A 65,852-nucleotide genomic window follows, 5' to 3' on the forward strand; every position below is an offset into this window, starting at 1 on the left:
ACCAAGAATTATTGCATATTAGATTGATAGCATTTAACTGATAAGCTCTTAGTTAAGAAAAAGAAGTATATTGATAAAACAATGTACGAAATTATATGCACCTAGATGGTTGATTTGTCGAACAACTTAGGGTATTCTAGACGTAGAAAAAAGAGTGTATTAAACTTAATGGTGCAGATTAATTATGTGCAGATTATTATGAAGTGGTCTAAGTCAAAATGAAAAAAAAAACTGGTGTGTGTACTTCTGTACGCACGTAAGAAGTTATACTTCTTTGACGTACCAAAACGAATATAACTTCAATACCTCAAAAAAACTTCAAGAAATTACTTAAAAAAAAAATAATAATTATTATATTATCATTAATAATTTTCCTTGTTACTTTTAATTTTCCTTGTCTATTTTTTCATTATTTTTATTATTATTATATTATTATTATTATTATTATAATTGTTATTAATAATTTTCTTTTTGCATAGAATATAGTTGATAAAGAAACCTGTTCTCCCCTCCCTGGTTGATAATTGATAATATTAGCTAATGTAAGCCGATTATTTTTCTTTTGTTATTATATTTTTATTCATTTATTTATTTATGTATTGTAAATATATATAGCGTGACCAGGTAAAAGGGGGAAGATTGGAAGTATGAGAATATAAGCTACTAATTATTTATTATTTTTTATTTAACAAAAAAAAGGAAGGAAACATATTTTCAATCGATCGATATATTATATATTATAAGAATGAATAAAAAAATATCAAAATATGGATATCTGTCTACACTAAATATAAGGGAGATATATCGAATTATTTTATGCGTCAACGGCCATGGCGCGGTGACAGAACTATTTCCCGCTCGTCGATTATTTAAGTAAAGCAGCGCTGAGTATACGATTAGTTCTTGGATGGGTGACCCGCTTTGAGAGAAAAAAAGAGGAAGAAGAAGAGAAAATAGTAAATAGCCATGTATATGAGAACTATACCATATAGAGCAAAAAGAGATCTTTTTTTTCTATTCTCAATGATACAGTATTATTGTATTTACTTCAAATAACATTCTTTTTTTTGCAGTTCATTACAGTAGCGGTTCTATGGCAAATATTTTTCCAGTATATTTTGGAACGTTGGTACAGAGTGCAACGTATATAGTGAACGTAATTAAATTTATAATTTTGTAAAGTTCTATTTAATTTCCTTTTTCTTTTTTTTCTAATTTTTATAAATTCAATTTTTTTAAAAATATGATTGGTTCAATTTAAAAATTTGAATTTCATTTTTAACACGTCGAGTTCCACGTCAGTCACTGTTGAAAAAACTGCTCTTTTTTTATACTGATATAAGTAACGCGCGTGGCCTGACGGTGATTTTCTTAAGAATTCGCGAAGTGCTCGACGTGTTGAAAAAATCAATTGAGTAGATAATAAAAATTCATTGTATGATGGAAATGATTCCGAAGATAACATTGATGGATAGAAAACATAAATTTGTTATAGATATGAAAATATATTATTTCTTAATAGCGTAAACAACTCTTACTTTCTTTTATCAAATTCGTATATTGCTTTAAACGAATAAAAAATACAAATACAAATTTCAATTATAATATTATTATCGTCATTATACTGTCATACTTACTATTGTTTGTAGATAAGGTTTCGTTGTCTCCCGGTATGTTATTATTTTATCTTTTGATACCGTAAAACATGTCTACCGTATAAAATGTAGGCTCCTAATACTATAATAAATAACATGGAAAGTTTAGATTTGTTAAAATACATTTGATACTTGTTTTTTTTTTTGCCACTTTCAAAAGTGTTTGCTGTAACTTCAAAACTTTCACAATTGTCTGCAATTATTTTTTTTAATAATAATAATAGTAGAAAATAAAATATCCAGATGACAGTCTTGGTAAAATGCTCTTGAAGTTGGTCTAAATTTTGTAACTATGCTACCTAAGTGACGTCATGTGGACCACCGCCGCCGAGTTTAGTTAGTTTCCGCCTAATGTATAGTAGTTATGAGAGATTGACTGAATGAATTTTGGATTTTGGTAAATGACATTCCGTTTGATGGCCACAGGCTCCCGGACTATTACGTTTTTATGTAACAATAATTTTCTATCAGACTTCTATTGAATCATTATCAGACAAGGTAGTGTAATAAAACACGTAACAGAAGTAAATAACAAATCGTGCAAAAAAAGACGCGATAAAAAAAGAAAACTTTGTCTTGCATATTAATTTAACATTTCAATAAGATAAGGAAAGTTATGTATTTTTTTCTCGAATAATTAAAACTAATCGGCACTTTTATATAATAATAATGTAAAATAAAGTCATTCCAATCTGACCTAGAATCCAAACACTTCTTGCATCTCATTTAATGTATCTCGTTTATCCACTTTATTAGCATAATTCAAAGTCAAACGGAGAAAAAGGAAAAAAAGAAGATTTCTTTACGAAGAAACTATGTTTATAACACCGATTAACTTCTTCTATTTAAGTAAAATAGTATTATTATGCACGGAATAAATGAAAAAGGTATCCTTGAAACCTTGAATCCTTGAAAGTACTATAATGGTTTTGCTTAAATAGGCTCCCGTTTGATGTTTCTTTCTTAGTTTCTGTTAAGACACAAAAGATGCAAGTAGTCACTGCGGAGTATCAACTTAATATCTGTTCTTAGCATACAAGAGAATATCCAGAAGTATTTTAATAATATTTTAAGTTGTTTTATAATTTATAATTTGTTAAACTAAACATGTTGTATATTACTAAATTTATTACTCCAATAGCAATAATGATACTGTTATTTTATTTAATCAAATATATATCAGATAAATTTCGTGAACATAAATTGATAAAAAAATGCTCAGGTCCAAAGCCTTATCCTCTGATTGGAAATCTGAATATATTACTTGGTGATATGAAAGGTATACTTTTATTTATTATTTATAATATCTATATTTATGCGACTTCTATTCAATAAATTTGTCTTACAATTAGATATAACTCATAAAATAATAAAATTATCCACAATCTATTCTTCGCCGTGGCTACTGTGGATTGGCCCAAAATTAGTCGTAGTCTTGGATGATCCTGAAAATATTGAGGTAAGATCTATCAAATTTACTGCACTTCTTTAGAAACGATTTCCCCGAATAAGATTTTTTTTATTTCGGCTTTTCTTTACATTAATTTTTTGTTTCCTTTTTAGATTCTATCAAAAGTTCTAACGGTTATGAAAAAAGTTCTCTATATTTCTTTTTCAAAAATCTTGTAGGTGATGGATTATCTACTGCACCAGGTAAACTATAGGTTCATATGCTTTCTTCTTAATTAATAAAAAAAAACTATGTATACCCTACTGTAATACAGTATTTTTTAAATATGTCTTTTAGACGATTGCTAATTAAAATAGTTTTCTTTTTTTATGATTTCATATAATGCCTACACACCTACACATGAATATATGAGAATTTCTCTTTTCTTATTTATTAATTAATAAATATATAAAAAATATACTATAAATATTTAAATTAAGAAATATTCTCGTATTTATAGCATCAATATGGAACATTCATCGAACAATCTTAAATCCAGTATTCAAAGAAGTTTCGACGTATATGGACTCAATGATAAAAAATGCTAACAGACTAGCTAATATTTTAGAAACTACAAACGGAAAAAACGTAGACATTATGCATTACGTACATTTATGTACGCTGGATATAGTATATGGTAAGATTTGGGAATTCTAAAAAATATAGATGGACACATTAAATTTTTTTTCTAAAAATTGTTTTTTTTGTACTGACAGATAGCCTATTGGAAAGTGATTTAAATTTGCAGAGCAATCCGGATTGCAAACTTGATGAATATATGTCGGAGTAATAATGAGAAGAATATTTTTAAATTTATAATATAATCTAATATTATTGAATATTCGTCTTCTTATTGTGAATTTTATTTTTATTTAGAGCTATGGACATAACTGTAACAAGAGCAATGAAATTCTGGTTACATCCAAATATTATATTTAACAATTCATCTATGGGGAAACGGCTACAAGAAATTCTTTCCCCCTTAAATAAAATAACAAACGAGGTAAAAATACCAAGAAACAATTTTTGTTTTAAATTGTCAAATATCAAAAAATATATTAGTTTGAAATAAAATAATAATTTATTCATGTATATATAACTTTTATATTCGTTAAGATTATAAGGAAAAAGAAGAATTCAATGAATGAAGATAACTTTACCCGGGAAGGAAAAGATCCACATGCAAGTAAGAATAATCATTTTAAAAAATATTCTTTTAGTAATGAATTTATGGATGAATACCTTTTATAATAACAATAAATAAAATATTATTATTCTCCTTTAAATAAAGAAAAAGATACCAGTCCATTTTTAGATGCAATATTTAAATCCTTTTACGAGACTGGAGAATATTCGGAGGCAGATATTCGTGATGAAATAAATACAATGGTTTTTACAGAAAGATGAATTCATTTAAGATTATTTAAAATTTTTTTTTCATTCAGTAAGAGTAAAAAACAATTTGTATTTATTTTTAGGGAAGTGATACTACCACTAATACGCTAACATTTTTATTTTTAATGTTAGCCACGTTTCCGGACATTCAAGTACGCTCAAATACCACTTATGCATTATTATTTAATATCTTTTAAAAATCAATTATATTTTCATGCAAAACTTGTATCATCTATTTGGCTTTTTCGATTCCAGAATCAAGTATACGAAGAGTTGTACGATATGTACGACTCAAGCGATCCTATAATTTTCCTATTACAATGGAAGATACTAAGAAAATGAAATACTTAGAACAAGTCATCAAGGAGACGTTACGTCTTTTCCCACCTGCTCTACTTATTGGGCGAACACTACAGCGCGATACAAAAGGTATTTTTATATATAATAAAATTTTTATTGTTTATTTTTTTTTTCTACTGACATTACAGTCTTATGTAGTAATAATATGTATTTATTTATTTTATTAAGTGAACGACAATGTGATATTACCAAAAAACTGTCAGGTATTTTTTATGATATTTTCACTACACCGAAATGGTAAATATTGGGCTGATCCCTTAAGATTTAACCCGGATCGGTTTTTACCAGGAAAATATAACTCTAAATGTTTTATTCCGTTCAGCATTGGGAAAAGAGGATGCATAGGTAAAAGCACATGTTTATGCATTCTTGAAATAGTATTCTAAACAGTCGATCGGCTAAGTACATTTTTATTGAATATTGCTTTTTCAGGTCAAATATTTGCCATGACTCAAATTAAGGCAATAGCTGCTACTGTATTGAGAAAATTTATTGTTCAAATAGACGAACCTATACCAGTGGAAAATGTTAACCTAAAGCTCAGTATTACTACGAAACCGGCTGAAACTATATTCCTGAGATTTAAAAAGAGATAATATTTATCATTGTTGTCATTATTATGTTACTAATCAAACAATTGTAATATATAATTAATTGTACAAATTAAAAATAAATTTTTAATACTATACGTTTCTGGTTTTTTTATTAGGATATCGGTATTCGTATTCCTAACTATAAAAGATGCAATTTCACAAATAGACTGAAAAATAAGCACATCAAAATAAAAATTCAGTATATTACAAAATAACTCGAGTGATACTTAAATTACTTTTATCGGTAAATTGGTTATAATGAGGATATTTGAATTTATTCCTAGAAGTCAAAGTATCACACCTCACACACCTCACACCTCACACACCTCACACACGCACATATGTTTATTTTTAAATGTCATATAAAGGTATTTCTTTTGAGTGAGAAGAATGATTCTTTCCTCTGCATCTTCGTGGAACGACTCTCACGGTCCGAACGTTGTTAATATTCTGTTATTACGGTGCTTATATTCTTATAAATTCAACTATATATTAAGGGACGTAATTGCTTAGGTAATAGTGTTCTCGTCTGTTGCATCGATAGGTTTAGTGTTCGATTCTTCTGGGAGAACTTTTTTTTTATTAGTTTTTTATATCTATAAATTTAAAAAAATTTTTTAACGTTTATTAATTTTTAATTATATAAAGGAAAAGAACGAAAGTTATCACAAAGAAAATTAGAAATATATAATAAAATTTTAAAATCTTGCGCAAATATTTAGAGACGATTATTTTGTAGAATAACAGCTATCATTTTATTTTTTACCTAGTAAACACAATAAAAATATATACAACTTTAATAATAATAAATAACAATTATATATACTTTAATCATTAAATATTTCATGCAAAGAACTGGTGTGTGTACTTATGTACGCACATAAGAAGTTATACTTCTTTGCCGTACCAAAACGAATATATCCTCAATAACCTCAAAAATCACTTAAAAAAAAACTTCAAAGAAAAAAATAACTTAAAGAAAAAAATAATTATTATATATATATAAGAAAGAATAAAATAGAATAAAAAAAAAATATAAAATTTTAGATATCAGTCCACATTAAGTGTAAGGGAGATATATCGTATTACTTTATGCGTCAACAGCCATGGCGCGGTGATAGAACTACTTCCCGCTCGATCATTTTAGTAAAGCAGCGCTAAGTACGATTAGTACTTGGATGGGTGACCCGTTTGAGAAAAAAAAGGGGAAGAAAAAAAGAGAAAACAACTTCATGCCGTAAATTTGAAATCGCTTGCCGCAATTCGTAAATACCGACAAACTTTTCATGGTGTCGTTTTTACAGATGCTCGGAAAAAAATTACTCTCATTACATTTTTCCCAACGCGCCAAAAGAAGTATAACTTCAAAAAATAAGTTTATTAGTTATTTCACAACACATTATTTTAAACTAAATTAATTCAATGTAATATTTTCACGATATTGTCAAAAGTGAATCGTTAGATAGTGTTTGTTATTTCAATATTGTATAGAAGTCATTTAATGTTCAAATGAATTCCTTTAAATATCTCGAAACAAGAAATATATGACTTAGACCACTTTCATAATTATGGGCACATATAAGCGTCAGAGTTACGTTATGGTTAAAACAAGTTTTAATAATATCAATGAAAAGTCTGTATTAATTGTATCATAGAATACGCAAATTTTCGTCTCTAAAGTAATGCGATTAAACTAATTGAAAAAAGTGAGAAGAAAAATACATTTAAACAAATATAAAAGGAAGGAAATATGAAAGTTATAAATTCGAATCAAATATTTCGTTACAAATCTTTACTGTCTAATATACTATTTACTTATATTTTATAGAATGGAACAAACAATTACAAAAATTAAAGAAATAAATAAATAAAGGAAAGAGAAAATTGAGTAAATTGTTGTTGTGTATACATACATGGAGGGTAAGTATTACTCTACATTACGCTATACAGAATAAAATTTATATTATACATATATATATATATACATATATATCCATATACGGATACAGAATAAAATTTAATCATAACTTAACCTATCTGGTTTTTTCGATACTCTTCCGCTCCTCGTCATACGGCAGTCCTTTATTCCGTCGCAATGTTTCGGAGAACTTAAAGAATTATTTTACTCATAACTGTTTACAATAATCGCTTCTATTCGAGACTCATTTGAGTCTGATTTTAACTCAAGTGGATAGACCCTTTGTATGGGTCGTACCAAACTACCCGTCGCAGTATTTAAGGGGTTATACGCAGTTGCGAGGCTCGAAAAAGACGTATTTTCATGAATTTTTTATAGAAACAGTTTTTATTTCTCAAACAAAAGTGATGGTAATTCAAATAGAGTAACTTTTGAGAATACAATAGCGCGTCGATTATGTAAAAATATTAATGTGCACCGCTCCTGTAGATGATTTCCTGAACGTCCTCTAAAAAAAGACGTTTGGAAGGTGATCTTCATTTTGGCGGTTTGGATTATTGAAATTAAAAAATATGGTGGATTCTTTTAAAGGATAGATTAATGCAGGTATTAAAACCAAGGAATAATAAAAATTTTGATTTTTGACAAAATGGCGTCTATTTGAGAAAAAGTTGTTGTTCTTGACTAAAATTTTCGCTCTAAATTGTTACAAAAAAATAGTAATAAATTTTTTAAAAATTATTCCTTATACTTAATACCTAGGGAATATATCTAAGAAGATTGTGTAAAAATTCGAAACCGATCGGTTAAGCCGTTTTTGAAAAATCGAGATCACCGACTTTGAAAATACCGTTTTGAGAAAAACACGTTTAAAGTTTCAAAGATACGTTTACACATAGTTAAAAATTTTTGTTTGCAGCTTACATGAAGTGAAGAATATTTGTCGGATCGATTTGAAATTTTCAGAGAATATACTTAAATATATGTACATTCCGAAAATGAAAAAAAAAATTGATTTTTTAAAAATTCTAACTGCGTATAACCCCTTAAATGAACGACCCTTACTTTGTCGTCCTTTCCGTAAATAAGTTTCTCTACGCGGGCTAGTGGCCAATCTATCCTTTTCTTATTTTCGTTTTCTATCAATACAATATCTCCAACTTTTATGCTACGGTTTTCTCTTTTAACACCCTTACGATGTATTAACGCTCCGAGATATTCAGTACGAAACCGACGTCTCGAAGACCTTCTTTAATTTTGGCTCTGTAATTATAACGTTTCGCAAAGTCGCATTTTTCAACTCTATCCAAGTCTAAAACACCGATTTCTTTAGTGTCTTGTAAAAACATAGACGGGGTCAGTGGTACGAGGTCTTGCTTATTTTCCGATAGAAAAGTTATTGGTCTACTGTTAATTATAGCTTCGCAGTCGAGTAGTACTGTCATCATTTCTTCGTAATTCAAAGAGGATTTGCGCAAAGTTCTTCGTAGTAGACGTTTCAAGATTCCATTTAACCGCTCCCAAAAACCTCCCCACCACGCGGCAGTGGGCGGATTGAATTTCCACTCGATTTGATCAATCGCTACCGTTCTAGCTAATTTCTCAAAATCTATGGTTTTGAATGCGTTATTCAGACCTACAAAATTTGTCCCGTTATCGCTGTAGATAACCGACGGTCTACCCCTCCATGCAATAAAACGCCTTAGTGACATCAAAAATGAAGCCGTAGGATAAGGACGTGACGAGCTCTAGGTGAACTGCCCTATAAACGTCGCAAGTATACAAACACACCCAGGCCTTGTGGTTACCCTTTAAGTAAATGGGTCCAGTAAAGTCTACGCCTATGACTTCGAAAACGGCTGCGTCTTTTACCCGATCATACGGTAGGGGGACTACAACTGGTTGCATGGGTTTAGCGTCATGCCGAGAGCAGTCCACACACTGCTTTAAAATCGCCCGAATTGTCTTACGTCCGCCAAGTATCCAATACCTTTCCCTTAAGTTGTTCATTGTTATCTCGACACCTGCGTGTTTTAACCTTTGATAGTTTTCGGCGATAATATATTCTACAAATTTGTTTTTTCTTGGTAATAATACCGGACATTTAAAATCAAAAAAATTTTTCTAAAATATCTTCTTTGTCAGCAGTCAGCGTTTTATAAATCCGTGCACAGCAACGGCTAAATAAACTTTCTGCTACATATAAACGAATAAAACAATGGCAAGTACTCGTTGACGTCATTATCACTGACCGATTACACACACATACATACTATCCGAACGAACGTGTGTTGCGTTAGTTTTCAACGCGCATATCTTCTTGAACCATTCATTGATTCACTCCATAATTTTCATTAAAAAAGAAAATGTAATGTCAGTAAGTAGGTGATGTGCCATAAATATCCAAGCGTGTTCGCACTACGTGCTACCTGCTACTATCTTTGCATCTTCTTCTTCTTCTTCTTCTTCTATTATATCTTGGCTACGCCAATTGGTTAGTCTAATCCATCATTTATTCGAATCTGCATACGAGTATAAACTTTCGAAAAACCATCAATCTTTACGCAGACATGTGCCAGGGATAAACAGCAATTTCACCGGTGTTCTACCTCGTTAAATTTCTTTTAACAATCCCAATGTACATATAATGTATTTACGATCGTTCGTAATCTTACGAAAGAAACATCATTTCGACGATTTCGAAAGACCTAAATTATTCTTATTTCAATAAATAATTCTTAACAATAGAGAGAAAGATATTACTTTTTTTCTGATAAAACAACGAAGGAAAAATAGATTTGAAAGCAGTCACTTGTACAACGCAGATCATTGAAAAAAAAAGTTAAAAGTACTCTCGAATGCGTAATAATTACGTAATCGGGATAAACGAAAGAAACAAAATGAATAAAAATTCAGACACACCTAAGTCAGGTCCATCGAAACTCACCCTGTCATGGAACTTTTTCAAATGCTTATATATAAATCTCATTGTCAAATTTCTGTGATTTTCTTTCTATTTTTCATCTTATTCAATTTTATTCGTATCCACGATTACGTTATTTTAATTTCCAAATCTAAAACCTTTTATTCGTATTTAATATCGCTCATTCTACATGTGTGCGAGTGTGTGTGTGAAATGAAAATACTTGAAAGATAAATTGAAATAAATAAATAAATAAATAAATAAATAATTGGAAATATACATACGTTTACAAAACTAATAATATATCCACTTGATGATTATCTTTAGTTGTATTAAAGATGAAATATTGATCCGAAACATTGTACGTCAAATATTTATAAGCTCAAAACACTACATCTTCGACGTATTTGCATCGTCCCAACCGAGGTCCAAAAATTCGACTGTTTGTTGTTTCTGGAACAGTGACAGAGACCTCAGGGAGTCTTACGAGCACCAACGGTGGAAGTAACGCGTTAAAGTTCGACGATTAAATAGTCGAACTTTGATCTTTCATAAAGAACTAACGTTGTAAACCTAAAGATTCGTTTTTTACTAAACAAGTACTCCATTCCTCATACTCATACGCATTCGTCGAATAAAATCATCCTTCGAATGTAATTCAATGACGTTCAAGAAACCAACTTATCTTTGATGTTCAACACGTTTCGCGCAATTAAATGCATATAGATAGGTACATGACAGAACATACGTAAAACATAAGCTTATATATATATTAGCAACAATTTTCGAATAAATCAAAACTGCCGGTGCGCGTTTAATTTCCTGCTACATTTTTTTCTCGGCCATATGAACGGAGCAAGAACGAAGCAAAACTTTTATTTTTGAAGTTATACCTTCTTTTCCCAAACCCGTGTTTTGGAAAATGTGATGAGAGTGATTTTTTTCCGAGCGACACCACGAAGTTTGTCGGTATTTCAAATTTACGGCATGAAGTTGTCTTTTCTCTTCTTCTTCCTCTTTTTTTTCTCCAGCGGGTCACCCATCCAAGTACTAATCGTACTCAGCGCTGCTTGACCTAAATGATCGAGCGGGAAGTAGTTTTTTTTTTTTTGAAGTTATACTTTTTTGGCGCGTTAGGGAAAATGTAACTCCGCCTGCATGATCGCTGGACGGATCAAGGTCAGCGATCATGTTGCCGGTCCTAAGCCCGGGAAAAGGAGGAAGGTTGTTGGATCAGGTTAGCTCCCTACCCAACGTAAAAAAATTTGCGGCTCATAGAAACGACACTCTGTCTATTAGCAGAATGGACAACAAGAATCGGCAGAATTTCACGGAATAAATCACCGATTGGCCGCAGAAGTACGGGGCGACCACGAAAACGATGGTGCGACAATTTAACAGTGCAATAGGCAGAAAAACGTCGTTACGAAACAGGCAACTTGCCTAAATTAAAGAATGAATAAGAAGAAGAAGAAGGGAAAATGTAATGGGGAGTGATTTGGTTCCGAGCGTCTGGGAAAACGACACCATGAAGTTTGTCGGTATTTACAACGCGCGGCAAAACGATTTCAAGTTTACGGCATGAAGTTGTCTCTCTTCTTCTTCCCCTTTTTTTCTCAAGCCGGTCACCCATCCAAATACTAATCGTACTCAGTGCTGCTTTACTTAAATGATCGAGCGAGAACTAATGCTGTTACCGCGCCATGGCCATTGACGCATAATGTAATTCGATATATCTCCCTTACATTTAATGTGGACTGATATTATATTTTTATATTTTTGAATTTATTCTTTTTATTCTTTTTTATATATATATAATATATCGATCGATTGAAAATATTTTTCTTTTCTTTTTTTTGAAGTTATTTAGTTAACTTAATAGGAAAGAATAATTAGTAGCTTATCTACTCATATTTTCAATTCTCCTCCTTTTTACCTGGTCACGCTATATATATATATATATATATATTTATATAAAATTAAATAACCTCAATAAATAAATGAGAATAAAAATATAATAGTAAAAGAAAAATAATCTTCTTACATTAGAAAATATTATTGATCATCAAGCAGGGAAGAGAAACAGGTTTCTTTATCAACTATGTTTTTTGTAAAAATAAAATTAATAATAATAATACTAATAATGTAATAATAATAACATTAATTAATAAACTAGAAAAATTAAAAACTAACAAGGAAAATTAATAACGATAATAATAATAATAATATGTTATCATTATGATAGGTAATCTGTAATTAATTATAAAAATATGGAGAGTGTAGCATAAAAGAATGGAAACGTATTGTGCAACATGAATTTATTGTGATTGTTTTGAAGTTATACTTCTTTTTCAATACTAAATAACGAGCGTAACCTGACGAGGATTTCCTTCAGAATTCGTGAGGCACTCAACGTAATTACAATTTATGTACCATTTATAAAGATTATAGATTCTTAACGTATATTCGAAATACGCGGCTCAAATATTTTGAAAAGATTGAAAATAAGGAAATTTTCTTATCGTCCCTCCCCACTTTTTAAACCGTTGCTAAGCACGCCCTGCTGGGCCTATTAAACAAGCACTCGTCCTATTCTTCCACTGGACGCCTACGACGATACGTCTTAGATGAGCAGCGAAGAATTTACAAAGAAAGCGACGAACAAAGCGATTTAAGCTAGAACGAAATAAGAAAAGTATAAGTATTCCTTATACTTCCATAAACGAGGTGAACCTTTTTGTTGAATCCGTATACAAGCGAAGCGAGCAAGAGGTGAGATTCGTGTTTAATTTTTTGTTAAAACCGCAATTCCTTATTATGTTTAATTTATCAACCAGAGCTTTTAAGCTACAAGGCTTTTTGTCTGACGAGCCAATACAGTATTATACTTTGTATTTACTTAACCAAGAGTTTTTCTTTTTCTTATTTGTTTTATTTTATTAATTTTGTTAATAATTGTATTTTATTTAAATTGTATTTATAGCTTTATTTTATTAAAGTTTTTATTGAAGTTATATTTTATTTTATTTACAAATGTAGAGTATATATTGGCATTCGGGAAAATTGTAGTTATTTCATATTGAATACAATGAAGATGGAGAAGTAAATGTGTGTGGCTTGAGTTTCCGATTCACTACAGATTGGCAGAAAATCAAAAAGAAAGTTGCTGGACATGTTGCTGCTATTCAGATTAAAAAAACAGCAGTGCCGATCGGACGTAGATCTGCAACTATTTCTCTTAACAACAATAAAACAATTAACGTTAAGCGTTCACATTTACCTCTAATTTGTGCTTGTGCGACGACAATTCACAAATCACAAGGGAGCACATATCCCGAAGTTGTTTATGAATATGATAAAAAACATCAATTGACATTAGTCTATGTCGCTTTGTCACGCGTAACAACTATCGAGGGCTTATACATTACAGCAAAAGATAATGATAATACTTTTTATCACGGCCGAAGACCATCAACTGCAATGATTAGTTTTCAAGATGAATATAAGAGACTCTCAAATAATCGCTTCAGTGACAATTAGTAAAGACATCCAACATTTTATGAACCAAAGGAAAGGTTTGACACTGTATACTCTAAATTGTCAAAGTTTGCGAGCTCACTCAAAGGATATGATTGATTCTATTTTACAAGAATCTAAAATTTTAATGTTGAGTGAAACTTGGTTACATGATAACGAGTCTGTTAGTATACCAAATTTCAATTGTATAATTCAATACAAACGACCAAATGTTCGAGCTGGAGGAGTTGCTATCTATCACAATGCGAATGATACAACTAACTTTCTGACCACTAATATCGACATGACTGTGAGACAGTCCGATTTTGTTAGTACTGCTATATCATCAGTGGGTGATTTTTGTATAGCAGAGTGTACAACGGAAGATGGTAAAATAATTGTGTTATAGCAGTTTATATTTCTCCAAATCAAAGAATTGAAAATATTATTCATTTCTTGGAACGGGTGCTATCTCCATACACAGCATATAGAACACCATATATGGGTAAAGGCGAAGATAAGCTACCAATGATATTAAGTGGAGATTTTAATGTTAATTTCTGCTCTGAAAATTCTGATGTACTCATCAACTTTTTACGTGAAGATTTTAATCTTTCAATAAATAATGACAGAACAGTTCCTACAACCCGACATGGTACTACAATTGATGCTGTATTTACACGATATTTAGATAACGTTTCAACTAGACTATTTGTATCATATTTTAGCTACCATAAGCCTCTTATAACTCACATGGCCATAGAATCACAAACAGATCAACTAATGAACGTGAATTAATTAAATTTCAATATGTATAAATTGTATGTATATATATAGTAATATTGAAGTTATTTAAATTATTTAAATTATCATCCAGGGTTTTTATGCCACAAGGCTTTTCCCTGACGAGCAAATAAAGTATTGAACCTTGTTGTATTTGCTCAACCAAGTGTTTTATTTCTTATTTCTTATTTTAATTAAACCCTTCTTCTTCCTCATGTATAAATAAATAATATTATACTTATTTTTTGAGGTTATTTTTGATATTATTGATGCTATATTCGTTTTGGTACGCCAAAGAAGTATAACTTCTGACGTGCGTACATAAGTACACACACCAGTTTTTGTTTTTATCCGCATTACTCCATATTTATCTAAGAAAGGTGATAGGTGTTTAATTTGTTCATCATTTACGCCCGCGAAGCTTTCTTGTTGTATAAGCTTTAATAAATTAATTTCGGCGTGTTCGATTTTTTGGCGCGTTAAATCCCCTTTTCGACGGTTTAATTTATTTTTCGCGTTATAATGGAATCTTCTCATCCAGCCGAAAACTCTTACGATTTTTGCATAGCTGGAAAACTTTTCATACCCCTGGTGCTCGTTATGATTACGGTTGGTCAACGTTAGTAAAATGACATTGTCTGTCTCTTTTTTGATAGTACCCCTTTTAATTTCTTCGAATATTTCCGTTTCATCATATTTGACTTCGGTAGAAGGCCAATTCTCCGCGCATTCTTGGAGCCATCGCGGACCCTCCCACCAGCGCGAAGATGCTAGTTGATTACAGGTACAACCGCGCGACGGTAAATCCGCCGGATTCAAATCACCGGGAATGTGATGCCACTGACTCGGACTAGTGAATTGTCTGATTTCCTTCACCCGGTTGAATACGAAGGTTCCCCAATTATTGTTCCGTTGTATCCACGCTAGGACTGTGGATGAGTCCGACCAATAATATATGTCCACTTTACCGAGGTCGAGACTGTCTAATATACCGATTGTTAGACGTACCCCGATAACGGCGGCGAGTAGCTCTAGTCGTGGAATACTTATGCGCGTGTTCGATTTTTCTCTTTTCACTGGCGCGATTCTGTTTTTTGCTTGGACAAAATATACTTTTACGCCCGACGTACTTTCAACGCGAATATAAACTACTGTCGCATAAGCAACGCTACTTGCATCACAAAAGGTGTGTAGGCTGATCTTACTATTTTCCTCGATCTCCCCTAAGAAACATCTGGAGATACGGATTTTTTTTAAGTTTATCAGATCGTCTACCCACAATAAAAATTTTTGTCTTGATTTGTACGGTACGTCCCAGTTCAATTTTTCATTCCACGTTTCTCGTAGTAGAAGTCTCGGTAACAATACTGCGGGGCAAACGAAGCCTAAGGGATCAAAAACGCGGTGTGCTAACGCGAGGATGTTTTGTTTCGTTACTTTTACTTCGCGAAATTGATTTAAAGCTGGTATATTTAGAGATAATGTGTCGTCTATTTTATCCGATGTGATGCCCAACACCGCTGTTTGGGTTTCTAATGTCTTATCTCCGTTATACTCCCACCCTCGCAAATCAAAACTCGCTAATTTCATCATGGCCGTAGATTCTGTCATAAATTGAATGAGTTGATCCCTTGTATTTACACTAGTAACCGAATTGTCTACATAAAAGCTTTGTAAAAGTTGTAAAATAATGCTAGTAGTGAACTCATTGCTTCCTGTCTGATGAATTAGATCATTTAAATGTTTGTGAATAATAGCGCCTAAAATAAAAGGACTCGATGAGACGCCAAATACTACTCTGCGATGACGCAAAATCATTATATTGCCGCTACCATCGTACCACAGAAACCGCAAGAAATCCCTATCATTTGCATTTATGCCTATTTGTAAAAACGCTTTTCTTATATCGGAAATTATTCCTATTTTACCTTTTCGAAAGCGTTGAAGCACCGTAGGAATAAGTTCAATTAGATTATGGCCTACGTGTAAACATTCATTTAATGATACCGAGTTTTTTCCTCTCGCTGAGGCATTGAAGACCGGACGAAGCCTTGTCGTGGAGCCTTCCTTTAGAACTCCTCGGTGGGGTAGGTAATGTCCCCAATTCTTTTCCTCTTCTATGGGAACTCGCTCGATGATCCCTTCGTTTAACCAGTCATTAAACACAGTGTCATATTCTTGATAAAGTCCTTGGTCCTTCAGTTTCTTGATTGTGGTTTGTAGTTGGCGATGAGCTATCTCTTTGTTGTCTTTTAGAGGTGGGTGGTTTTCTTTCCACGGTAACCCCACCTCGTAACGTCCTTCTTCGTTAATTACGACTGTTTTTAAAAGAGAGGCTTTTATTTCCTCTTCGTTTTCCTTGTGGCTTTTATTTTCAATAGGATCTCTTATTCCTAAAGTGTCAAGAGACCATAAATCTGAGACGTTTACATTTTCGACAAACATCGAAATTGCCGTGCCGACGGCATCGTTACGTCTCTCTCGTGTGGGAACTTTTCCCAAGACAGTCCAGCCCAGGCGCGTTTCTATAGCAGCGAGGCCATTCTTCAAGTCATGGCAACGTCCAGTTAATAATCTTCCTAGAATGTCGGCACCAATGAGTAGTGCGACTGCATGGTCATCACTTTGCGTATCACTTAGACGGATTTTTAATTTTTTCAACTCACCGAGACACTCATCACTTTTCACTCGCGGTATTTTCTCGCATATTATATCTTGGTCCATGGCGACGAAATTGCACCTATAAGTGTCGTCGAGGTCACCTAAGTGGACCCGGTATTTTTTATGGCACACCGTTTCCGTTCTTCTTCCGCCGAAGAGTGAGTGTCCCATAGTTTGTTCGCCTATAGGTTCATAACCCATTTCGCGTACTGCCTCTTTAGTGATATACGATTTTTGAGAGCCACTATCTATAATTAGACGAACGTTAATTTCTTTGGTTCCGTTTCTTAGTTTCGCACGCAAAGTTGGCATAAGCACTTCTGCATCGTTGCAGTAACTCGCTAAACTACACTCATTGATATTAATTTCCCCTTTATTATTGGTGATTCCTTTCGGTTTTGTTTCCTCCTTTTCGGTATCGTCTTTTTCGTTTACCGGACACATGAGCGTCACATGCCTACGAGAGCATCCGTCGCACTTCGCTCTGGCGAAGCATCGCTTATAATGATGTCCGAATTTCAAACAGACGGAGCACGTGTTGTACTTCCTCGCACGTTCCCTTTTTTCCCGTAGGCTCATGGTTTTCGCGATCTCACAATTGACATTACTGTGTTCACTAGAATCACAAAACACGCACGAAGATCTTTTCCCTTTATTAGTCGTAAGTAAACTAGCAGCACTAGGAACGTCTCTCATGTGTGGGCGATTTCTTGAAATTTTATCCTTTTCACGGTTATCACTTGGCAAAAAACCTTCCATAGCTAAGGAAACTTTCATCTTACTTTTCACTTCCATTGCCAGAAATTCCATGAGTCGAGTTAATCGCCCTTTTCCACGAATAGCGGAACCTCCCGTTCCTCCTATGTAATTAGCGTTTAGAAGTGAGCAACTACGTTGCCACGCTCTCAATAATTCTTCTGGTAGTGCTGATTCTACGAGAGGATACAATATGGTCGCGTCCGTGTCGTTGGTGAGACCTAAAGATTCCAACGCTCGCAAACGTGATTCGAGGTTATCATATAAACCGGAGAGGAAATGATTTGTAGACCTGGCTGGTTTACGCAGGACAAGTTGCAATAATTGACGTATATATACTTCAATTTGCAGATCTGTATCACCGTATCGCTCCATTAGACTATCAATCGCCTTTGTGTAATTTTCAGCGGTAGGCGGATAACTTTTAATCAATGCGGCTGCACGAGATTTCGGCTCCATAGATTGCACTAAATATTGGAACTTGTCTTCTTTTGTCAACCCGGAGTTTTCGTGTACTTTCTTGAACGAACTCCAAAATGGTAGCCAATCTTCTATATTACCGCTAAATTGATGCAATCGGATCGTCGGTAAATTACAAGACACTCTTATGTCTGGTTGTGCTGGAAGGGCGACGGCAGCTAGTGCGGAGGTAGATGAACTTTCTGTCCCTTTGAAGAGATGCTCGACTCGGGACTTGATATCCAAGAATTTTTCTTCATATTCCATGGTTTCGTTCGTCTCTTGCTCGATTTCTGCCTCCGAATAATCGTCTCCTTCCATTCTCAGATCCAAGTACGATTGCGAAATTGAAGTCAGTTGTTGTGTTTTGGATTCCAATTGTGCTAGGTAGTTTGAAATCGCTTCCCTACTCGATCCCTTTGCTGGATCCAGTAATGCATTCAAAGTGTTATACGCTTTTGTGAATGCAACGCGAGCCATTGTTCTTTTCCTTTTTAAAAGATCCATTTTAATGATAAAGCACTAAAATAACGATTCGCACAAGACTGTAAAACTAGTAAGACCCCAGTCCTGTCACGGTCGCCAAATGTTCGATTAAAGGTCGGGGTGAATAACAGTTTTGACGAAGTAGTACAAAATATGGATCATATATTTTAACAAAACACAAGAAAATAGAACAAAATACAAGTAAAAAACTCCCTTTATATATATATATCGTCGCACTTAAGGTTTAAACACTTACTGACTTCAGGCTTATTATAAATTATTCGTACTTATATGCATCTATCACTGTATATCACTCTTTATGTAACTCTCTATATAAGCCTATATTTTTTTTTTCTTTTTTTTCTTTTTTTATTCATTACAGAACATACAATCAATTCTCGACGAGAATTATAAGTACTTTAGGCTGGCGTGATGTAATAACATGAAATGTAAATAAATAAGATTTACAATGGTGAGTGTAGATATAATACATTAGACTCAAATAATATTACGATGTTTTAAATCATTCAAATCTTGTTTTAAGGTCAGAAGGGTAGAACCTTTTTAGTCTTCGTACTAGTTCATTTGTTTCCAGTAAATTTTTTGCTAAAGGGTTGGGATGTTTGGCTAAACGGGAGTTGTAGCGTTCACTGAAGCTAACAATTTCTTCTTTTATTGTAGATATTCTTAAATCTTAATGAATTCTTTCGTTTGTAACGTACCATGGGGCATTGCAGATGTTTCGTAGAGTTTTTGATTGGAACCTCTGTAAAATCTCTATATTGGAGTTACTCGCAGTTCCCCATAGTTGGATTCCGTAAGTCCATATGGGTTTTAGAATAGCTTTATAGATAGCGAGCTTTTTTTCCAAATCTAACTTAGACGATCTACCAAACAGCCAATAAATTTTTCTTACTCGTTCTTTGAGGTGTTTTACTTTGGTTTGCATATGTTGCTTCCATGTCAGCCTTTTGTCTAGGATAATACCTAAATATTTGATCGAGTCTCTAACAGGAATATTTACCCCATTAATGACCACAGGGGGACACGTGCCTCTGCGCAATTTGAAGGTTATATGAGCTGATTTACTTTCGTTGATATTGATTCGTCATTTCTGACACCATTTTTCTAGTAAGTGCAGATGACGTTGGAGAATATCAGTCGCGTTTTGTGGATCACTCTCAGATGCTAGCAGAGCTGTATCGTCTGCAAATGTAGCAGTAGTTATCCCTTCTGAGGTAGGTAGATCTGCCGTGTAAATTGTGTACAGTATGGGCCCAAGTACGCTGCCTTGTGGAACACCGGACAAGATTGGATAAGCTGAAGTGAATTGGTTTTGATATTTAACCATGAATTTTCTATCTGTAAGGTAGGATTTAAGGATCAGGAAAAAAGGATATGGAAATATTTTCTTAAGTTTATAAAGTAGTCCGGTGTGCCAGACTTTGTCGAAAGCTTGCCTTATGTCCAGGAATACTGCGGAGCAGTATTTTTTCTTTTCAATATCTTGCGATAGTTGACGAGTTATTCTATGGACCTGTTCAATTGTTGAATGGTATTTCCGAAACCCGAACTGATGGTCGGGAAGAGTAGGACATCCAAAACATTTAGTAGGCGATTAGTGAACATTTTTCAAATAGCTTAGATAAAGAGGATAAGAGACTGATTGGTCGATATGACGTAACGTCGTGAGGTGGTTTACCTGGCTTGTGAATGAGTGTAATCACTGCTACTTTCCATGAAGTAGGATAGTAGCCTAGGCGTAAACGGCGTTGAATAGTGATGTAATATACGCTATTCCTTTTTTTGGTAATTCTTTGATCATCTTTCCGTTGATTAAGTCGAGGCCAGGTGCTTTTTTCGGATTGACGTGTGATGCAATTATTGCTTTGACTTCCACTGAGGTAAACGGTTTTATTTGTGGAGATAATTGGAAAGGTGAGTGCATAAATGTCCAGACGTCTTCATCTTTTGCAGGTACTGAAGGTGAAGATGGTTTGAATACATCTGCCAGATAGGAGGCGAAGAGATTGGCTTTATCTATTGGTTTTCTTGCCCATTCACCCTGGGACTGACGGATAGGTGGAATGTCTTGAATTGGACGAGTAAAACGCCTTGTTGCTTTCCAGAGTGAATAGTTAGAGTCTGCAGTAGGAGTTAAGTTCTGAAGGTAACTTTGAAGACCTTCATTTTTAAAGTTCTGCAGTATTTTTTTTAACACTTTGGTAGCTTTATTAAGTTTACGTTTGTCCTCAGGAGATCTACTATTGTGCCAATTTCTACGCAACTTACGTTTATTGTACGATTGCTCCGGCTCGAAGGACCATTTAGTGTGATTGATCCAACTCGCAGAACCAAATGTACAGTTGTACGGTAGTGCTGGTTCCCACTCCCGTACTGTGCACGCTTTCGTGCACGCGCTTTCTCACCTTGCGAGGAAAAAGACTGCTGTCTCTTTCCACTTCCGCGTTGTAAGGACGGAAGGAGTTGATCCAAATAATACACTTCAAATTGTAATGAAATGTGAATATTTATTAATACTCGTTTCCAAGAGATCAGTATAGTGCTTGGGCCTTGTATACTGATCTATGCTAACTTTGATGCTTAGTACTAGCAATAACCTCGGGTTACTGACTAGTTGTATTGAATGCTGCTCGGATCACTTGGATGTGATTCCGCCTAATGAGTATGGACGACTAACTCTTTTTCGTCTAAAATGTAACTGCCCTCTTCCCCACCCCCTCCACGATACATCCCACCACAGGGCTCCGATGCGACCTTGGAGTGGGGTCATCTGATCAAATATACTGCGTTATCGTTTCGAGGAATTCGAAAAAGGATGCCCTGGCGATTGCTATGTTTGTTCCTTATGCTCTATGAATAGATGCCGACGCAATAAAACCCAAAGGTCCTAAACAAATATTCTTTATTTCTTTGCATAGTCACCGGTCGAGCATCTTTGTAAATGTGTATCTTATCCAAATCCTCCGTTGTATACTCTTACCCCCTACTGTTCCGATAAATGACGGAACATTTATTTACAATTTTATTTAAAATATATGCAGGATAGTCATGACCAGAAATATACTCCAGAGAAGGTGTAGAGGCTCGAACTGCATTTATTATGTTGTGCGTTAAATGGTTTACTGCATGGTCCACATCATCAGTTGTTTTCAATGGTAAAGTGGTATCAACAGTATTATTGAATGTTTCGCGGAAGAAATCCCAATTTGTTAGTCTATTGTATAAGGAGATTGGTGGCTTTTTGTCGATAATAGTTGTATTTATTGTTGCTATGATTGGAGTGTGATCGGAAGAAAGGTCAAATGAAGAGCAGACCTGTATATATCGAGGAGATAGATTTTTAGCGATAAAAAAATCAAGCAAGTCAGGGATTTTATTTACATCAGTTGGCCAGTAGGTAGGCTCACCTGAACTAATGCAACATAATCTATTAGTTTCGATACTTTTTGAGAGTGCTTTACCTCTTGGTGTTATAATTCTACTACCCCAGATGTTATGTTTGGCATTAAAGTCACCTCCGGCTAAGAATCTAGAGCCTAGACTTTCGAAGAAATTATCAAAATCTTCTTTTTTGATAGTATGTCTAGGAGGACTGTACACTGCTGAGAAAGCTATTGGGCAATGCCAGTTATATATCATGACACTTGTTGCCTGAAGATGATCTTGTTTATATGGCGCAAGCTCGTAATGTCTTATGTTAGATTTAACTAGAATCGCAGTACCACCATGTGCCCTTCCACTTGGATGATTCGTGGAGTACATCTTATAACCGAAGATTTTAAAATAATTTTTAACCGTAAAGTGTGTCTCCGATATTAATATAATTTGTATGTCATATAATTTTAAAAATGCTTCCAGCTCCAATTTACGTTTCATTAGGCCATTAGCGTTCCAAAGAGCAATGCGTAATGTCTTCATTATTTATTAGTACACGACAGCTTACTTACTATTACCGTTAATAATGAAATGAGATTGTTTGATTGTTCGATTTGTTTATTTATTAGTTCACTTTGTTTTTCGATGAGTTTTTCTAGTCTACTTATAGAATCTGTAAGACTTGAGCCGTTATTATTGTTTACGTTATTTGAATGCTGCGGATTTGAAGTATCTGATATTTGTATATTTTTATTTACGGCTTGTGCGTAACACATAGATTGGTCGGCGTAACGTTGAATGTTTACCGGTGGGTTGGTTTCGAGATTAGATTGAATATTTACAGTTTTCCTTATTCTAGGTGTAGGAAACGTCTTTTTGTACATCTCTTGGTAGGAAGGGCACCCTTTGTAGTTCGCAGTATGGTTGGCACCGCAGAGGAAACAAGTTGGTGGAGTATCTATGGGTTTCTTACAATCTGCCGTAGCATGCTGACCAGAACATTTAACACACTGAAAATTGCGATTGCAATACTTTTGAGTGTGACCATACTTTTGACATCTCTTGCATTGAGCAATTTCCTTTTTCTTACGTGGTGATTCAAATTTGACTATTGTGTTATTCAGTTTGTTTATATTGTAGACCATGTTGTTGTTAGGTTTTTGTTTAAGATCAATAAAGAACATGGATAGTGGGTTGTGTGTAGCTCTGTGATAAATATTACTGATGTTTACAACTTCGTGACCCAGCTCCATTAGTTCGTCTTTCAGGACGTTCAAATCAGCAGAGTGATGTACGTTACGTAACACAACTCTAAACGAACGTTCTTGTTTTAATTGAAATGTGTGAAAGCTAGCATTTAATGATTTTAAGGTTTTAGTAATTTTTCTGTAGGAGTCCGCATCTGCTGGTAATATACGAACCTGATTATTACTAATTTTATAGGTGTAATTATCTTTTTTAACTACATTATTTAGGCATTTAGTTAAAGATTGAATGTCACGGACGTCATCTATGTAAATTGGAGGAGGTAGTGGTATTTTCTGCACTTGTTCGTTTTGCGGCATATCACAATCTGTGACTACACTTGAAGTTAAGACCGAGAATCTGTTAACGGTTTCGGGTACTCCATTACTTCGAAGAACATTGTTGTTATCATCATCTATTCTTGCTCTTTTATTGCTACAAGAAGCATGCTCACGCCTATGAGTAGTAACCTCTTGCCATGATGGAAATGTGGTTGATGTTTGCATATCCCGGTCAAGGATTTGCGAAAGGCTCACTGCCATGAGCCGGTGACCGATTTGTTAAAAATTTGAAAATTAAACAGCCAGGTAACGAATTTATTCGTTATACGTAAAATGTAAACAATAAAGTTATAAACACGCGGATCTACACTCTGAACGTCCGTACACTTCGAATGCTAAGACGCAACATCACACATAAATGGTACTAGTTTCGTGATGTGAAACAATGACTCTGATTTTTTTCGGTCCGTCTGTATTTTATAAATAGTATTTGAAATCTTTTCTATAATTTTGTACGATCCTATTTTTAATTCATCTAATTCTTTTCTGTTTAACCTATGATTATTTTCTACATATACTAAATCTCCTATATTAAATTCGTGATGTCTTCTGTTCTTATCAAATATCTTTTTATTATGTTCATGCGATTTTATCGTGTTTTTTAGGGCAATTTTCCTATCTCTGAGTAGATCCTCATGCGTTTTTGTGTATTTTAGTTCTTCAGGAATTATTGCTGTATTTGTGCCTTCTAGTAAGTATTGTGGGGAGAATCCTGTCACTGTGTGTTCGGTTTTATTATATTTTGCTACACATTCATGTGCTATTGTAGTCCAAGCAGTTTTTCCTCTTTTCTCATTTATCTTACATCTAATTTTGTTTATTATGGTTTGATTTAACCTCTCATTTAATCCATTCGAAAAGGGTGCGTTCACTGCCGTGAATGTTAATATAATGTTTTTCCTGTTTAAGAAGTTTTTAAATTCTTCCGAATTAATGCCCGGATATTGGTCTGACAAGATCATACCTATTTTGTTGTCTGCTGTTATATTTTGTATTAATCGTATGAAATCGTTTGCATTTTGAGTTTTTGATGTCAGAATATGAGCATATCTCGTGAAATGGTCTACCAGCAAATGTAAATATTTCTTTGTTGAACGGGAGCCCCCGAATCCTCCAATCGTGTCTATAGAAACTATCTCATACGGATAAGTAGCCGGACCCAAATGTGACATCAATCCAATTTTATATCCTCCTCTCGATTTGTTCTTTATGCAGATTTCACAATTTTCACAAATTCTTTTTATATTTTGATCCAGATTCTTTGCTACATAAAATGGTTTGATTTTTGCTCTCATTTGTTTTATTCCTATATGACAGTAGAGCGAGTGTATTTTATTTATAAATTCTTTACTGAAGCTTTCTGAAAGAATAATTTTTTCTTTTTTTCCTATTTTTTTATAATACATTTTGTGTTTGAAAATCAGTGTATCTTTAGCATTTTGTATATCAGTGTTGTTCTTTTGATCGCATTCGATCTCTTCCATTTTTATAAAGTTAACAGTTTTCAAAATTTCATCTTCATTTTCATGAGATTCTAATACCGGGTTTCGGCTTAAACAATCTGCCTCTAAATTGTGTTTCCCTGGACTGTACTTAATTTTAAAATCATATTGCGATAATTCATACATCATATCTCCTAATTCTTCATCTGTCCTAGTTTTAATGTTCATATTTTCTAAGGGCTTATGGTCCGAGTATACCGTAATTAACGATGAAAAAGATAGAGAAAATGATGATTCAATCGATAGCCTTAAAGACATGTTTATTACAAAAAGTAGACAACATATGGTGATGTTGAAGCAGAGGTAAGAGAACAGACAATGAAGGCATCCAGAATAGCGGGTTGTTTGAATGACACAATATGGCGAAACAAAAACATTGACATAGAGACCAAAGCAAGAATTTACAAGGCAATGGTAAGACCTATTATGTCACATACCGCAGAAACTCGACCAGACACGGCGAAAACGAAACAGTTACTAGAGACAACCGAAATGAGAGTGCTTCGCAGAATAGTTGGAAAAACACTGCTGGATCGAGAGAGAAGCGAAGATATAAGAAGAACATGCAAAGTGGAAAATATCAACGAATGGATACTAAAAAGGAAAAAGAATGGAACGAACACATCAATAGAATGGACAACAGAAGAATTGTCAGAATTGCACGGGATAAGTCACCGGCAGGCCGCAGAAGCACGGGGCGCTCACGAAAACGATGGTGCGACAATTTAACAGTGCAATAGGCAGAAAAACGTCGTTGAGGAACAGGCAATTTGCCTAAACTAAAGAAAGAAGAAGAAGAAGAAGAGTTCCTTTTTAACTGAAGATTCTTCTTTAATATCAGATGTTAAACTTATTAAACTTAATGGGTTTTCTTTGTAACTCAAATTCTGTTCAAACTCATTTTCATACATTTTTTCTTTTTCAATTTGTTCATCTATCTCTTCTTTCAGGGAAATTATTTGTTATTTTAATTCTCTATTCTCCGATTTAAGATGCGACATTTGAATGTCTAATTCAAAGATTTTTTCTAAATTTCGTATCTCATGTTGTTTTATACTTTTCGTTATTTTATTTTGTAACTTATTTAATATATGTTTAACTTCAATATCCTTAAAAGGTATGTCCAAAGTTGATTCATTTAGATTTTGCGACATGTCATCCAATAAATTCATTTGTAAACTTTCCGTACTTATATCGGTAGTACTTGTGGCATATTTTAATACTTCTGATATTATATTTTTTAATAAATTATTTTCTGTTGTAACATTATTTATTTGTTCTTGCAGATCTGAACTTTGCTCTACCTTGACTTGTTTTTCATCCTATAATAAAGAAATTTGTATATATCTTCTTCTTCTTATTATTTTATTATAATAGCTTTTTTAAAGAAAAACAATTATACTTACAGTGGAATAACATTGATGATCCTCAATGTACACTTGTTTTTCTAATGTTGTAAATTCACAAAGTTTATCATATTCTTGTTCTAAATACGTTATTCTTTCGCGTAAAACTTTTTTCGGTGTATGAGACTGATCTTCTTGAATATCGCTAAAATAATAATATATTATTAATTATTTATTAATATAGTATAATTATTAATGATAATTTATATTATTACTTTATCTGATATGATGTATCTTCCTTCTTAGGTGTACTCTCATAAATATCATAAGTAGGTTTATAAATGCTTATATCATCCATGAATGTTACACGATGTTGTCTACTTTTTGTAATAAACATGTCTTTGAGGCTATCGATGGAATCATCATTTTCTCTATCTTTTTCATCGTTAATTACGGTATACTCGGACCATAAGCCCTTAGAAAATATGAACATTAAAACTAGGACAGATGAAGAATTAGGAGATATGATGTATGAATTATCGCAATATGATTTTAAAATTAAGTACAGTCCAGGGAAACACAATTTAGAGGCAGATTGTTTAAGCCGAAACCCGGTATTAGAATCTCATGAAAATGAAGATGAAATTTTGAAAACTGTTAACTTTATAAAAATGGAAGAGATCGAATGCGATCAAAAGAACAACACTGATATACAAAATGCTAAAGATACACTGATTTTCAAAGACAAAATTTATTATAAAAAAATAGGAAAAAAAGAAAAAATTATTCTTTCAGAAAGCTTCAGTAAAGAATTTATAAATAAAATACACTCGCTCTACTGTCATATAGGAATAAAACAAATGAGAGCAAAAATCAAACCATTTTATGTAGCAAAGAATCTGGATCAAAATATAAAAAGAATTTGTGAAAATTGTGAAATCTGCATAAAGAACAAATCGAGAGGAGGATATAAAATTGGATTGATGTCACATTTGGGTCCGGCTACTTATCCGTATGAGATAGTTTCTATAGACACGATTGGAGGATTCGGGGGCTCCCGTTCAACAAAGAAATATTTACATTTGCTGGTAGACCATTTCACGAGATATGCTCATATTCTGACATCAAAAACTCAAAATGCAAACGATTTCATACGATTAATACAAAATATAACAGCAGACAACAAAATAGGTATGATCTTGTCAGACCAATATCCGGGCATTAATTCGGAAGAATTTAAAAACTTCTTAAACAGGAAAAACATTATATTAACATTCACGGCAGTGAACGCACCCTTTTCGAATGGATTAAATGAGAGGTTAAATCAAACCATAATAAACAAAATTAGATGTAAGATAAATGAGAAAAGAGGAAAAACTGCTTGGACTACAATAGCACATGAATGTGTAGCAAAATATAATAAAACCGAACACACAGTGACAGGATTCTCCCCACAATACTTACTAGAAGGCACAAATACAGCAATAATTCTTGAAGAACTAAATACACAAAAACGCATGAGGATCTACTCAGAGATAGGAAAATTGCCCTAAAAAACACGATAAAATCGCATGAACATAATAAAAAGATATTTGATAAGAACAGAAGACATCACGAATTTAATATAGGAGATTTAGTATATGTAGAAAATAATCATAGGTTAAACAGAAAAAATTAGATGAAATAAAAATAGGACCGTACAAAATTATAGAAAAGATTTCAAATACTATTTATAAAATACAGACGGACCGAAAAAAATCAGAGTCATTGTTTCACATCACGAAACTAGTACCATTTATGTGTGATGATCAAGAAAGCTAGTATATTGTCTTTCGTTTTTCCTTCCCCGGGGAGGGGTGATGTAACGAAATATTACTATTTATATTTCGTCACCTTTACTATTTAAATTTCCCGTCGTCCTACAGTTAAGACGCGCAGGCGTATTAGGCTTAGAAGATTCGGGAACGTTAACAAAGAGACCGAAAGTATAGAAACGGTTAGGAGTTCGCTAAGCAGAGACGGTTAGAATTCAAATTGAAATTAGAATTAGAAATAAGAACAAGAATTAGAAATAAGACAATAAAATAAGAGTGAATATTAGCTGTAAATGTTGTTTCTCTTATTTGCAAACTCAAGGCAGTTATATTTCCAAGACATTATCCCTATAAGAACCATATAGAATATACCTTATATATATATAGAGGTATACAAAACCATGCAAGACGTGTGAGGATATGGGCAAAGGTATAGAATACCACCCAGAAGAGAGATGCTGGTTTAAACCAGAGAGAAGAGATAAACCAAAAACTATACCAAATAATTCAGTAATAGAGGTGGATCTAAATATGGAAAAAAAACGAATAATCACACCATTGATCAAATTTAAGATGACAGTTGAAAATAAGATAGACATAATGGGAAAACATACGATCCAGGTTTTCAGGTCTCTTTAATAAACTCGAAATGGATAAAGATAAGGGACAATAGTAGAGATGTAAACAAAATATTTTTAAAGTCTGTCAATGGTGTGAATCCTACAAATGGATTAATAAAAGTAAAAATAAAGATACTTAATATAGAAAGTGAAGTAGATGTGTACATATTTGAGAGAGAGGATTTTGAAGATTTTATAATAGGATTAGATATAATCCCCGTCTTCAAATTGAGATTAGACGAGAATTTAAGAATTTCACAGAAAATAGAAAAAAAGATAGAAAAACCAGAGATAATATTAATCGAAACGAAAGGTCAGATTACAAATTATTCAATTAATTTCAACGAACATGTGGAAGTGGATGAGTTCCAAGCAAGAATAGAACACTTAGATAGAGATAAACAAAATAAGATAGAAAGTGTATTCTTCTTGAGAGGAATTTGGAAGAGTCGCAGAAAGCAGAAAAGCTAATTGAACGTTCTTCAAAAGAATTGAAGCTGGTTAGTAAGGCAAACGTTGGTGTATAGTCAAAAAACTCGAAAGTCCCCCCTCAGCTGGTTTCTCGATGCGTGGATTAAGGGAGGGCGAGGGGATGGGGGGGGATCGAGCCGGTACAAGAAGTTAGCGAGCTACGGTTAGGGGTCGAGCAAAGGTCTTACTTCCGGAAATAAATAGCAGCTAAGGATCAGAGGCGATACAAGAAGTAACTGACGAGGTCAGTCTACCAGCAGGTCGTTTAGAAGATTCATATCGGTTTGGGAAGGCCTATGCAATGACCAAGTAGTAACTGAGTAGATCAAAGGTACAAGATACCATTTAATCGAAAGGTTACTCAACCTGTTCTAACTAAGGAACCATGTTAGTCGGCATTTGAACTACAGTTAATCGCTAAGCAAATTAGTAAGCTTTTAGAGAAAGGTGCTATTAGGAAGTGCCAAGATTATCCCGGTCAGTTCATATCGAAAATTTTCCTCATTCCCAAGCCGGTTAGATCTTGCCGTCTGATTTTAAATTTAAAAAATCTCAATGAGTTTATTTTGACGGAACATTTTAAATTAGAGGATATAAGGAAGGTTAGGGACCTAATGAAACAAGGCTGCTATATGGCAACACTGTATTTAAAAGATGCGTACTACTTGGTGTCAATAGATGTCGAGTATAGAAAATATTTGAGATTTATATTTATTGGTGAACTTTATGAATTCACGTGTTATCCTTTCGGGCTTAGTACGGCACATTACGCTCTGGCGACAGCAGCTGCCAAGCCCTCAACCGCATGAAGGTCAGAACGAATCGTCGATAATCACGATCGCACACCGACGTGCCCACTCACACATTTCAGTCATCTCACGTTGCTGGCAACAGCAACAGCCACAGTCTTCTCATCGACCTCGTCACATCAGGTACGCGTGCTCATTGATCCTGGGTCAGAGATTTCGTTCATCTCTGAAAGTCTCACCAGACAATTAAATTTTTAACGGCGACACTCAACGCTTGACGTCTACGGAGTTGGAGGAAGAAGGACGTCTCAAACCAGAGGAATGATCACCTTCGACCTTCACTCCAGATATAGACCACTCTCAGTAAAAATCTCGGCTCATATTCTGAAGACGGTCAACCGCATCCTGCCATCTGGCGAGATCTCTCACGAACTTGAATGGCCTCACCTGAAGAGCTTAAACCTCTCTGACCCAGAGTTTCTCACCCCTAGAGCAGTAGACGTGATCATCGAAGCAGACTTCTACGGACAGCTCATCAGGCCTAACATCATCAGGCATTCAGCCAGGGCCCCCATTGCTCAACTGTCCATCTTCGGGTGGCTAGTCATCGGCCCAATTCATGCACCGGTCACGCTGGCAAGGAAGGCACATCAAAGCATCTCACAAGCAACGAACTCCTGCCTGCAAAACCTATTAACCAAGTTTTGGGTTCAAGAAGAGGCTCCGAGAACAACTGACGCTCAACTCACGCCAGAAAAACTGGAGCGTGAACACCATTTCCAGACTACCCTCACAAGGGACCTGACAGGGCGTTACGTCGTCAGAATACCTCTCAACTCGTCCCCGAAACTCTTGGGCGACTCTCAGCATACGGCTCACAAATGTCTTCAAGGAACTCTAACACGGCTTGGCAGAGACCGTCAGTATCAGCAACAGTACACTCAGTTCATGCGAGAGTACGAGGAGGCTGGTCACATGACCAAGTTCGACGACAGCTCAGCGAGCAGAAGGCCACACTACTATCTGCCGCATTATGGCGTTCTCAAGCCAGACAGTTCAACCACAAAGCTCTGAGTGGTCTTCAACGGCTCAAGCGCAAGCTCCACGGGCCACTCTCTCAATGACCTCATGCACGCTGGTCCGAATTTAAAGCTCAACATATTCGATCTGCTCATCTGGATACGCCGCCGCAAGTACCTGTTCGCCATGGACATCACAAAGATGAATCGGCAAATTAAGATTCACCCAGATGATTAGGTTCTCCAACGGATATTGTGAGTAGACGAGCAGCTCAAGAATCTCCCTTCCAACTCACGACAGTTACGTATGGAACCAAGGCAGCACCGTTCTTAGCAGTAAGGACGCTGCTTCAACTTGCGGAAGACGAAGGCTCAAATTACTCGCTCGCGGTGGAACCAATCACTCACGAGCGATACGTCAACGACATTTTCGGAGGAGCGGACACATTGGAAGAGCTGACTCAAACCGCTCTTCAATTCATACGGCTGTGCCAGGCGGGCGGCTTCCCACTGGCTATGTGGCATTCCACCTCTAAACAGCTATTAGCAGAGCTCCCTTCTGAACGTGTCAAGGACTCAGGCATCTCATTCGACGATTGCGACACCAAAATTCTTGGGACACGATGGTCATCTCAACAAGACACGTTCAACTTCTCAACCATTTCAGAAACTTACTCCAACAGATTCTCGAAGCGCCTCATCTTATCAGAAGTAGCACAAATCTTTGATTTATTGGGATTTGCCGCACCAGTTGTTATCAAAGCCAAGATGTTCCTCCAATCACTTTGGCTATACTCTCTCAACTGGGATGACGCACTCCCAGAACCACTCATAACTCAATGGCTCAGCATCAGACAGGAGCTCACTAGTCTGGCCAGACTCTCCATTTCGCGGTGGTTCAACACGTTCGTGACTCGTCGGTTGCACTGCACGGTTTCGCTGATGCATCGCAATTCGCAATGGGAGCCGTTGTGTATCTGACCGTCAACTCACGGTCCACTGGCGCCAACATTTCACTCATCTGCTCGAAAACGAAAGTTGCTCCACTCAAACGACTAACCATCCCGCAGTTAGAGCTCACAGCAGCGCTGCATGTTTACGCTACTCTAAACATGAGCATAACAAATATTCATTTGTGGACAGATTCTCAAGTAACACTCACATGGATCAAGGCTCATCCCTCAAGGTGGAAGAATTACGTCCGCAACCGTGTAACCAAAATACAAGAACTCACCGAGAGTGCTCATTGGAGGCATGTACCAGACACTTCGAACCCCGCTGACCGTGCGTCGCATGGGATAACCACAAATCAGCTCGAAGAACACCCTCTATGGTGGACGGATAACTCAACAAACGGCCTCATGGCCTGCTCAAACTGGCGATGCTCCGGATGACATATGTGCTTAAGAAGCTCGTGCAAGCGTTACACATCACGCAGTACGATCCCCTCCAGAATATCATTGGGACATCATCTACAAGTACTCAACTCTCCACAAGCTGCTCAGGGTCAGCTCTCTTTGTAGTAGAGCAATCAAGAGACACTCGAGGAGGATCGACTCAACCCTAGCAGTCCTCGTCTCAGCTGCCAGCCTGGAAGACTCGCGACTCTTTTGGGTCAAGGTAACACTAGAAGCATTCTTCCAAAAAGAACTCGCTCTGCTCAATCGACAATCTCACTGCCAAGTCACACCCACTCAGCCGACTCACCGCTTCATTGACAATGAAGGTGTGCTCAGGGTGAGCGGTCGTCTCAGAAATCAGAACTCTCTTACGAAACGAAACATCCTGCAATCCTCCCTCGGACCTCAAGACTCTCAGAACTCATCATCACTCACGTTCACAAGCAGGCGATGCATGGAGAAACTCAGTCAACTCTGGCGTTTATCAGGCAACTCTATTGGATCATCGGAGGTAGAGCCCCAGTCAAGTCCCATGTTCTCAGGTGTGTGATGTGTGCTCGCCATAGAGGGATCCGTGCCCAGCAAATGATGGGCCAACTACCTCTGGCGCGAGTCACACAATTACGCCCCTTCTAAAACATGTGCATCGACTACGCTGGGCAACTCACGCTCAAAACCTGGAAAGGCCGCTGGTAAAAAACCTATAAAGGTTAGATCTGCGTATTCGTCTGTCTCACAACAACGGCTACTCACCTTGAAGTGGTCTCCGAATACACAGCCGAGGAATACATGACGACATACAAGCGGTTCACCTCAAGACGCGGGATCCCGTCAGGGTTGCGTCAGGGTTGCGTCAGGGTTTCGTCGAGGTCCCCCCCGTGGGTAGGGGGTAGTAGAATACTCCCACAGTATTCCCTGCTTGTCGTAAGAGGCGACTAAAAGGGAGGGTATGAATGGTGTGTGCATGTTCTCTGTGTGGCTATTCCTTTCTTTAACTCTTTCTATCCCCTCTTTTCTTCTCTTTTCTTCTCTCTTACTTCCTTCTTTTCCTTTCCTTTCCGCTGGCTTGTGCCATTGAAATAATAAATAATAATGATGAGCACAAGGTCAGCGAATACACTGTGTGGTACGGATGTCCACACACCGGCGGTGTCAGGTGGTGCTAGAGCTGGCCACCCTCCGTCGTCATCATGCGACTGCTATGGATCGAGGGTAGGCGACCCGGCCCCGATCCTGGATAGAGCTTCGGGAAGCTGTTCGCGGGTAGGCGACCTGGCCCGCGAATAGACAAATGCGTCAGGAACAGGGGTGTGCTCCGTTGGGGGGCAGAGGTGCACGTTTAAGTGCACTGAGGAAGCTGACACCGACATGGTACCTGTCGGGTCTTTAAGGAAGAGGGCGAGACCGATCGCCTACTCCTCGTCATCGGAGGAGGAGGTCGTCGATCTAACGAACCTAGATGGAGCTGTTATGGAGGGGCCATCAATTTCCAGCCTGGAAACGGGGAGGTTGATCGACCTCATTATAGATAACGCAGCCGAGGCCGAGGTAAAGAGAAAGGTCTGCGGCAATATAAAGGGTGAAATATCGGGAAAGGTAAAAAGCTGCCATTTGGGAATCGTTGAGATTGCTAGGGAGCTGCAGGCCCGCAATAGGGCGAACTGCTGTTCTGATCTTCACGAAACGTTAGAACAATTACGCTCTGAAGCTAGGGCCACAAATATTCGACTAAAGCAAGTAGAGGAGGAGTGTGTGCGCCTCAAACGCGAACTGCGACGCAAGGATACGCTCCTTGAAAAGATCTCAAATAAGGAATGCCCTGGTAATCCTCCAACCAGGGCTGCTACAACTACAACTGCAGTCAAGCAGTCTCTCGCGGAAGAGAGATTAATTGCCGCAAGGAAGGACGAAAGAGTGGATGGAGGGTCTACAACGAAAATTCTAACGGAACTTGCAAAATCCATCATCTCAATACAACAAGAACTGAAGAAGATGAAGGAGGGACGGGGCTCATATGCCCAGGTCGCAGCCCGGTCGAGTGTTGCTCCCCCGCCGGTGATGCCGACGCCACTGGCCCCTGTCCCGGACGGGGACGGGTTTATTGAAGTCAAAAGAAGAACTAGGTCTACTGCGGCTGCAGAAGGATCCTTCCCTGTGCGGGCGGGGGTCGGAAGGGTTGTTCCTTCTGCTCGTCCTCGCGTGGGGGGGGCTCTGCTGCGGGAGAACAAGCAAATAAAAAGAAAAAGAAGGAGAAAAATAAGAAGAAGACTTCCAGGAGAACCAGGGAAACTGCGGCTGTTTCCCTGACCTGTGAGGGAGAGGCCTCCTATCTAGAGGCCCTACAGAAGGTGGAAAACTGCGTTAAGCTAGAAGATATTGGTGTTAAGGGCTTATCGTACAGGAGGGGTTTGACAGGCTCCTTTATATGGGAAGTCCGTGGAAAAGATGCCAATATAAAGGCAGACAAAGTGGCGCAGGTTATGAGGGGGGTCCTCCCTGAGACCAAAATTTCAAGGCCTCAGAGGACTAGCCCCATCAAGTTAGTGGGGGTTTACCCGACTACCACCCTGACGGCGATCAGGTGTGGGTTGCTGGAGGGCAGGACTGGTATTGACCCCAACCTAATCACAATGGGGGAAATTCACCTGGGCAGGGGCGGCCGCTACGAGGCCACCGTTGTGGCCCCGACGGCTCAGGCGGCGGTAAAAAAAGGGAATATTTTAGTGGGGTGGGGGAAAGTGCGGGTGTTCCCCGTGAGACCCAGGCCCCTAAGGTGCCACAGGTGCCTGGCAAGGGGTCACGTGGCGGCCTCTTGCCCGGCACCTAGTGCCAGAATGAACGTGTGCTTCCGGTGCGGGGAGCCGGGGCATGTTGCGAGAACTTGTGAAGACAAGCCCAAGTGCCCGGTCTGTGTAGAGGCGGGGCGCTCTCAGACCTCGCACAGGGCGGGATCATGGGAGTGCCCACTAGTGCCACCCATCTGGGGGAAAGATACTATTCTGAAGGTAGCTGGTCGACGGGTCGCGCCGGTGCGTGATGTCGACGCTCCGGGTAGTGCGGGCGTCAGGGTCGGATCTGGTGTAAATAGTGTAAATAGTGTAAATAGTGTAAATAATGACAATAGCATGGAGGTTGAGCAGGCGAATCCTGCCCCTCCATGTAGTTTGGATGTTATATAAAACTAAAATACAATGACTAGCGTTGTCCAGGTAAATCTCAACCATGCGCGTCGGGCTCAGGATTTACTGGGCCAGCGAATGAGAGAGGTTGAAGCGGGCATCGCTATAGTGTCGGAGCCGTGGTGGGTCCCTCCTGGGGATGAGAAATGGCTCTCATCCCTGGGAGGGTCGCCCCTCGCCGCGATTGTTGCGAGCAAAGGCGGAGGAACCTGTAGCCTGGTGCGTCGGGGTTTGTTTTTTGTAGCCGTCAAATGGGGGGACTCGCTGGTAGTTTAAGTCTACTTTCCTCCCAGCGAGAATATAAATAGTTTTGGTAGACTCCTTGATGAGCTCGAAGAGCTCTTAGGCACATTTCCCGCTCTTCCAGCTCTGGTTGCCGGGGACTTCAACGCCCGGTTCCCTAAATGGGATCCGGAAGGCAGAAGCAACCTAAGGGGTGAGTTGCTCTGTATATGGGCCAATAGGTTGAACCTAAGCCTGGGTAACCAGGTTGGCCACCCCACGTGCGTTCGGCCGCAAGAGTCGAGCGTTGTAGACCTTACGTGGGGATCTCCGACAGCTAGCGTCCGCTTATCGGATTGGAGAGTGGATGAGGCTGAATCCCTTTCGGACCATTTGTATATTATATTTAAGTATAAGCACGAGGCTGCAGGCGTCCGAAGCCTTCGCTTCAGGGATAGAATCTTCCCTAGGTGGGATGCGAGGGCTGTGGACGAGGATAGACTCGCCGCAGCCCTCGTATCTGGGGAATGGACACGAGACAATGGTGCCAGTGTGGAGGTTTCTATCAAGTGGTTGAATGACACACTTGTGAGTGCGTGTGGGATTTCAATGCCGAAATTAAAAACTTCTGCGAACTGAAGTCGGTCGGTGCCGTGGTGGTCGCCGGAGATTGCGGCGTTGAGAAGGGCAGCTATGGCAGCAAGAAGACATTATCTAAGGGCAAGGCGCAGTGGAGATCAGGCCAGGATCAGAACTTGTTTAGAGAACAGGAGAGAAACAAGGAGGAGCCTGGTCCGTGCCATCAGAAGGGCCAAGGCTTCGGCCTGGAGGGACTTCCTCACTACCATCGAGGAAGATCCCTGGGGGAGGCCCTATAAGCTTGTCATGAACAGGCTTAGGGCTCGTGGTCTCCCCCCCCTTACTGAGGCACTGAACCATTCTTTCCTCATGAGAATAGTGACAACCTTGTTCCCGGGTGGTGGCCAATTAATAGCCCCTAATATCAACTTAGCGGACTTAGACGAAATTATCGTCACTATAGAGGAAGTGCGTGGGGCCGCTCTAAGGATCGATCTTGGGAGAGCACCGGGACCCGATGGGATCCCTGGCCTGGTGGTCAAGAGAGCAGCCATCCATTGTGGTAGGGGCCTGGCCAGATGTTTTACTATGCTGCTAAGAAGAGGAGTCTTCCCGCGACCATGGAAGAGGGCGAAACTCGTCCTCATCAAAAAGGGAAGCGACCACGATGATGACATGCCCAGCTCTTATAGGCCTATATGCCTACTGGATGAGGTGGGGAAGCTGTTCGAAAGGGTGATTGTCTCCATGGTGAGCGGGTTCTTGGACCAAAGAGGGATCCTCTCTCCTTGCCAATATGGCTTTAGAGTGGGTCATTCCACCATTGGAGCTATAGGGGAGGTAAAACAATACATACAGGAGTGCGCGAGTGATGGACGGGTGGGCGTTCTTGTGTTGTTAGACGTCGCGAACGCTTTCAACTCGCTCCCCTGGAGAACAGTGATAGCAGCAATGGAGGGTAGCGGCTTCCCTACCTACCTGGTAAATATAATCAAAGACTATTTTAGAGACCGACTCCTGTCCTTCATCGGAAGTCAGGGCAACGTTTATAATATAAGAGTGACGTGTGGTCCCACAGGGCTCCGTCCTGGGCCCCACACTTTGGAACATCGCCTACGATCGGGTCCTCCGAGTCCCGCTGCCGGAAGGGTCTCGTGTGGTTTGCTACGCAGACGACAGCGGGGCGGGACCCGGCTAGTGCGATGTTAGCGTGTGAAAGGGACCTCGAGGTCCTTGTGAATGAGATCGAGAGTTTGGGCCTTAAAGTGGCGCTGCATAAAACGGAGGCAATGGCCTTCCCTGCCTCTGCCTTCCGCAGACGCAGGATTGCTCCCCCCCCTGTGATCAGACTCAGGGGAGTTTGTATTGCGGTGAAGCCCAGCGTGAAATACCTGGGCATAGTATTAGACTCAAACATGACGTTTATGCCCCACTTCGAGGCCTTAATCCGAAAGTGCAGGGGATCCTTCGGTCCATTGGGAGGATCCTTCCGAACCTCCACGGGCCGAGGGAGAAGAAGCGACGCTCTATAGCAGCGTGATCCACTCCGTGCTCCTTTATGGTGCTCCGGTGTGGTGGCGCGCTGTTGTGGAAGACCAGAGGATCAGGCGGGCTGTTCGGGCCTTGCAAAGAAGGGTAGCAATCAGGGTGTGCTGCGCGTATAGGACAGTATCCTTTCATGCGGCAATATGGTCGCGGGGATCATTCCCCTCGACCATCTGGCACCGCAGCTGGCGGATGCTTACGCAGCGGTCCGGGAAGCGGAGGATCCCGTTTCCCCTAGCACAAGGGCCGTGCTGGGTGCCATTGCCAAGAGGAGGGCAATTGTTGCATGGAAGGAGGAAGAACTCAACCTCGTTGGTACTGTCGGAGCAACGGGGGTGCGCGTGAGGGCAGCCATCGCTTCCAGGTTAGAGGAGTGGGTTGGAAGGCCGTTTTCCTTGGAAACGACCTTCCACACCACTCAGCTGATGACTGGCCATGGCTGCTTTCCAGCGTACCTATATGGTATTAGAAGAGCAGATTCCCCGCAGTGTTTCCACTGCGGCGCGGAAAATGATGATGCCGAACACACCCTGATTGAGTGCCCTGCGTGGACGGATGCAAGGGCTTCCTTGGTCAGGGAGTTGGAGGGGGTGCAGCTCACTCTCCCCGGGATAGTCGGGCGATCCCTGGATACCCCGGGGGCGTGGGCTGCATTCCAGTCCTTTTCAGGACTAGTTATGAGGGCCAAGGAAGATGCCGAAAGAGCGAGAGAGAGAGTACTGCGTGAAAGAAGAAGGATGATTGCTAGGCCGCATTGGAGAATAGCTCCTAGGCGGCCCCCCCGGGCGAGGCTCCGGGCAGCTTTGGCGGCGCCTGGCTCGGTCTAGTGCGTCGCTTCCCCCTGTTGAGACGAACGAGCATGCGGATGCATGGGTTGTGTGAACCCGACCATTGCATCATGGGATGGATGGCCGGGTTTGTATATATATATAAGTAAATTTCTTTGTCTTGGTAGTGGTGGTCGCATTACAGTTTGGATTTATCCCCAAACTTACATATATAAATAGTAGTTTTAGGTTGCGCCTCACCGTGAGGCGCAATAGTTAGATATAAGGTATGTGTGATCTTGTGTGAATGAAGAGAGCCTGGCAGAACACCGGCCAGGCTCATCGGATGGGAGTAGGTGAGTTATGTGTACATATCACGGTTCCGCCTCTCCCATCCAACGAATGAATGAGTTTGCACCAGGGGGTTTTTTAGTCGGTAAAAATCCGACACTCCCTTGGGTTCCGGGCCCAAGGGGCTTTTGAAGGTTTTTCCCCCTGACGAAAAAAAAAAAAAAAAAAAAAGGGTTTCGTCGAGGTTGCCTATAACGACAACTCGCTGAAGCATCGCTTCTTGCACATCCAATTGCAGATGCACCGCTGATCCTGCAGACGGACGCCTCCGACAACGATATAGGGGCAGTATTGCAGCAATGGAATGGGGACCAATTTCAACCTTTAGGCTTATTCTCGAAAAAGCTCTCGCAAACGCAGACAGATACTCGACTTATGATAGAGAGCTACAAGAATTTATAGCAGCCTCAAATTCTTCCGATTCTTGGTCGAAGGCGACATCTTATAGTCAAAACTGATCACAAACTATTAACTTTCGCATTTTAACAGAAGGCGAGCAAGGCGTCACCACGACAACTGGACTATATTAGGCAGTTCACTACCAATTTAATTCATGTCGCAGGCGACGAGAACACAGTCGCGGACGCGCTCTCCAGGGTATAGGAAATCAGCATGCCTGTCGTTGTCAGCACACAGGACCTGGCAGAACATCAAGCGAGAGACGAAGAACTCGCTGCCCTGATCGATCCTGGAGCAACAACGTTGCTCGAACTACGAAAGTAGTTCGATGGGCCGGAAACCATGCCCATCGCCGATATGTCCGCTGATAGCGTCACGAAGTCATTCTTCAGCGGTTGGGTCGCTCGCTTCGGAGCACCTATCGTCGTGACCACAGACCGAGGTTCGCAATTCGAATCTAGTTTCTTTCAAGCTTTGAAAAAACTTTTAGGTTGCCAACGTACTCGGACATCCGCGTATTATCCTGTCTCCAATATGATGATAGAGCGATGGAACCGTACACTTAAAGCTGCAATCATGTGCTACGGTATGCAAGACTGGGTCAACGTTCTTCCCGTCGTCATGCTAGGCCTACGCACCAGCTTCAAGGAAGACCTTTGAGCAACAGCAGCAGAGCTCATTTACGGGACGACGCTGAAGCTTCTCGGCGAGTACTACCTCAGTGACCAACCTGCTCTAACGATCCGCAGATATTCCTCGAGCCCCTTCGGGAGAAAATGCGACTTCGGTCAGCACCAGCTTCGCATCACTCCAAGGCTAGGGCGTTTGTGCATAAGATTCTGCATACTTGAACCCACTTGTACATCAGGGTCAGAGGTTCTTCAAGACCGCTTTGTCAACCCTACGAGGGCCCGTTCGAGTTGTTGGAAAGAATGTCAGACAGCGTTTTCCGCATCAACGTTAATGGGAAGTCATCGACGATTTCGACGGAGCGACTCAAACCGGCTTTCTTCGAAACCACTGAGCGAACGGACATCGCCCCGACATTGGAGGACAACAACGAAAACCACAATCTCCGACCTCGAACCAACCTAAAACGTACTTATCCAGGAAGAGAATACATTTCACGACTTCGGTTGGCCTTAGACGCTCGGGGGGAATACTATGCGGCCTGCTGTCGATAAGCAGAAATCTACTTTATCCTATGCGACTAGTGCCGCCACTCTCACCCCTCATTCCATGGTCAGGCTACTTTAGCGCTGGCACTCTATAATGGCTAACAACGTTTCTATGAGTACGTTAATGTTTTCGTAGTTACAAAAACTTTCTTCAGTTATTGTAAATAAAGAAGTTAATAAAGAAGTTAAACGCACTTGATCAACAACACTTTTCGTTATCCGTTCAAAAGTTCTGTAATAGTTCATAAATAAATAAATGTTACATTAAAATAGTAGTGACGGACAGAGATTGAACCAATAGAATTTAAGTTCCTGATTCCTTTCGCTACACTGTAACTTTGAAGTAACAATAGCCTGTAAGAGACATTTCTTGTAAGAGACATATTTATAATAAAGCTTGTATGTTAGTATATTTATAGTAGAAAAGATTAAACATTCCTGAAACAAGAAGTTCAAACTTCACTGGTGGTCGCAAGACATCGCGGTTTTTTGGACCACGACCACTGCAACAAGGAGGCGCTTCTTGAAAGCTTGGCGCAGCGGCGACCAAGAAAGAATAAAACTCTACATTGAGGACCGGCGTGAAACCAATAGGGCCTTGAATAGGGCCATCAAAAAGGTCAAAGCTTTAGCTTAGCGGGAATTTCTAGCCATTATAAAAAAGAACCCATAAAGCAGACCTTACCGCCTAGTTATGAGAAAACTCAAATCGTACTCTATTATGGTCACTGAATCTTTGGAACCAGCTCTTGTCGACCGAATGGTAGAGAGCCTCTTTTCCCAGGTAGAACAAACTATAGCGCAGGATACTCGTCTAGTGCAGATAGACAGTGCTGTATTGACGCTTCAGGAGGTGATGAGAGCAGTTAAGAAGATCTCTCGCAGGAAGGTTCCAGGAGTAGACGGGGTACTAGGTGTGGTTGACCGTTAGCAGCTGTACACTTCAGTTAGGGACTGGCTGAGTGTTATACGAAGTGTCTAAAAACCAGTATCTTTTTATCAACTTGGAAAAAAAGCTAAGCTAGTTTTTATTAAAAGGAGACATCATGTACAACCGGACCTTCCTCGATCTTAAAGGCCCATATGCTTACTAGATAAGGATGGGAAGTTATGGGAAAAAGTTATGCCCAAGTGCAGACTCAAGTTAACGACGATACATTTTTGATCGACTCTGCTGTACTCTTTAAACGTATTGCGATTCTATTTTATGGTGAAGAGGCACAGCCAAGAAAAGCGTTCGAGTACGAACTTACACTGTATCCCTCATCTCTATTTAACGAGTTTGGTTTAATGAGGAAAACAACAAAGTTCGAATTATACAAAATAATTAGGCTGTATTTTTTACAAGACAAAACTTCGATCCGCAACATGACCTTTGTTATTAATGGCAGATTCTTCCTGCACAACATCTGCTGGAAGCATATAAAGTATCCTTTAAAATAATTTGTGAATTATACCACTCGAATCTTATCCGAAAATACAGAGAAAATCCTTCGGTCGCCTTTGATGGATACACCGAGGAATATGTAGGAATAAAATCATACGAAAGATACCGCCGACGACAACGGAACATGGCACCGGATGTCGAGTTGAAAGAGAGCTCTTTAATAACTTTAAATCGAAGAAGGTTTCTTTCCAATATAAAGAACAAAATGGGACTGGTGCAAATGCTATCGGACTATTTAAGTATGAAAGGTCTCAACGTAAAAAATGCAGAAGAAGATGCGGACGTGCTTATTGTAAAGACAGCGATAGAGATGAAGCATAGTACGAGCCGCGAAATTGCAGTTGTTGGTACTGACACCGACCTGCTGGTCTTATTAATAGGCTTATCTGATTTCAGTCCTTTAGTTTTTACTATTAAGCCCCATAATAAGGATCTGTCCTGAATAATAAGGACCTATTGATATGGTGCAGAGCTACCTCAGCAACTGGCACCTCTTACACGAGACCAACGAGGACCAGAATAGTCGGCGCTTAACCGCCGGAGTTCTACTGGGCTCGGTGCAATGGCCGACCCTGTGGAGTGTAATGTACAAAGGTCTCCTGCGCCTGAAAGTACCCGAAGGAGCCTCGGTAGTGGGCTGTCCGGACGATGCGGCGGTTGTAGCCATTGTAAGGACGGCAGAATTACTCGAGCTAACCCTGGCCGAGGGAGTTATCACCGTGTTGCACCAGTTGGACGGCATGAGTCTAGAAGTCGCGGGCGCCAATAGTGAGACGGTGCTCCTTACCCGCCGGCGAACGCTACAGGCGCCGATCATCCGAACACATTGCGTGAACATAGAGGTCCGGAGAAGTATACGCTACCATGGCATAATGGTGGACGAAAGGCTTAACTTCGGGGAACATATCCGGAAGACGGCGGTTTAGACATTGGCGACTCGAGGACGCTTTCCCGGTTGATGCCGAACATGGGAGGAGCGGGATACAACAAGAGACGTCTGCTAATGAGAGTAATGCACTTGGTACTACTGTACGTCGCCCCGGTATGGGACGCGGCCTTCGCAGTGGCGAGGGACCGGCAGGCCGTGGCCCAGTGTGATGGCGGGCTGTCCGTGGAAGGTGGCGGTCCAGATGTGTTTTGCTTATAAGACGGCCTCATTCCATGCGGTGATGATGACCACGGGGATTATTCTCCTCGATTATTTGGCACCCCATCTAGAGAAGACGTACGCGGCGATTAGGGACTCTGAGGGACCCGTACCACGGGTCTGCTGAGAGCTGGGGGTAATTGCCAGAAGAAAACACCATCGAATGAACGAAATTATGATAACATAAAAAAATTCATATTTTGGTTTGACGAACAACGTCCTTTTGAACCTCGATCTGTCTTGTATTCATTGTCGACGGGGATTGTCGGTATGGTTATCTAGCATTCGAGAAAAATAACAAAAGTATGAAATCTATGGTGAAAAAAAGTGCAGCCAAAGTTTCAATGTCAGCAATAACAAGCAAACTTAGAAATCTGACAGCTGCCCAAGTACAGACTCACGTTAACGACGATACATATTTGGTCGACTCGGCTGTACTCTTTAAGCGCATTTCGATTCTTTTCATGGTGACGAGGCACAAGAACGTAAAGCATACGAGTACGAACTTACACTTTATCAGTCACCTCTATTTGACGAGTTTGGTTTAATGAGGAAAACATCAAAGTCCGAATTATGCAAAATATTTAAGCTGAATGTTTTACAAGACCAAACTTCTATCCGCAATATGACCTTTGTTATTAATAGCAAATTCCTCCTGAACAACATCATCTGCTGGCCGCAAGGAGAATCCTTAAAAATAATATGCGAATTATACTACTCGAACATTATCAGAAAATACGGAGAAAATTCTTCGTCGTCGGTCTTGTCGTCTTTGATGGACACACCGTCTCATCTCCCACATAAAAGCCTGGATAAACCGCCAAAAATGGAGACGTGAAATAATACTTGACGCAGGTATTCTCAGGATACGGATGCTTCCGGGTGTACCTACATCTCTTCTGACACAATGACGTAAATAAAAACTAACATATTCTGAATACTGGTCTAACGATAAACTTTTGAGGAGCAGCATTTTTGGAGAGGTCATGAGTAGGGATCAGTTTTTATATTTGTAAAGAGAATATATTCTCTTCAAACTTGAATCGCTGAGTATGATCCGCGTGTCAATATATAGTATAAAATGTAGAGTATATAAGACAAAGGAAATCATCAACGTACTGAGTTCATAAAAGTTCGTTATACGAAGAGAAGCATTAAGAATCGTTAGTAACCATACGGGTGACCTCCGGATAGCGGTTGAGAAATAACTTCAATTGTCGTTTCTTTTATTTAACAGGTAAAATATAGTATTATGAATTGTAAATAGTACTAGTAATTAAAAAATAAACTCTTATTTAACAGGAGAAACCGTTTGAGTTATTTTCCTAAGGGAAACAAAACAAAAACCACCAATATAGATTTTAAAAATATTTGTCTTATATATTTATTAAAAATATTACATTTTAATACGAACATTGTGCCTGCAGATGTTGATAAATTATATAAAATAAGAGAAATTTGTGATAAGCTATGACTACGTTTTCAGAAGGCATTTTATCCTTTTCGAAATCTATGTATTGACGAAAGCTTACTCCTGCATAAAGGAAGGTTATCGTTTAAGCAATACGTACCCTCTAAATGAAACAGATTTAGAATGTAATCATTTGTTTTATGAGATACCCAATCTGGATTTATGCAAGATTTCATTATTTATAATGGCTCATTAATTACTACAAACTGTGTAAATAAATATATTGGGAAGTCAGGAAACATAGTAACAGAATTACTAAAACCTTATTTAGGCAAAGGCCATACGTTATACGTAGTCGATTGGTAAACAAGCCCCGCACTTTTTATTCTTTTGCATAATAATCTAACTAACGCTTGTGGTAGGGTAAATAAAAGACGAAAAGGCATGCCAGTTATCAAAAATAAATTACAAACTTGTGAAATGAGTTTTCACTCCTCGAAGAATTTATATGCGATGGGATGGTGTAATAAAAGAGAAATACACATGCTATCTTCTTTCCATAGCGAAGAATTTGTTGAAACGAAACGTCATTACCGGTCTCGAGAAGTGATTATGAGACCAAAGTGTGTTGTTGTTTATAATAAATTAATGGGGACTATGGAAAAAACAGATATGGTTATCAGCACCATTCACTCACAACGCAAAGCGTTGAAATAGTACAAAAAGTATTTTCTCCATTTAATTGACATATACGTTTGGAACTCTTATAGCTTATATAAGTTAAAAACGAGAAAACAAATATCAATGGCAAGCTTTCACCTAGAGTTAATTCGTCAACTTTTAGGTTATTATCAATATGACAATAAGAAAACTATTGCGAATAAATCAGGACAAACGAATCCACTTCGCCTCACTGAAAGACACTTCCCGTCGCTATATACAAATGAAAATCCAAAACGGAAGAATCAGCTGCGAATATGCGTAGTCTTTTCAAGAAATGACAAGAGAAAGAGATCACGATTCCAGTGCCAAATTTGTAATGTTGGCCTGTGTGTAACACCATGTTTTAAAAAATATCATACAACCATTCAAGGGTTGTAGCTGCATGCACACTGTGGGATCGGTCTGGCGGAGTACTTCACGGAATGCTTTAGGGATGCTTGCGTCCTTTGATGTTGACATGATCCAGCCAGGAACTGACGCGTTAGCTTCGGTACTTAAGGTGTTGCAGACACGGTATTATATTCCGAGGCTTCTCCTGTTTAAAAAACTCCAAATGTTGTTAAATCTCCTGCGTCTAAAGGAGAAGTCCATTGTTGATTTACGGTCACTTCTTAACAAGATGCAGTGTATTTTAGATCATTGAAGAATGCAGGCCGGCCGGTAGAAAAAGGATAGTGTGCTGTTATTCCCGCTGGGCACTGGGCTAGAGATGGACACAGGTAATGTGTAGAATGCTGAACACACCTCGATCCACAGTCCTCGTGGAAATCTAAGCTTTCCTCAATTCTCTTCCGTTGATCCCGCCGAGTTCGGATCCAGACGTCGTAAAAGCGCTTACTTCTTCTCATTTCCTCAATGAGGGAGTCTCTGCTTTGATTCAGGACGCCGATTTATCAAAATTTCCAGAGAAACGATTAAATATGTTACAGCTTCTTCAGCGCATCCGCAATAATTTCTGGAAGCGTTGGTCGTTCGAGTATTTGTCGCATTTGCAAGGTCGAAAAAAATGGAGGGATCGTTGCAAGAATTTCAAAGTAGGTCAGCTTGTGTTGATAAGGGATGATCGGTACCCTCCATCAAAATGGCCCTTGGGCAGGATCACTGAGGTGCACCTTGCCCCGAACGGGTTGGTGCGAGTAGTCACAGTCAAGAAAGCCATCTCTTCAAGCCAGCGAAACATTGCGCGCTTCCAGGAATAGACTAGAGCTAGCCAGATGCGTTCCCTGGGAGAAGAGAGGTTAGCAGCAGCTAGAGACGAAGAGGGTCTAGATTTAAAGACAATCGCAATGATGCTCAGAGAGCTGACAAGATCCCATAACAAGATGCAGCAGGATCTTAATAATATTATGTATGGGCAAAAATCGTACGCCCAAGTCACAGCTAGGACGCAAGTTGTTACTCCTTTGCTGGAAACCGCCGCATCGCACATGGACCGTCCAAATGATGGGTTCGTAGAGGTAACGAGTCGCAAAAGACGAAAAAATTTTACGCCCACTGGAAGAACAACAGTGCCAGTATGGGCTAACCAGGTAGGTACGGTTAATCATCCCATTATTCATCCTTACAGGGTCAGGCAGAACCCTGCACGCAGTTCTAAAAGAAAGAACCAGAAGAATCAGCAAGGGAGAAATAGAGATGCCGCAGCGATCTCCCTGACGTGTAAAGAGGAAGGATCGTACGGCGAGGCCTTTCAAAAGATTCAGAATTGCGTGAACCATGAGGAGATAGGCCTGAAGGGATTGCCGTGCAGACGTGGTCTGACGGGCTCCTTCATCTGGCAGGTACGGGGGAAGGATGCAGACCAAAAAGCAGACAAAGTAGCTCAAGCACTAGGAAGTGCTCTTCCTGAGGCTAGAATAGCCAGGCCTCAGAGGAGAAATCCAACCAGGGTAGTTAGAATATTGCCTAGGGCGAGCCTCACTGCTGTTAGGTGTGCATTACAAGAGATAAGACCAGGGGCTGACCCCAATCTAATAAAGATGGGGAACATTCAGGCGGGCAGGGGTGGAATGGTCACAGTTGTGGCCCCGACGGCCTTGAGTCAAGCCGCAATCGAGAGAGGCAGAATTACGGTCGGCTGGACGTCAGTCAGGGTTTTAGCCTTAAGATTGAGGCCCCTTAGATGCCACAGATGCTTGACAAGAGGCCACGTCGCTGCATCTTGCCCTGCGTCGATCGCCAGGACCGGAGTGTGCTTTATTTGCGGTGAACCGGGGCATATCGTAAGGGCCTGCGAGGGCAGACCCACATGCCCGGTGTGCGTAGAGGCAAGACTCTCTCAAACGGGACATAGAGTGGGGTCATGGGAGTGCCTAATCGTGCCTCCTATCAGAGGTAAGGACGGGGCATTTCGGGCACCTAGAAAATTATCCAGCTCGGTCCCCGCTCCGTCGCAGGACGCTCCGGGAATAATCCCAGATAATACAATATCTGAAGATACTGTGGGATTGAAAAAATATAAATAAGAAGCTTTAAGATTCGAATATTCAAGAACGACAGTTGCTAAGTATATACGCAGTTCTAGTTTTTGTTGAATATGAATATTCGAGAGGGACCGAGAAGTTTCTAGAACGATAAGAGAGTATAAAAGAGAAGCGTTTCAGTTCGGACCGGGTTCAGTGTAAGTCCAACTACGATATAGTCAAGTGTTAGTGTTATATTTTTGTCGACTTAATAAATTGTTACTTCTGATTACAATCACACTCCTCACTATTTTTTACCATATCCATATATAATTTAAACATCCTACAATACTATAGTAGAAAAGAAAATTGTTGAACATATTCGGGTTGTGCGGGATGTAGACCCTAGCGTAGCTGACAACATGGAGGTGGAACAGTTGGAGTCCTGCTCCTCCATCGTCGTCAATAGTGACAAGTTAGGTGAACCAGGGCCATCGGTCTCATTGTCCTGGATAATACAGGGCGATGGGGCCGAGGCTGAACAAGGATAGAACACATAGTGAAAATGGAAGATATTTGTTTACAAATAAACTTGAACCATGCGCGTTGCGCTCAGGACTTGCTGGCGCAACGGATGGCAGAGACAGAAGCTGGCATTGCGATAATTGCGGAGCCATGGTGGGTTCCTCCCAGGGATGACAAATTGTTCTCTTCCCTGGGGGGACTCCTCTTTCTGCGGTACTCGTGGGTAAAGCAGAAGAACCTGTAGCCTGGTGCGTCAGGGTTCCTTTTTTGTAGCCGTCAAGTAGGGGGACTCGCTGGTAGTTTCTGTCTACTTTCCTCCCAGCGAGCACATAAGTATGTTTTGTAGACTCCTTGATGAGCTTGAGGAGCTCTTAGGAATGTTCCCTGCCCTCTCATCACTGGTGACTGGCGATTTTAATGCCCGGTCCTCTAGATGAGATCCGGAAGGCAGAAGCAACCTTAGGGGTGAGTTGCTCTGCGTATGGGCTAATAAGTTAAACCTTAGCTTGTATAACCAAGCTGGTCGCCCCACGTGCGTTCGGCACGGTTAATTTTGGACATCAAGTAATTTGCTGGCCCTTAAATTGCTTGAGAAACGGGACGTACTTATGTTATCCACTATCCATACTAGCGAATTTACATCTATTAGAATATATACGAATGTTATTTGTTAGTATATTGAAGATTTATCTATTTTTATATACCTGTTAAAAAATAAAATGTTAACTGTAATTCAAGTAATCAATTTTCCTTTATTATTTGCGCAAGATTTCAAAAAATTTATTATTTCTAATTTTTTTTGTAATAAATAATTTCCTCTTTCCTGTATATATATAAAAATTAATAAATATGAAAAAAAAATTAGAAAACAGAAAGAAAAAAAATTAATAAAAAAACTTTCCCACGAAGGATCGAATACTGACTAACAGCGCGAGAAGCGAAAACGCTATTACTGACGCTATCGCGTCACTTGATACACAGTCGAAATTAAAATAATTTAAACATATATACAACAAAAGTCAAAACTAAAACCTTTTTTCTCAAAAACGACTGCGCATTTTGAAAAAACCCTTTACCACGATAACACCCTAAAAGTATACTACTAATATACCAAAGCTCGTTAAGATCTGTGGGGGTCCCAGTGTAAGGTCCCCTTGTTAGTCTACTATTTTCGCATTAATACTAAGTTTCAACATTCGCTACTAATTGTAAGTTTTCTACATTTGTTACTGTTTTTGACATTTGATTCTGATTTCGACATATATTTATAAGTTCAACATTTTTTGTACTAATGTTAGATATATTCCTCAGGTATTGACGGGAGGAATAAGATTTACAAAAATTATTACTATTTTCTTTTACCAATTTTGAGCGAAAATTTCAGTCAAGAACGAAAAATTTTTTTCAAATAGACGCCATTTTGTCAAAAATCAAAATTTTTTTATTTCTTCATGTGAAAACCATTATTCATCTATCGAGTAAAGAAATTTTTGCTAGATTTTTTTATTTTACCTAATCCAAATAAAAAATATCGTGCTCACCGCCGGACACTTTTTCTGGAGGACCTCCAGAAGATCGTCTACAGGAGCAGTACAACATTATATTTTGTTATCGGACAACGGGGTCTTAAAATTTAATAAATTTGCTATAAGTACATGTTTTTTTATATAAATGTTAAATAAAAGGTCTTTCCAAAAAAAATTCTTAAAAAAACATGTTTTTTTGCGCTCGCAACTGGATATAACCTTTTCAGCGTATACAAGCTCCAGGATTAAAATTCGCTAATAAGTATTTAGGACCGTATGTCGTAGTAAAAAATTTGCGTGATTCAAACATATTGTTCAGAAAGCGGGAAAGGTGGAAGGTGGTCCAGCTCAGACTTCAACAGCGACGGAATTTAAGAAACCGTGGTCGAATGAAGAAGCGTTTTCTAGCGATTAAGAGTGTGACATTGGAGGACGAATGTAAAGCAGAATAGAAAAGTGTAGGAATGTAAGAATAAAAGTTAGAAAGTAAGAAAGAACATGCTTGTAGCGTACGTGATCTTAAGCACGTCGATCATGAAATCTGTTGCTACCCGCTATGGTGCGAAGTAGGGATTTCAAACGAAAAGGTAGTTAAAGGTGAAATACGCCAGAAACAAAAGACAACAAATAGATATTTCTAGAATAAGACAAAGATGCTTTTAAATCTACAGAGATATTTATAGAATAAGTAAAGATGTTTTTCTGATATGTAAAGCTACAAAAAATGTTGTCCCCTGTTGTTATGGTATGAAGGAATGAGAGAGTATGTGTGCATGTGTGTGCGCGTGTGTTAGCGTAGTAAAGAAATAAGTAATGTAAGACAAAAGCGACTATATATATATATATATATATATATATATAGGAGAGAGCGTGTATGTGTGTGTATGCGATAAGCAGTTTACAAATAAAATAATGTTAATTCAAAAAAGCAAAGCAAGTTCTATACCGTGTCAGAATCTGTACTATTGTAAATATATCTGACCGCATATAAAAATATGACAAACAAAGAGTGAGGCCAGTTTTTGGTCAAGCTGTGAAGCCTTGACCAAGAAATGACCTAAAGAATTTTAAGGATAAAAGAAATTCAGGAATGAACAGGAAGCAATGTTTCGTGTTTCATGTGAATGTATATATAAATATAAGAACAGAAGAAATTTAAAGACGTAGATAATCGCTATTAGAAGTGCGAATATAGATATTTTTAGAATAACTAAAAACGATTTTCTTGGAAGTAAAACTACAAGCAATGTTGTTGTTTCTTTTAACACGTTGGATAGTGTGAGTATGAGTGTATGAAAAAGTATGTGTGCGTATTTATGGCGTACGTGACGACGAAGCAGAGTAGGGATTTAGAAAAAAAAGGTAAAGTTAAGGAGAAAGACACCGAAAAGAAATGACAATAGACGATAAATGATGAACGATAAACGATGGAAAGGCAAGAAGGTAGTTAAAGCAGGAAATTGTTTAGAAGTCTATAACAATGTTAATTGCATACATTTCATTTTCAGGTTTCTTCGACTCACATAATCGGTGATTTATGGAAATAAAAATAAATTTGTTTTGTTTGTTACGTTACCGATTTAACGAAGTCTCGTATATTCTCCTAACAAATGATTAGCGAAAAAAATTAATGTTTACATTCCGAGAGCGTATAAATCAGTTAGTAATTATAGCCATTACATCGGTATCTCTGTATCGCGTACCTTATCAAGCTGTACAGCATTTTGTTATTTCAAAAATCGCATTTTAATTTGTAAGGAAAATAGTTTTTTAAAAATGAATTATATTTTCAATTTTTTTAATGATAATTTATAATAAGAATTATTGATATATGAATTAGATCCTAATTCTAAAATAGTAGCAAAATTACGGGCATAGAATTAATGAAAATAAAAGTCAAAGTGAATTGTTAATTGATTATTTACTGATGCACTAAATAATACTATAGACGAAAATGAACTTATTGAAAATAGTAACATTTTTTAATTGAATGATGTTATTAAACATAAAGTAGCATCCAAAAATATAAGCGGGTCCAGAAATAACAGAGCACCGTACGTAATGTGTTAAGAATTAAAGTAAGATTATTACCATTTTCTAGTAGCTCGTGGAATTAGGCTCAATGGCACACCTTCGATCAACATAATAAAATAACATTAGTCACGAGAAAAAATAACTAATTTTACTAAAATATATTTGTTAAATATAATTATCTTGTAATCCATTCTTTCACGTTAACGATCAATTTTAATGAAAAACTCACTAATTTTACGTAAAGCAGATACACATTTATTAACGAGAAACACAAACACAAGATTCAACAGGGCAAACGAAAGTGACTTGGTTTGCTTCCTGATCTTCTTTATAAACCTATTCCTGCCCCCACTTCCCTGACAAGTTACTTCCTTTCCACAACGAACAGTTTTCAGAATATACGAACTTTGTTCCTCATTGGATAGTCATACGAACATACTGACGCCCACGAGGCTCATTGACTTAGGAAATTAACATATCTTGCGCGGAAAGCGACTAAAGTTGTTCTGAAAACACCCGCTTTTGCGTTGTGTGTGTTTGATTTTGGTGTGGTTGAGTGTGACGGGCGGCATGATGTATGTTGCCCGATAATGTATTCTTCTCAACATTGCTTAAATTGCATTTGGTGTTCTATAGAATATCTAAGTAAGCATTATGTACAATGCTTAGGAAAAGCCAATTCTCCTGTTTTCTACGTCGCCTAAAAACGCCTGGAATTGCTCATAATTGCGGCATTTCCCACTTGGACTATAACATATATTACTATATAGATTTATTTAAAGATATAATTTGATAGGGGAAAAAATCGTAATTGTCTATAACTGTCCAAATCAATAATTAATAATCGTCGTGTTTTTTTTCTTTTAACGTCTTATTTCTTAACAAAATCATCTCTTACAACGTCGTACTATGCTCTTCGTTATTCGTCATACTTCTTAGCAGAATCTTTCAGTTTCTATCTACTGTAGGCAGAAAAAAGTACTCAGAGCGCAAAGGGTTGAGTTAAATGAAGTTTGTCAATTTATTAATTAAATCAATTAGATATATATTTTTACCTTCATCGTTGGAACATTCCAATTCTTCCTCATTGCTTTCATTTTCTAATCCATCATCTTGTTTTCTGTGTGTATAAATGTTTTTTCTTTAATTCTAATATGCCATTTAAAATAGAGGAATACCAAATGCTTAAGTTTTCCCACTGCCTTTTTCAGCAGCTCCAAGAATATTTCTTCTTCCAAATATCGCTGGTGGCAATGTTAAAGATTGTATTGTTGTAGGAGTATAAAACTTTTCATCAGATAAAGCTTTTATTATTTCCTTTGGTGTACTAAGGAATTCTGCACTCCATACAGAAACGTAGATGATCATTTTTTCATTATTATTATCGTTGTTTTCGCACAAAATTTTCTCTTTTTGTTTACAAATTTTGTTTACGAATCGTTATAAAAATATCAAATCTTGCTACAAAATAATAACATGGAATTTTGAAGTTGATGATAATAAAAGGAAGCTTTTTCTGACTTCTAAATCAATAATTAAGCTTTAGAGCTTGTGTCGGTAAGGTAGATGCCATCAAATTTTACTCTTTTTTATGTAATTTCTATAGAATATAAATTTTTTGATGAGAGACTCTACGAGAACATGTTTGATTAGCGTCTGCTCGTTTTTTGTATAGTTTAGAATTAAAATTTTTAATCGATATAATTTTAACATTAGAATTGTTTTTTAACGACGAAGACGTCGAAGGTAAGGAATAACATTCGTGATTTTTATCATTTCGACACAAATGTGATCTTTTATAATAAATTATTTCATTTTTTCTTTCTCATTTATCATTTCTCATTTTTCATTCTCATTCCATTTCTTTATTTACAGTTCCCATAATACTACACAATGTTTTTGATTTGAATAACTTCAATTGATATTCATCGAGAAGATTTAACATTTCTAATGAATCTACTTAAGAGATAAACATTTTCTATACTGTATGTTGCTGAAATATATAGTTATTGATTTACTTAATTTATAAGTGTAATGTATTACAAAAATATATTGGATGAAAAATATATAATTATATATTATAATAATAATTATATATAAATATATGAGATATATGTAAATTCAATTATATATTATAAATATAATAATAATTAGAAAAAAGTAATGATTTCAATAAAAACTCACCGCTATTATTTGTCTTCTCATCTCTATCAGATTTTTCATTATTTATTTGACGATTCGCGCAAGCTTGAAAAAGTTGTAGGAAATTCATCGGCATGGTCTTTCACGTATTTATTCGATAATAAGTCAGCATAATGCGTTGATACTTTATAATCTGATGGCCAATCATCGTATATCGTATTTCTCAAGAAGTTTCTTTTTCATTTTGTTGGTTCCGCCGGTGGATATGTTTTAACCTCATTTGATTTTTCTAATAGCAATAATAAATGACTTATACTCGCATTTGTCAATTTGTCAAATAATAAAATTATTAAAAAAAAAAAAAAAAATAAGTAACCTATTTGTATAATTATGCGTAAATTACTTACTTAAAACAGAAGAAATATCAATTTCTTTGATACCTTCATCCGAAGAAACATTAATTACTTCATAATTTTCTTTATTCGCGATACTTTGTATCGAAAAAGATGATTTGATTTTTTAGAAATTAAAGACGGTAAAGGTAGAAGATTATCGTGATCAATATATTTATTATATATATATACGTTCCGGACTTTCAAATAATTTACACGTAGATTCACGTTGATATTTTTCGTTTGTAGATTTGTTATCTAATACTTCTAGTACATTCACGTTTGTAGATTTGTTTTTTACTTTTGGTACATTCACGTTTTTCTAATTTCTTTTAATAAATTGTATTTCCGATTCGCTAACGGACGTTGATGATACGACGAATCTTCTTCCTCTTTTATTAACACATCTAATTTTTTATTGTTAGGTTTAATTTTGGAAAAATTTTTTTTACGTTTAATCTGTTTCTTATTATCAAATGTATGTCCCTTAATACTAGTTTCATTTTTTGCTTTACGCTGTCCGACGAGGTACACTTTATATACGAAATCGATCATGAACTACTGACAATATCACGTTTAATGGGAGTGCTAATAATTTTAGTTAACGTTTTTACATTTTAGGATGTAAAATAAAATTCTTCGATGTTACGTTTACAATGACTAAATACGATTTGACTTCATCTCTATGGAACATTATATTATATTACTACATACAAGTTTTTATTTCCTTTTTAACACAAGTTTAGAGTTTTTTCTCAAGTATAAATATATATATTCATATGTAGGAGTGGTAGTAACAGTAGCTTAAAAACAAAAGCAGCGTTAGTGACGATTAACGACCATGAATAAGAAACATAAGATAAACAACCGACAGTCGGTAGGAAGAAAAAGTGCGTGTTGGGTCCGTGTGAGAATGTGTATGAAAGTACGTTGTAAGATGAAGAAGATCGTTCTATTTCAAATATGTTTTGTTTACAAGGTGTATAAGGCGATATCGGCTTGTCGCTAGCTGAATATGATCATGCCGAAGCTTCTCGAAGATTCTCGAACCGAAGTAAGAAGGAAGAGATCTAGATGTCTTACGATCGAAAAGGGTCGAGAAGGTTCGAAAAAGAAGTAAGAACGTAGATGAGAAAAGATGTATAAATTCGCGGCGGAAAAGACCGACGTGGCAATTGAGATTGTAAAGTTGTTCTGAAAACAGTCATCGTTTAATAGCCAAGCAACGAGCACGTCTTATATATATATATTGTATTATTATTTAATTTATTTAAAATATATTGCATTTCCCCGTTAAGAAAGGTTTCTCTTCTATATCAACCTATTGACAACATCGCGGAATTCTTACCTTTTTATTCGTTAGATATCTTTTCGGAAGACTGACTGGGGAGGGGAAATCCTACATATATATTTATGTGTTTACTAACAAACTCCTAAGAATATAAAATTCTATGAAAGAAAATTGAATGCGTAGATTATTATGTGTGAAAGAAAATATTAAATAATTTTCAAGATTATTTGTTAATCGCATCCTATGCCCATTATTTATTTCTTTATACACCGACTTCAAAACGTTTGACATGAATTTATTTCAATAAACAATTGCAAAGAATTTACAAGAAGACATTACAGTTGAACACTAAGGGATTTGTACGAGCTTGGGTACATCAGTAGTATACTTTTAAGTTATTCTTTTGGTAAAATATTTCGGTGAACTGACTAGCCAATTTGGAGAAAAATGATTTTAAAATTTTCTTTTTTTTATATATGTGCTTATGTTCTTGTAAATTGAATTGTTGTTCAATTAGCGCGATTTTTTTATTTTTGGTTGTAAAAAGTATGTTTTTATTTTAATTTCTTTTTATCGTACATTACAAAAGTGAAAAACATCTTACAAAAAATATTAAACTGATAAAATATAGTTTTATGATTGGTTATAACAAGTATAAATCTCATCATAATATTTATCTATAGATATATATCTAGTTTTTTGTTATTATATATGAGGGAGCTTAGTGCCATTTCGGCATTTTAAAATAATTATTATAACATCAATGAAAAAGTACAAAAAAACCAATAAAACGTAACATTGATCAATTGGCGCGTTAGCGTAGGATGTACTATTCTCGCGTGTCGATCGGATAAGTTAGTGTTCGATTCTTATTAGGGAAGTAACCTTTTTTATAAATATCTTTTATCTGTAAGATTGAAAAATTTTTTATACATTTATTAATATTTATTAAAATTTTTTATTGAAATAATTAAAATTTTTATTGAATTCATTTAATTTTATTGCATAAAATTTTTAATGATTAGAGTATATATTATATATATAATTGTTATTTATTACTATTAAGGTTGTATATATTTTTATTATGTTTACCGGTTAAAAAATAAAATGATAACTGTAATTCTAGTAAACAATCGTCTCTTATTATTTGCACAAGATTTAAAAGAATTTATTGTTTCCAATATTTTTATGATATTTTTATTCTCTTTCTTGTATATAATTAAAAATTACAAAATGTAGAAAAATTTTTAAACTTGTAAGATAGAACTAACTTAAAAAAAGAAAACCCCAAGAAGAATCGAACACTAACCTACCAGACCGACAGACGAGAACGTAATATCGCACCAATTGATAAAAAATTGAATTTGCAAGAATATAAGCAACCTATAAAAAAGAATCAAATTTAAAAATCTTTTTTTTCAAATTGGCTAGCCGGTTCACCGAAATATTTTACTGAAAGAGTACCTTAAATGGATACTAATGATATACTAAAGCTTGTAAAAATCCGTTGGTGTTCAACTGTAATGTCTCCTTGTAAATATTATGTCAAATGCTTGGGAAAAGTCCGCAACAATTCTTTTGTTTCCTACATTGTCAATAACGCTTTGCATTGAGGGCAATGCCAAGGAATTGCTAACATTGGCCGATTTTTCACTATTCCACAAACATATACATATATCTACTACTCGTTTTATGTCGTCCTTTCACATTAGGTGTCTTATGTTTGAAAATTTCTGTTACTTTTTACACAGGATATTCTTGTGAACGTTCGTTATATCCTGTACGTCATAAAATATAAATATTCCACTCTGATAGAAACAGAGAGTGTGTCTTGATTTGGGTGTGGGTTTCTTAGATCACTTTGTTTGTGTGACATAGGGGGATGTTAAAGTACGGATCACTTCCGTTTCATTCTTCTGTTATCGAACTTATTTCCTTCTCTATGTAGGAAATTTAACTTTCCCTAACTACATTATGTTAAATTCATTACATTATCGTGATATATACAGGGTGTCGTAGTTTACTCTCACTAAACATTACCAATATATTTTACAAGCAAAAATAATACAAAATATCATATAAACATAAGCTTTTCAATGCTTTATTAAAACGTTGTAAATAAAAATATAAAATGATGATTATCTGGTGTTGTTTGTTGAAGTCTTATAAAATTCCATTTCAAACTGCTACCCGTTATCATGAATGTAGAACAAAAATCTATGAAAAATGAAACCTATTGTATTACTAATTTCATATTCATTTTTTTTCAGTTCAGTAAATACATCGCAAATATTTTGTCTCAACTTTCGACGAAACACTAGTTCTTAATCATTTCGTATTTTTGATTATAACTTTTTAATAAAATATTTAAAAGTCTATGTTTATATAACATTTTTGTCTTATTTTTGTTTGTAAAATATGTTTGTAATATTTGTCGAGAGAAAATTAAGATATCCTGTATATGATATAATAAAAAAGAATTATAAGTAATATAATTATAAAATAATGAAGAAAAATAATATAATATTTTATATAACCAAAAATAGTATATATCTTTAAAATATTGAAAAGTATTGAATGAAGTAAATAATTTAGTAATCAAGTAACATTAATATATAACAGGACGAGGTCCTAATAAAAAGAAGAAGATAAAGTAACCTTAACTTGAAATGAACAATAATTGTAAAATAATGGAAGATAGTGTTACGTCCTGTGACGTAATAAAAAGTGTGGTCTATTTTTGGTCAAGCTGTGAAGTCTTTACCAGGGAATAACCTAAAGAATTGCGATTAGATTGGTGAGTGATGAAATTTGAATGTAAGAAACTGGAGTGGAAGAAAGTAGTTAAAATATGAATTTGATTGGAGTTCTATTGCGGTGAAAGTAGATAATTAAATATTAAAGTAAGATGCTTACCTTTTACTGCTGCTGGTGGGATAGGCCTCTGGCTCTGGTTCAATCAACGCTATTAGAATAATTCTAGTCGCGGATAATAAAATATTTTACTGACTCTCAGATTCGTTTATCTTTAATATTTATTCTTTTACGCTACTGATCAATCTTACAGAATGTTTTCTTGATTTTACAGAATGCAGAATACGGACATGTAAATAAAAACAAAATACAGACTTACAAACTGAATATGGATTATTAATTAAAACAGACTTACTAACTCACAAGAAGACCTTCAGATTGACACCTCTCAAATTTGTTCAAACTTTATCCACTTGTAGTAGTCTATGTGAATATTCCTTGTATTTAAAAAAAAAAAAAATAAATATTTAAGCGTTTTCAATAAAACGGGAGTAGAAATTTGACAAAAATGATTTCGTTTCTTTTATGTCGTCGGATCGATTCCTCGAGAGGGAAAATATTTTTTTCCGGTCTTTTTTTATTTTTTGTTTTTGTTATTATGAAGTATGTTCAATTAATTTTATTTTTTTTCTAGAGAGTACGTTATATTATTTTTCTAATATAATAAAAAAAGAGGGGCATTTGTATTAAAAAGCTTGTAAAGTTTCTTCTTTTTGTCAACGTTATTGTTTTATTAAGAAATCAACGTTATTATGCAAGTTATGTAATTAATAATTATAAATAGAATTACAAACAATAAATAACAAAAAGTTGTTTTTTTACTTGCCTGAAACGATTTATTTTTCAGAATAATATTCGTCGTACGGACATACAAAACATAAATTTAATCCGGTTTCGTTAGTATTGATTATAAATAAAAAAATACAAGTACAGAGAGTTACTAATAATCAAAGATATATTCTGTTATTTTATTACAATAAAATCAGCATATCATTTAATTATATTACACCGGCTGGATCTTTAATAAACTTTTCGTAATTTAAAGAATTCATTCGCTGCGATAGATATTGTTTTAAGATTGTTTATCGATATCTAACAATGCATTCGGCTACTCTTGTGCGTGTTTGATCGTAAGATTCTTATAGCTTTATTATTTTTCTTGTTTTCTTATAACATACTTTACAATAACGAAAACAAAAAATAAAAGAAGACCAGAAAAAAAATATTTTTCCTTTCGAGGAATCGATTCGGTAACATCAGAGACACGAGTCCATTTTTGCGAAATTTATACCCTCATTCTTTCGAAAACGGTTGATTATCTAATTTTCTTAAAAAGTATAACGAATATTCTCATGGACTTTTACAAGTATGCAAAGTTTGAAAAAAATCGGAGAGAGGTCAATCTGACGGTCCCCTTATTAGTTTCTTATTAAGTGGTTACATTAACGCCTTCAAGGTTGAATGGTTGAAAGAATTAACAAAGAGTATACCTTCTGGGTGGTGAAGTCCGGACGATTTCAAATCCACGAATTTCTGAGTCTGCGCCTATGGGTATGAGAACTGATCCTTTGTCGAATAGTTCATATTTCCTAAGAAAGATAATAAATACGAAATCTCTAGAATATTTACTTAAGATTGTGCTTATTTATGATTGATACGACAGGAGTCTGGGAAATGTTTGATTTGTCAACCATTCCCTTAGTTTAAGTAATAAAATTATATTGGATTACCTGATTTAAGCCTTCGGCGAGGAAAATCTCGAGCATAGCAGGTAAAAAAAGAAAAAGCGCCCTAGGACGTAACAATAGTATACAGACATTTGTATTTTGTTAAGAGAAAAGTTTTTAATTGGAAAAATGTTGTATTTTTTGTAGAATAAAGAAACACCCTCTGTTTTTAGAAAATAGCGGATTTTAGTGAAAGTAACATTTGATTGCAGAAAAGTAGTATCTTTAGTACTTGTAAAATTTATAATAACTGAAGAAAGGTCAAATGTTAGATCACAGTGCTATTAATAAGGTTTGAGAAAATTATTGATTAAATCATTTGACTGTGGTTTGAATTAATTATTTGTTTAATATTTTAATAATGTTTAGTTATCTTTTCTTAGTAATTAAAGAAAAAAAGGAAGGATAGATACATATATATTACTATATATATATATTTATTTAAGGATATAATCGGATAGGTTAAATTCGTAAGTTTCTATAATTGTCCAACTTACTGATTAATTATCGTCGTGTTTTATGTTACTTTTTTAACGTCTTTTAACTTAACAAAATTATCTTTTACAACATCGTATTTAGTTCTTTGTTATTCGTTATTCGTACTTCTTAGCAAAATCTTGTCGTACAAATCCCATTCTTTATAATTTATCAATACAATACTACACCATGCGATCGCCTTTTGTTACGTAACATATTATATACGCTTCATCCTCCTCCGACATCTTTCATCATTTCTTTGTAACGTCTTTTTTCTTAATTTTTCCTTTCTTTCGAATCCCCACTTCGCACCCTCACGGATGGAAATTGATCGTATGATCTCCTTGCTTTGGTCACGTACGCCACAAGCACGCACCCGCGCCCGCGCACACACATCCATTATCATGCACTCATACTCACACCATCACACACGACAAAAGAAAGAACATTTTCTTTAACTTTCCTTATAAGGAAATCTTCTGTAACTATTCTCGAAACATCTATACGTACACTTCTAATAGCAATCGGTTTTCGTTATCTACGTTTCAAGTTTCTTTCCGTTCACTCGAGACAGGAAATACTGCTTTTTTGTTCATTCCTGAATTTCTCTTATCCTTACAATAGTAAAGATAAAGTCTTTGTAAGTTTTCTTTAAAAATAAAAAAAAAATTCGAGAAAAAACGCAAGGATCATTCTGAAAGTTGGACTAAAATTAAAAGTGTTCCTTAACTCGTTGAAGAAAGACTTGTAGCGTTGCGTTATCTAAATCTCTAAATTTCCAAATTTTCACTTTTTGATATCCCTAAGCAGAGAAAGAATTTTTAAATGCGTATATTTTACCGTTATATCTGTTTCAATATATATTACGAATTATACGATAAAAATCTAGAATTCTTCAATTATATATAGCCTATGCAATGTTCAGCTTCGCTTAATACAATTAATGAACTGATTGAAATTATTCGAAAGACTTATTATAAATTAAACGGAAAGATGCTTCATAATATTTATGTAATATTACAAATATTACATTATGAAATTAAAATAAATCAGTTGAATTAAGCAATGTATATAAGGGGGATTATAGTTTTAAAATTTATTTAAATTTATTCGTGGTGAACAATCTGACAACCCAACACGTCCAATCAATTAGGGATTATTTCTTTTTTCCTTTCTCTTGTTCTAATTTATATCAATTATTAATTCTAATATAGTAATTATAACTCACAATTACTTTTAGGTCACATCTCATATAGTCACAGTGTAGCTACTGGTACAAACGACGTAGCACTTAACAATTCAATCTAATTGTAAGATATGTATATCAAATAGCGAGTAGTATAACAAGTGCTCACAATCACAGTTAGTAATTTACTATTCATAACTTTTGAGATTGTGCTTACAGCATTAACACTACAACTATACGAACTAAGTTAGTCGAATTTACTGGTTCAAGTAAATCTAGTTTCTATTATTTGTATATTTTTTTTTAATATAAATATGTTTAATAGTAGGTATATTTTTAGCAATATTTTGTTAAATCTGAATTGACATTGAATAGATACTTAAAAAAATATTAAAAAGTTTGTATTTAATACTACTTATTTATTTTAATTTCAATTAAATTTATTTACCATTCAAAAATATTAGTTTAAATGAAGTGACTCTCTATTATTAATTTTTTTTTTACAGTATAAATATTTATAATATTAATTATGCATTTTTATAACAATATTTTTTACTCGACATTAAATAGAAGTTAAAAAATATTTAAATAAACATTTATATTTATATTTTCTTTTTAATTTTCTTTAAAATATATTATGTGGTAAATTTAGTTCCTGCGTTTTAGGTGTGGTTACCATTTTTTTCGATATGAATTTTTCTCATTACATGCAAGCGTTTTGAAACAGTCATTGAAATAGCACTTAACGCTTTCAAAAACTCTAAAATCGTCTGAATTGAATTTTCATTGAGTAATTTTTGCAATTCAAAATTTTTTAATTTTTTCAGCTTGCCGAGTCGTTCTTTGTCTTCCACGTTAAAATCACTCTTTTAAAAGCGTTTAAACAGAATATTAAGAAATCCAACCCGTTAAGACTGAATCCCTTTCAACAATGTATATTTTACCGTTAAAGCTCGAAAGTCGTTAATGTACATATTACCTAGTTAACCTATAGAATAATTAATATGTTCCGTTAACGAGCGGAACAAGAGAGTTTTCAACATTTTACCTAGGTAATGTACACATTAAAGTAAGTTGCTAGTCGTAGAAACCAATTGCTATGTAATTAAAGAAAAAACAATATTAAGATTGCATTAATAATTAGGCATAATTTTTATTAATGTTAATGAGGATATTATCGTATTTATTTCTTTTGTATAAATCACAAACACACGCACACATTTATCGTAAAAACAATACAAATTTCGTCGCTTATATATACTCATTTTCCCCTCCATCATCTTTTGTTATTTTCTCGCATTCTTAATCCAAGTTTCCTGACTATTCCCAATCATTTAAATACGAGATTCTTCCTAACTTCCGGATCGAGAATATTCGGGAGGTTTTGGTACGACCAAACGTCAGGCGATTATCTCAAGCGACGTCGCCTGACAAACGAAAAGACGCGTATACAACAAAAGAGACATATTTAGTCTCCTAGCAACCTTTTCTCTTTGACTAGTCAAAGAAGTGGGGACAGGAATATGCTTATAAAGAGGATCAGGGAGTTAAGCGAGTCATTTTCGTTTGTCTCGTTGGATCTTGCGCTTCTGTGTTTCGTTACTAAGTATATATTTGTTTTATCGTACAGACAGTGAATTTTTTATTTTTTTTTATTTTTTAAGTGATCGTTAACGTGAAAGAATAAATTTGAAGATGATCGAATTTGAGAGCATATATTTTAGTAAAATTAGTTATTTTTACCCGCGACTAGTACTGTTCTATTAGTGTTGATCGAAGGTGTGCCAGAGGCCCAAATCCACGAGCTACTACAGGAAAAGGTAAGAATATTATTTTTATTTTTAACATATGTGCGCAGCTCTGTTCTTTCATGAACCACATATTTTTGGGTGCTATTTTATGTTTAATAATAATTCAAAATCAATTAAAAGATGTCGAAATTATCACTAGTAAGCTTGTTTTCGTCTATAGTATTATTATTTAGTGCATCCAATAAATTATCAATCAAAAATGTACTTTAAATTTAATTTTCGTTTGTTCTATGCACGTCATTTTGCAATTATTTTATATACTTATAATTCATATTATAAATTATCATAAAAAGACTGTAAATATAATTGATTTTTAAAAGATATTTTCCTTATGAATAAAAACACGACTTTTGAAATAACAAAATACTTAGCAACTTTATAAGGTATGATAAAGAGCTACCGATGTAATGGCTATAATAACCGATTAATTTTTTTTCGCTTCTGATTTGTTAGGGGAATATACGAGAATTCGTTATCATGGAGTGTAACAAGAAAATTTATTTTTAATTTCTTATATCATCGATTGAGTCGAAGAAACCTGAAAAACTAGTTGTATGCAATATGTTAACATTGTGATAAAATACTAACCGATTTTCTGCTTAAACTACTTTCTTATTCCTCTATCGTTTATCATTTATCGTCTATTATTTATCGTTTATTGTCATTTCTTTTCGGCGTCTTTTTCTTTAATCTTCCTTTTCTTTGACATCTCTACTCCGCTCCATCGCAGGTAACAATCGATGTGTATGGCGCTCTTTCTTCGGTTACGTACGCGATAAGTACGCACACATACTTTTTCATACTTATAATTATATACTATTCAACAAGTCAAAAGAAAGAACGTTTCCTGTAGCTTTACTTTCAAGAAAATCGTCTTTTGTTATTTTAGAAATACAGTAAAACCTCTTTTTGTGCGGTGGATAGGGACCGCATAAAAGAAATCCTACAAATAATATACGGTAATTTTATAAATACTTACATATTATAAACAACTTTGTACGATATACTACCTAATTTTTTTTTATGCGGCGGACAGGGACCGCATAAAAAAAGTCGCACTTAGAAAATACATCAATTATTTGCGAAATATAGATGTGAAAATGCTTTCAATCAAATTAAATAATTGTTAGGAGATTGTTTAAATCAGATGAAAGCGTCGCGAAGTCCGGATCATCGTCGTCAAGGAGACCATGTAATCAGAGTTCGTCCACACATGTATATGTACATTGAAAGAGAACATAAAACTTGTAGCAACGCTACTGAGATTTAGATACCGCATAAAAATAAATCGCACAAAACAAATCGCACAAAAATAAAATCGCACAAAAAAAAATCGCACAAAAATAAAATTGTAAAAAAAGGACCGCACAAAAGAGGTTTTTTACTCTATTTGCGCACTTTCAATAGCGATTGTTCTCCGTTATATCTTAAATTTTTTTTTTTATTTTTTTTATTTTGTTGTTTCATCACAAGCGATATTAACATTTTGTTTATATGTTTTGAGATTATTTGTTTTACCCTATTGATTATAGATTTTTTTAAAAATTTATGAATTGATATAAATTACTTATAGTATAAAATTACATTTAACTTCTTATTAAGAAATATTAATTTAATAATATAAGTATTAAATTTTATTTACTGCATAAATCATTTTAATTTTATAATAAAAAAATTATTTTAAATAAAATTGTTATCACTATTTCATTATATATT

The 65,852-nt window shown here is 36.5% G+C and overlaps 4 protein-coding genes and 1 long non-coding RNA gene across 5 annotated transcripts; 2 read left to right on the plus strand and 3 right to left on the minus strand.

The window, feature by feature from the left end:
- The first annotated feature begins 3,239 nt into the window (after nt 1-3,239).
- On the plus strand, nt 3,240-5,492 carry LOC122514925 (cytochrome P450 4C1-like). The gene is given in 11 exon segments (XM_043632071.1): nt 3,240-3,308; nt 3,566-3,742; nt 3,822-3,891; nt 3,982-4,108; nt 4,222-4,291; nt 4,397-4,503; nt 4,584-4,652; nt 4,756-4,806; nt 4,809-4,929; nt 5,029-5,205; nt 5,293-5,492. Coding segments are annotated over 10 exon segments (1,071 nt in total). The 5' UTR covers nt 3,240-3,308; nt 3,566-3,627; the 3' UTR covers nt 5,457-5,492.
- Nucleotides 5,493-14,949: 9,457 nt separating this feature from the next.
- Nucleotides 14,950-18,949, minus strand: LOC122514983. Its single transcript, XM_043632118.1, has 2 exons — nt 15,149-18,949; nt 14,950-14,964 (listed from the first exon to the last, which is right to left on the minus strand). Exons 1-2 carry the CDS (start codon nt 18,947-18,949, stop codon nt 14,950-14,952), a joined length of 3,816 nt encoding a protein of 1,271 aa, XP_043488053.1.
- A 7,455-nt stretch (nt 18,950-26,404) lies between these two features.
- Nucleotides 26,405-27,185, minus strand: LOC122514984. Its single transcript, XM_043632119.1, has 3 exons — nt 27,064-27,185; nt 26,849-26,993; nt 26,405-26,764 (listed from the first exon to the last, which is right to left on the minus strand). Exons 1-3 carry the CDS (start codon nt 27,183-27,185, stop codon nt 26,405-26,407), a joined length of 627 nt encoding a protein of 208 aa, XP_043488054.1.
- Nucleotides 27,186-30,763: 3,578 nt separating this feature from the next.
- On the plus strand, nt 30,764-31,516 carry LOC122514985. The gene has a single exon (XM_043632120.1). It carries the CDS (start codon nt 30,764-30,766, stop codon nt 31,514-31,516), a length of 753 nt encoding a protein of 250 aa, XP_043488055.1.
- Nucleotides 31,517-54,131: 22,615 nt separating this feature from the next.
- Nucleotides 54,132-54,919, minus strand: LOC122514963. The gene is made up of 2 exons (XR_006303181.1): nt 54,481-54,919; nt 54,132-54,289 (listed from the first exon to the last, which is right to left on the minus strand). It is a non-coding gene; the product is annotated as an uncharacterized LOC122514963 (long non-coding RNA).
- Nucleotides 54,920-65,852: the final 10,933 nt, after the last annotated feature.

Source organism: Polistes fuscatus, unplaced genomic scaffold (assembly GCF_010416935.1).
Source record: "Polistes fuscatus isolate 324 unplaced genomic scaffold, CU_Pfus_HIC Scaffold16, whole genome shotgun sequence".
NCBI classification, from domain to species: domain Eukaryota; kingdom Metazoa; phylum Arthropoda; class Insecta; order Hymenoptera; family Vespidae; genus Polistes; species Polistes fuscatus.

What these genes read in the sequence shown, in the direction of transcription:
- LOC122514983 (XM_043632118.1), bottom strand. Translation starts at nt 18,949, where the DNA reads ATGGCTCGCGTTGCATTCACAAAAGCGTATAACACTTTGAATGCATTA.
- LOC122514984 (XM_043632119.1), bottom strand. Translation starts at nt 27,185, where the DNA reads ATGTTTATTACAAAAAGTAGACAACATCGTGTAACATTCATGGATGAT. An exon ending in GATACATCATATCAGATAAA is followed by an intron (nt 26,994 to 27,063) that starts GTAATAATATAA and finishes TTATTATTTTAG; the next exon opens with CGATATTCAAGAAGATCAGT. An exon ending in ATCATCAATGTTATTCCACT is followed by an intron (nt 26,765 to 26,848) that starts GTAAGTATAATT and finishes TCTTTATTATAG; the next exon opens with GATGAAAAACAAGTCAAGGT.
- LOC122514985 (XM_043632120.1), top strand. Translation starts at nt 30,764, where the DNA reads ATGATCACCTTCGACCTTCACTCCAGATATAGACCACTCTCAGTAAAA.